Source organism: Cricetulus griseus, chromosome X, assembly GCF_003668045.3.
Source record: "Cricetulus griseus strain 17A/GY chromosome X, alternate assembly CriGri-PICRH-1.0, whole genome shotgun sequence".
In the NCBI taxonomy this organism is placed as follows: domain Eukaryota; kingdom Metazoa; phylum Chordata; class Mammalia; order Rodentia; family Cricetidae; genus Cricetulus; species Cricetulus griseus.
The window spans coordinates 51,182,680-51,254,768 of record NC_048604.1 but is presented as its reverse complement, the minus strand read 5'-3'; positions in this window follow the sequence as shown (position 1 = coordinate 51,254,768).

The window sequence follows — 72,089 nt, the reverse complement described above, 5'->3', positions numbered from 1 at the left end:
AAACCATAACTATGAAACCTCTCAATACCAATACAAAATTCCTCTCATTGTATTTACTTTTCTCTGCCATTCATGTCAGTGTTTGCCAAATTCTGGTTTGAAAAGCACAGTGGAATCTTCTTTTGCTTTCTCTGACAAAGTATTTCTTCCTTCATGGAGGTCTATGTTTCACAAAGCAGCCCACCATAAGTAGAGCATGGGTACATTTCTTCCAGTAGTCTAATTCTGCTGTCATACAAGAGTAATCTTCAAATTTAATAATATATTACTCTCGAAATCAATAAAATAGGAAAGTACTCTTCCATTTGTGGTTCATATTGTCTCATGAATGACACAGTTTAAACTCTTGATAAGTTCTTCAGTGTTTGACTAAAGTGTCTCACTAAAATCACTTCCATTTGTCAAAACTCACAAATACATTCGGGAACATTTGAACTAATGTTGGTAAATATAGATTAAAAGTGTCCTCAAATGTATGTATCCAAATAAATGATGATATCTAGATTAAAAATCTATATTTGTATCTTCTGAGATATATTGACAAGAAAAAAGTCCTTTAATTACTGATAATATTCAAACACTCTGGTACATTTATAATAACTATAAGTCACTACAAATTTGTGAAAGTATTAAAATGCAAAAGGACTAAAAACATTTCATTAATTTTCATTATTTTGCTAGATATTATAAAAACTGACACACAGAGTTTAAAAAATTCAGATCTGTACAAGAAACTGATCTTTTTGTCTTTGTATTAAAACCACATGATCAGGGCCTAAAAACACATAACATATTTCTGTGTGATTCATCAATCTTTCATGAATTACCTGATCTTCAAGGATGTTCCAAGTTTATATAAAACACATACAGTTAGAATGCATTTATAATATTCCTGGCACAAATGGATGCATGCTGTTCCATCCTTCTTGACTGTAAAACAAAGAAATACAATGGTGATTTTGAACAACTGCCAGGATGTTCTCTTTGTGAATTTGTACTCACCACATTGTAACTTTTATTCTCTTTCCTCTTTATTTAATATCATTTTCATGATATTATCCTCATATAAAACAGATATTACAGATGTGTAAACAATATATCCTGAATGATTTGTTCAAAACCTTACTGTCTTTGAAGTATAATGGAAGAGATACATATGACTTACATTCCATGTTCTATCATATCTCAAAGAAATATTCATTCACTAGGTATTTCATTAAGCCAATATCATACATCATTTTGAATAATATTTTTCAAGATATTTTTGTAGTTGTAAATGTATATAGAAAGTTCAATGGAAGCTTAAAAAGCACATGCAAAGAAAAGTAAAAGAAAAATATCAGAAAACAACTTGTGTGACCTGGGAATGTTTTTCAACTCCCAAATCTTAATATTTCAATGCACCCAAATCTTAATATCATCTACCTTGTAGGGGCATGGTGGAAAATGTAAGATAATACACGTTGAAGTCTCAGATGAATTCATAAAACAAAATAAACCCCCAAAATATTAGCTACACAGTAATAATGATCATTGTAACTGATGTTTCATATAAGCTAGGTTTTATTAATACAGAAAAAGATTTATCCAGATGTTCTAGATACAAGTTGCTGAGAAATAGAGCTTTTTACCTTTCAACTAAAAGGTTTATGCAAACTTGTAAAAAATAGAAGTTCAAAAGAAAGCATAAGAAAAAATAATATTAGAAAAGAAGGAATAATTTATAGGATTCACAACAATCTAGGAAGAGAAGTAGACATAGAAATAAGATACTTCTACTAAATTTAGACATGATGTACTCCATCAATCAATTATATTAATTGTTCTATACTAGGATATGATGTTGATCCATCAATGCCTGCTGAGTCCTAGGAAAAGTTGGTTTCAGAATTCCTAACATCTCCTTTTCATTATTTTTTCTCCACACATTACAATATCTCATTTGAAACAAGTATCAAAGAATCTCACAAGGTTTATTACTACTTTTAAAGCTCTGAGCTGGCAAATTATCTTAATATATTGAACATACAGTGTTATTCATTCAGTGAATATTAAAATGTATGTTCAATGAATAAAATATTTAATATGATAAAAAGGATTGTCAAAGATGGCATTCCATTTCAGAAAAGGTTGTATTTGGGTACAGAGTATTGTTAATGTGTTTCTAGCCTACAAATTCCCTTCCAGAAATGATTTAAGATCTGGTCTTTCTAGGTGTGATGGCACAAGCCTATAATTCCAGAACTCTCAAACTCAAGACAATATGATAATAAGTTAAAGAGCAGCCTAGGGTATCAAATAATACTGTCTTTAAAAAAAATTCAAAGCCCAAAGCCTAAGGCTTCAAACAATGGCCACCAGTATGTTTTTGTTTAGTATAGGAAACAATTTTTAGAATTCAATTTAAGACAGTGAGTAAAGGATCATTTGTAGATATTTGTTTTTATTTTTCTCCATTTTTTATTTATATTAGAAACAAGATTGTTTTACATGTCAATCCCAGTTCCCACTCCCTTCCCTTCTCCCCTGCCCTCCTCTAACACCCTACCTATCCCATAACAATTCTGCTCCCCAGAGAGAGTGAGGTCTTCCATGGGGGGTCTTTAGAGTCTGTCATATCCTTTGGGATAGGGCCTAGGTGCTCCCATGTGTGTCTAGGCTGAGGGAGTATTCCTTCATGTGCATTGGGCTCCCAAGTCCATTCCTATGCTAGGGATAAGCACTGATACACCACAAGAGGCCCCATGGATATCTGAGGTCTCCTCACTGGCATCCATGTTCATGGGATTTAGATAAATCCCTTGCTGTTTTCCCAGCTATCAGTCTGGAGATCAAGAGCTCCCCCTTGTTCAGGTCAGGTGTTTCTGTGGGTTACACCAGCCTGGTCTTGACCACTTTGCTCATCAGTCCTCCTTCTCTGCAACTGGATTCCAGTTCAATTCATTGTTTAGCTGTGGCTTTTTGCTTCTACTTCCATCAGCTGCTGAATGAAGGCTCTATGATGGCATGTAAATTAGTCATCAATCTCATTATCAGGGGAGGGCATTTGAGGTAGCCTCTCCACTGTCTCTTAGATGGTAAGTTGGTGTCATCTTTGTTGATCTCTGGACATTTCCCTAGTGCCTAATTTCTCTGTTTCTCAAATTTTACATGAACACTGATAGGTGGATTTTTAAAAAGAGATAACGTGATTTATTTTATTAAAGAAAACCAATACCTGTAGATATAGGTGTATATCTGAAAGAGGAAAGGATTTACTGGGAATGTTGCTTTTCAACGTGTCAGTCTCTTTATTAAAATAGTAAAAATAAATATTCTAACACTAAATTTGAAATTCTGTGTCATGCTAGGCACAGGAAAATGTGACTAGTTGCAAATAACCATTAAAATTAATAGGGACATTTTGATTTTTACCTAGGAGTAAAATGAAATGTTTCAGGCATTTTTGAATCAGAAAGTATCAAATCTCAGGGGGGAATACTTGGAGTTGATAAGTATGCTTTATGGAAGCACAGTCTATGAATTGCATTCCATTCAAATCCTCTGTGGGACTGTCTCAGTGCTGGCTGTGTCAGTTGTCTATTTACACTGTATAATAAAACATATTTCTTTCAACAGTCACAACATAGCTTCTTTCTAGTTTGTCCTTTCAAACTAATAAACTTCATATATTTCAAGTACTAATTTTAAAACTTTCAAGTATGCATATATAAAATTGGGGTGTTCTAGCCTATCAGCTGTTAGGATTTTTTATCTGGTGATCACTAATGGCCATTTCAGATGATTGTTTATACAACTGCTGACAGAAGTCATGATTCATATTTAATTTTCTTTCCAACAAAAGAACTGCTTAGCATATAAGAATATCATTTGCTAGCCCTTTATGGTCTTTGCTAACATTCTTACTTGGTTAGAAACATTTTAAGCTGTAATGCCCTCTTTCAGCAGCCAAAGTTCAATAATCACTTAAGCAGTCATTTTATTTTCTCTGCTAATTAGGTTGACATGTGTGTAGAGGGTGAAAGGCCAAGGGACAAACAGAACTTTTATATTTCCTGTCTGTGAGGTAATTATCCTCAAAACTGAAAAGCTATGAGTGTTAGATTTCAGAATTACAAACAATACAGGAGTGATTTTCATACTGGTTACCTTTGCAAGTGGTTCATTTTCACTGACCATTTAGTCAATATGCAGCAAACAAATGGAATAATATGGCCAGTCAATACAGTAAATGGCTCCAATGAAAGTAGCAGCTTTGGAGAAGATAAACACTGAAAATAAATAGAGGCTTGATTACAAGTTCATGGAACCCTTGTCATTAAGAAACAGCATGTTTAAGGCACTTGCTTTCTTCAGTTACGTCTTCTGTCTGAGATTTCTCTCCAGGAAAAAGCAAGGATTGTCATTGAGCTTATAACAGCAAGACTTGGCTATTTTCTAAATGCAAAAGAGGACAAAAGATGAAGAGGATAAATGACTAGAAGATGCATCACTTCATAGCCATCACCTTCATAAGATTCAGTGCAGCACAAAGTGTTGTCTTGAGGATTTTATCATGTAATCTCAATGTTATAGGCAAAATAAACTAAAAATTGAAATCCTTGTCAGGCAAAATTATATCGTTTCTCCTTAGCTCAATGAATTGTCCAAATATGTTCTCTACACTGAATCACAAAAAAATATTAGTTTTCTGTTAACGTGCAAAAAAGTACAGCAAATTTATTGTCTTAAATGTCATAAGTATGGCGTTGAATGGCTACATTCACTATGTGCAATAACCAAGTGCAGAATTTGTGTATCAACAGGCTGATTTTTATTATGTCATCTGGAGGATTTGGGGGGAAATTCACTTCAATGTAATTGTTAGAATGTTGCTGAGGGAAATAGGAAGAAATGTCTATTCAGTCCAGATAGGTCACCACAGACCATAGAAAATATTACATTCAAGTCCAGTTTAATGAATCAATAAATTTCTTGGAGATATTTACATGGGTATGTGTTACTCACAAAACCATGGGTGACTCAAAATCAGTTTCTTAAATAAATGGTCCCAACCTTGAAATGGGTGATATTTAAGGAAAGCTGTATTATTGAATTCCTACCTTCAATCAATCTCCCAGTTCCTGTATAGTTTTAACATGCCACAAGACAGTACAGTTGGGAGACAGGAAGGAGTGTTAGCTAAAATTTCAGGTAAGCATTAGATGACCAACTTTCTCGCATCATATAATTGCCCACTGAATTACATGATCCAAATATTAAGTGTGCTATTTCTATTACCATAATATTATCACCATTTTTGTTTTTTGTGTTTCTTGTTTTTCTTATTTCATTTTCATGAATATGGGGATAAAGTATGTTGTAGTCACAAAACAATTTCTGCTCCAGAATAGCAATGGCAATGTTATACACCACCCCAAATATCCATACCACAAAACTGCTCATCCAAGTTCCTGGAATAACTACATCCTTGAAGTTTTACGGAGGAAGTTTTCATTTTCTTGGCTTTAAGAAACACATAACTCTCAGCTGATAAAAGCATACTTTGTTCTCTGTCATGAGTTCCCCTCTGTTATCAAATCTATATATGAAAATATCCCATGTTAGAATCCCTGTGTTTTCTAGACTCAAATTTACAGATTTCATAAAACTGACCCATGCTGTAAACAAACAAACAAAAAACTGAGTCAGACCTACTCATTACTTTCACTTGGTTATCTCAATTTGGAATGATTAATAGATTTATTATATCTGCACTATCATTTTTGTCATGAAATGGAAGACAATAGATGAGTCTCTTATTGGCACATCCAGAAGATCATCTAACATTCATAGTAAAAGCACATTTAGTAGAAAAATAGACAAAGAAAACAACTATTCTGCATCGTGTTATTAGTGTTGTCAGTAGTCCCATCCTACAAACTTAAAACATATGCACTCACATTTAAGATGCCCCAGGACCTATTACCATGATAACATCACAGCAAACTTAAAATATTTTCTAAATCCTCTAACATAAATGTTTCTGAGGTTCATGAACCTGTACTCAGATGTATGAAAATAAATGCACAAGTTACCTGGCACCAACATTCCTAACACAGAATTGTGAAATAATGAGAAAATACCTATCAGAGATATTCTAATCCAAATTCACTAGTCCATGACAGTTTTGAAATAAGGAAGGAAGGGTGTGTGTGTGTGTGTGTGTGTGTGTGTGTGTGTGTGTGTGCACGTGTGTTGGGGAGTATATGATTCAGCTTTAAGGCCTAGGAATACTTTGGATTTTGGATTTCCTGTGATCTCCTGTCTTTTTTCTGGGCTCTTGGCTCTTTTTCTAGCATCTGAATTCAACTCCATGGATTTTCACCTTTATCTTCTCAGCCATCATTTTCTTATGGATAGTTTCATCAGAGTTCAGCTACGTGGTTTCGCCAGGTTGACATTTGTCAGACTTTGGGTTGGGTGGTCTAACAGCCTTTTTTCACTTCCTTTTCTGTCTTTTACATAGTGGAACATGGTAGTGCTTTTGCTGATTAAAAATTTCCCAAGAACATTACAGTTCTTATGCAGATACAAAGGAAATTCCTACCACACAAAAATCACATTCAGTGGTTTTTAACATCAAGGTTCTACTATACTTGTTGAAAGAAAACTTTTTTCCCTCCAATGCTTTCTCATACACTGCATCAATAAGTGTACATCAGTGTCTAGAACATATCTACTGAGATTTCCAGTCTCTTGTGTCCTGGTGGACCAGGTACACATACATAGTGATAAAGCAGAGGCAACTCATTCAGAAAGAAAAACAGCACTCAGGAGGGTGAAAGTGGCTTACTGATGTGGGAAGGCAGATGATCAAAAGCTCTACCATGTGTGTGTTCTCATCTTTTGTAGGTATTTGCTTTCACCAAAAGATCTTATTGGCTCTTCTCACACGTTTTCTTTTGTTGCACATAGCCTTATTGGAGAGGAGTTTCCAGTAATTTTTGCAATCTACTTATTTATTATCATTATGCTAATATCCCTTCTTTATTTTTATGTAATCGCTATTCCATTTATGAATACAAAAATTGGAATTCTTTTTCTATTGTCAAAAATAGCTATAAATGGGTTTTGAATCAATACCTATATATTAATTCATTTTAGAGATCATAAGCGTCAGTCACTTATGTCTCAAGAGGACATTAAATTTAATTTAAACATTTTATAATCTTAAAAGGCACCAGTACATAAACTGAAAATCTGGGAATACAGATTTTGAAACTATGGGCTTCCAGTTGAAAAATAGAACATAAAGACACAGTACCAACATCTTTATCACAGCCACCTAAAAGCATGTAGTACATTAGACAGAGTAGCAAATTAACATGCTAATAGGTAATAAGGATAAAATGTAAAATTGTTTACAAAAATGATAAAGGAAGAGCAGAAACCACAGCTGAAAGAACTCTTCTGGCTACTAGTTACTGTGTCACAAGATTTCCAGGGGCTGGATTTGTTAACCCTCCTGTGAATACAGAAGGTACACTGTTGTCCTTTAAAGAGAGAAAAGAAAGTTACAACCTGAGAAACTGCCTTATCATGAAAATATAATTAAAATAATTCTTACCAATAGCCTAAGAAAGCTTTCCCTAAACTTGTAAAGCACATGGATAATGTATATGTGTGTGCATATATACATATATGTAGTCATTCACTTGTCATAAGTAGTGCGGGACCTGAATTCCCACTCCACACAAGATATAAGAATCCCAAAATGAAGAAAATTAATATTAAAAGCAGTCTCAAAGTAACATAAAATCTGTATTTAGAGACCAGCATGTCAAAAGAACACAGACAATTCCTACGGGAGAAAATATCTTCAAAGGCAGAACTAAAAAAACAAACATAAAAAGCACATAGTTGCATAAAATCTACTATGGAGGATAGCAAATAAACACAAAATGGATAATTTATAGCTCTAAAGACTTAAGATAATTGAGTAACTACCCATAGTTAAATATTAGAACCATGTTTGGGCAAGACACTGTATTATATTATTTCTGAAGCTAGAATTTGATCTCCTTCATGGAGAATCACATGGAAAATTACCAATCTCCATTGTAGGAACCCAAGGTCAAAATGTCCTATAACTTATCTTAGCCTGTTTGTGCATAAAACAGCTAAAAGCTCTTAGCTTCTGTTAAACTGTTTGCTTCTGTAAGAAAAATAAAACCTGCAGCTTCCAAGCAAGATGCCAGGATGTGTTTTTGCCTTCAAAATCCTGTGCTCTGAACCCAGGTCCCTGAATACTTGGGTGTGGTACCAACCAACATGAATAAAGAATTTTAATTGGCTATAAATTGTGTCTGAGTGGTCATCTTTGATGAGATACTCATAACAAAATCATAGGAAATAAAAATCAGAATTTGATGAATGTAAGAATATTAATGAAAATACTAAGCACACTTGCAAAAGAGCTACAACTTGGAAAAATATGAGTTTGGAAATAAAAAGAGGGAAGGATGCTAAATTGTAGCAGTGTCACATAATAAAATAATCTTCAAAGTTGCGATAAAATCATATCTTATTTTTAAAAATTATAAAAATTCAAACTGTTAACTTATAGAAATCAAGTGGCCCAAAAATAATAACTTGTTGCTATTTATGTAAAACATGTCCTAACGTAAATGACTAAATATATGAGACTAAATAACTAGAGACAACAGTTAACAATATACATTTGCAATAAAAATAGAAAAACAGATATTAGCAAGACACATGCAATTCAAGAAATTGCTTTTCATCTTGAGGTGGTAGAAATGGGGAAGATATGGCTGGATCGTAACTATAAATACTGCTTTAGTCAACAAACAATAAAACAGCCAAAAGAAATACCAAGGCATATTTATATTTGTTAAATAGTTATAGATATTTTATAGATTTATGTATTTTCTGTAATTTATGCCAATACCAATTTCATATAGTTAATATCAAAAACATTTTCAAAAGGTATGCATACCTATTAAAATTAATAATAAGTTCAAAATTTGAAAAATACAATAGATTTTAATGAATATTCATTGCAAAGAAAATGTAATTCCTTAAATAGTCAATTTATCTCTTAAAGTAGGGATGTTGTTTCCTTGATAGTAAACAGATATAAGAAGCTATACACAGGCTTTGCTGTAAAACTCTATGTCCAGAATTTCTGAGGTCTTAATGAGGTAGCATGATAACTACTTAATGTAGTTTCATTTTCAAGATTAGTTCACCTGCAAGACTAACCAAAGTAATTGTATTTAAGTACTCGTATTTTCAAACATGCCAAGTCATGAAACCAATGGTTAAATCATTTGTCATGAAAAACAAGACTTTCATGTTATATATCCCAAAACCAGACAAAGCTATGAACTGTCCATTTGAATTAATTAGATACTTCTTTTATAATTACGGATGTTTCAGAAAACACATTTGTTACTTGATGGATTCTATTGTTTGATATCTAATTGGTCACTGTGATTGTAATCTGCTCTAATGAATAACACAGGCCACCCGCCATTTTATAGTTGCGAATTCATTTATAATAGTGTCAATTTTAGTGTAATAGGCTTCACCATCATTACTAATGCCTCTTGTTCCTAAGTTTCAAGTGGTAATCACGCTTTGCTGGGGTGTAATGAACTCTGCTATTTCATCAACTTTCCATCATCATAGCCTGCATGGAAGACTCATTAGGTGATCTAGCACAAATCTTTTGTTCTGGCCAGGAGGTAGGTAGGGCATTCAACTAATGATTTTTTCTGCTGTATCATTTTTCTTTTGATAATTGTATGTTTTGAAAATGCTATACTCCACTAAAATAAAATATTTCATGAAAACATTCTCAAAAATATTTTTGGCAAATGTTACTATTGACTAGTCACCTCATAGAGGAGCTATGCTCTGTTTTCTCATGTCTTAAATGTCATATCTTTTTGTGTTGTCACAGTAACTCACCAAAGTTTCTAATAGATATTTTCCAAGGAAAATGTTTACAACAAATTAGGTTTTTTTAAATGAAAAGATTAGACGTAATGGCCCAAGTTATTGGGCCTTTGTAGTTGCAGATCCTGGCAGACCAAGGCTGATCATATTTTAAAGAAAATTGCAGAAGAAATGCCCAGAAATGCACGTTCTGAAAGTAGCTATCATATATATTGGGATGATTTTCCTTGAGTCAACTATTTTTTTATAAAAATTTAACAATATAAATTATTAAAATACCAAACAGGAAAAATGCATATTATTTTTAAGATGATTCAAATTTGTCTTACATCCTTGTGATTGCAAGAGAGATTGAACTGAATTTTGCAATGGTTTTTATTAAAAGTAACATTTAGCAGGCTTAAGAGATGGCTCAGTGATTAAGTGTACTGACTGCACTTCCAGAGGATCCAGGTTTACTTCCTAGCAAATGACTGTCAAACAGAGAAACTATGTCTTGAAATAACCAAGACAAAGCAAAACCAAAAAAAGAAGAAAAATAAAGGAAGGAAGAAAGAAAGAAAGGAAGAAAAGAAAGAAAGAAAGAAAGAAAGAAAGAAAGAAAGGTTTAGGATAATAATGTTGCTTTGTGGTAGTGTGCTTAGTCAGAAAAGAAAAGAAAAGAAAAGAAAAGAAAAGAAAAGAAAAGAAAAGAAAAGAAAAGAAAAGAACACTGGATTTTACCCAAATATCATGAAAAAGTAGTGGAAGGAAATAACAGAAAGGATGGGGATAAAGAAAGGGTGGAATAGTAAAGGAAGAAACCAGAGAAGAGATGGGGGACAGAGTAAGGAGAAAAAAAGGGAGAGGGGAGTAGAGTGAAGGAAAAGAGAAAAAATCAAGAGAAGAGGGGAAGACAGAGGAGTAGATCAGTGGAAAATTGAGGAGGCAGGAGGAGACGAGAAGAGAGAGAATAATCAGAATAATCAGAATTTCACCACAAGTGAAAGCAAAAGTGGATGACATATTTAAAACAACCAAGGAGTGCATAGCCAGATAGTATTTGTAACCAGTTCCACATGTAGTCAAATACAGACATGTTAATCTGAAGCATAAATCTAGTATTAAAAGCACAGAAACATATAATAATTGCTGTTTTAAAAATTAATTGCTAATGCTAACAAATTACTGAGAACTTTCTCCATCTTTTTAAAGGCGCCACATTTCAAAGTGAGAGCATGTAGCCCTTCCCACATGAGTCTCATAGGTTCCTGTAATTGCTCAAATTAATGAAATAATTGCAGGACAAATGAAATGTCATTCTCCTAGTTTAAGGAACCTAACTTCCATTTCTGTTTCTTAGGACTTTTTGATCCCCCCAACCTTCACATGAATCTTGAAATTCGGCATTGAGGATGGTTTCACTCATCACAGACATTTTGTAACTAATTGATGTTAATTTTAATAGGAATTTGAAAATCATCAAGACTGTCTTTGGTAGATAGTCTCCCAGCCTGTCATATACTGAGTAGCTAAGTGTTGACAAGAATAGGCTTGAGGAAATTTGGGAGTTTTGCAGAGAAGCTTATAACAAGATGTGGGATCCAAAGTGTATGTTCTACCCCACCACTGTGAAAAGGTGCATACAAGTCTGAAAAAAACTCAGCTTTTTATATGAAATACACTAAGTCTGCTCATGAGCTAGGTGGGCTCTATGAAATAGTCCTTGATCTTCTCTCTGAGAGGATTTAGAACATTGTTGCATCTTACCCTCAATACATTGTGTTTTATATTATTTGGCCTATTTGTTCATATAACAGTTTGATTATGCTATTGGAAAGACTTCAACTCTACATGAAGACACAAGTCCAACTACTCCCATAAATAAGTGAGGCCTGTGGTCAAAGTCATCATAGATCTTCTAGAGCATGGTTCTGAACTTTCATAATGCTCTGACGCTTTAATACATTTACTCACGTTTTAGTGATCCCCAACAATAAAAATATATCTTTGCTACTTCATAACTGTAATTTTGCTACTGTTATAACTAGTAATGTAAGTATCTGATATGTAGGATATCTGATATGAAGTCCCATGGAGGTAGCAAATCTACAAGTTAAGAACCACAGTTTTAGAATCATTTAAGGCATGTGTTGAAAATCACCAAATGACCTAGGTAACCCAAAGAGAAATAAAACTATTGTGGAATATTAGTTAAAGATGTGTTACATTTGTTTATGCTGTGGAACATGTGTTTAGTGATGTAAAGATGTGTTACATTCTTTAGTGTTACATTTGTTTAAATCTGTGAAGTTGTGTTACTGTCCCTGTCTAAAACAACTGATTTGCCTAATAAAGAGCTGAAGAGTCAATAGGCAGGAGAAAGGATAAGAAGGGCTGACAGGCAGAAAGAATAAATAAGAGAAACCTGGAAATAGAATGAGGAGCACAAAGAAAAGTAGAGGAAGATGCAGGGTACAAGACACACAGCTAGACATGGAATAGGAAGGAAAGAAAAGATATGCAGAAATGTAGAAAGATAGAAGCCCAGAGGCAAAAGATAGATACGATAATTTTAGTTAAGAAAAGATGGCTGGAAATAAACTAAGCTAAGATCGGGCATTCATAAGAAAGAATGAGAATCCGTGTGCATTTATTTGGGAGCTGGGTGGCAGCCCACGCCCCCAGACACAGCTAAAAAAAGCAACTACATAAAATATTAGTTAGTCACATTCTATCAAATTACTTGATATACAACAATATGAGAGATAACCACATCCTACCAAAATTATTGATATGAAGCAATATGTGAAATGATGAGAAGTTCTGTTGTATGCCACTAAATTTTGAGGTAATTGTTACACAGCCATAAATAGGCATAGTTCTGTATCAATCAACTACACTTACTATTTTGCTTCACTAATATTCACAGCAAATCTCAGACAAAAAGAAAAAGAATAAGAACTTTTTTTTTTGTTTTTTTGAGACAGGGTTTCTCTGTGACTCACAGAGATCTGCCTGCCTCTGCCTCCTGAGTGCTGGGATTAAAGGTGTGTGTCACCAATGCCCGGCTTAAGAACTATTTTCTAAGATGTCATATGTTGGAATTTTGAAATTTTAGAAAGTAAAGATAATCCAAATTAGCATTTTCTGTGAAGTTTTCTGGGTTTCAGTAATATATTAGGAAAAATACTTTATAAATAGCTCAAATGTAGTTTGAGTAGTGAGAAGTTATAAAGGTAATGGATAAAGTAGTCACTCCTATGTAAAGATGACTACTAGTATCCACTGAGTAATCTATTCAAATCTCATTGTGTTGTGTGAGTGAAGTAGAAACTTCTAAGGAAAGAACAAATCTAAAATTTTAGCATAGTGTCTGACAATAAAAATAAATAGATTTGATTATGGTCACTTAAACCTTTAATCTCAGAATTCTGGAAACAATTGGATATCTGTGAGTTCTAGGCCAACCTTGTATGCATTAGCATTTTTCAGGCTAGCCTGGAATACATAGTGAATACTCTATTACAAAACATTGATTAATTAAAATAAAACATTCATCTAACTGTAACATGTTCTCAAAAGGTAGAGAGGTTTTTGTTTTTGAAATAATGAGGCTATATGATTAGAAACACCACATTCCTTTAAAAATGTAGACTTTAAGAGCATAAAATCAGGGAATGCATCTGGTTTACAAATGCATAAAATTTATATATATATATATATATATATATATATATATATATATCAAGAATTTTTACAGTAAACCAAAACTCCACAGGATACATGCCATTATCTAAAATAAGAGGACATGCATTCACAGAAGTATATGCTAAAATTAAAGTTACTTTGATTCTCTTTCTGAAATTATTTTCAAATATTTTTACATTTCAGCTTGCATCAAGGGAATATGAAAATTATGTTTAGTAAATGATAATTGCATTTTTAAAAAGTTTCAGTCATAGTTTTAGAATTTATCTAGGTTTAGACAGTAGAAATAACTGCAAGGTATGCTAAAAATTATTATAGTTATCAAGTTTGTAGAGGTCATGCTTTCTGATGCAAGGATTTGATTATTAACAAAAATCTTTCTGCTTCCAATGTGAGGCAAAGGAACTCTGAACTGAGAATTAGAAGAACAAACATCTGATCTTTTATTTGCCAAAATCACTTAGATCAAAGGAAAGTGACTTTCTATCTCTGGCTATCATTTTCCCTTTTTTGAAGCAATGCACTTTTATAAGAGTATTTCTGACATCAAATTCTGTCACTATTTTCTGCATTGGTCAACGCTAAAGTTCCCATGTTCTTACTCCTTTGAGTTAAAACATTAAATAGTTTATTAAAAGGAAAATATTATCTGAGAAGCATAACACATTAAGCACTTATTAGCCATTAAAGCCCCAGCTTGATTCAGATAATTAGATTAGCTAACGGAGACCTGAGGGAATAGAATTAAGAAGAGGGAAGTTTGACATGAAGAGAAAAGGGCAGAAAAATTATGTCAGGTTGTCCCAAGGAAGCAAGTGTTTACACATTAGATGCTAGGAAGTAGCCTACCTAACTTAAGTGAATCCTGTGAGAATACTTAGCAAAATGCCTACGGGCATAATATGCATGATAATTGAGACCCCATTGAAAATGAAAGAGGCAATACTTTTGTTACGTTTTTCTCAGATATTTCGGTTATTATTGACTGACTACAAGTGATCTGCAATTAATTTGTGAAAAATAAAATGTCTGCATTAAAGACAAAATTATTGATACTATTATGAATGAAGAAAAGAATTGTAATGAGAATTCATTTTATAAGTGTGTCACATTAAACAAGGCTCATCCAGGCTGCTGTAGATGTTGGTTTCTGTGCAATGACATCAAGATTTCACCAGTCATTGATGAAATATACAAGGAAAGAATAAATTATGGATATCAAGATTAAAAATGGAACATAGGAGTATATTCCCTTTTGATTATTATTTCTTTATTTTTTGAGATTATAATGTAAGTCCCTAATTTCCCCCTTCCTTTTCTCACATCAACTCCTGCCATATACCCCTCCATATTCTTTTCCCATTAATTTTTGTTACATTCATTCATGTATATGTACACACACACATATTTATATCATATATATATATATATATATATATATATATTCATAAAGGCATAAGTATAATCTGCTTAGTCTGTATAATGTTGCTTTTATGTATGGTTTCAGGATTGGCCACTTGGTATTGGATAGACGATTGTTATACTCTTCCCTGGGGAAGACTATTTCTCCTACTCTCAGTATTCTATAGTTTTTTTTCCCAACAGATACCTGTACAAGTCCTGCACCTAAGACTCAAGAATCATGAAGGAATAGGTGGTCAAAAGATTGTATAAGCCAGAGGATCAGGGAGTTTTCTTTGAGATTGTGTCTTCTAGTAACAGCAGAAGATATATCCATATAATCTCACAAAGATTACTGACTGAATGTGACCTGAAAATGGACAACAAAAATGCACATACCAACATGAGACATCAATGGTACACAAATAGCTACATGGACTCCATTTCATATAATAATAACTTCATATGCTTTCAAGAATATTCCCATAAGACTAACTAAGGCTTATATTTAAGTAGTCAAATGTTAGTCACTAAGACACATAGAATTGTAGAAAACTCTTGGCATAAAGTATCAATACAACCCGGTAAAATTTGGGAGTCTCCTGTTCTCGATAAATGATGTTATTAGGTCTTTTAACACCACCTTGGAATACGTTCTCATCACATAACAAATGACATTTTCATGGAATGAAAGCCTTAAATTGCATTTCTATTGAAGGCAAGATGATAAAATTGTTTCACAAATGTAATCCTGGTACATGAGCTAGCTTGTAGGAGCAAAGGGGTTAAGACCATGCTGGAGAAGCCCAGAGAAACAGCTAACCTGCCCTAGTGAGAGCACGTGGACCCCAGTCATAAATCTGGAGAACCAGCATTGGACAGAACCAAGACCTCTGATTGTGGATGTCAGTTAGGAGTCCTGGGTAGTCTATGGGGCCTCTGACAGTGGAACCAGTATTTATCCCTAGTGCACATATGAACTTTGGGAGCCCATTTCCCATGAAGGGATCTCTCTCAGCCTAGATACATGGAAGAGGGCCTAGGCCCTCCCCCAAATGATATAACAGAATTTGATGATCCCCATGGAAGTTCTCATGCTCCCTGGGGAGTGGATGGGGGTAAGATTGGGGGGTCCTTGGGGAGTATGGGAGGATGGCAGGGAGTGGAAAATGTGATTGAAATGTAAAATAAGATTGCTTCTAAATTAAATAAATAAATTTTTTAAAAGTATGACAAATATGTCCAGAAATGGACAAGTATGACCATATTTGAAACCTTGTCTTTGAAAAAATACTTATTATTCCATCTGTAATTATTCAAATAAACAGCAATAGTAGTCCAAAAACCCAGAAAAATATAAACAATATTGTAAGATAAAGGTTTCATTGCTAATAGCTAACATGTAGGAAGAATAGAAGCAATGATAAATGACAGGTAATTGTCGATTTTCTATATTGAATTGCATAGATTTGAAACACCACAAAAATTCAAATTAAAGAATTAATAATTCAACATAGCTTTTATAATGGCTCTGTATGACAAGTGTGTTAATTTCTACCAGAATTTTCAGTAAACAAATTGCTGTCAAAGAATTAGATGCTAACACATATAAACACTTTCTAAACTAACCTTCTATGATCATTACTTTACCATGGCTGCCTATAAACTTCAAAGAGCAAAGTCATATTGCATGAGGAAAATAATAAATGATGTATCTTGATTTTAACAAGGTTTGAAGAGCTTTTCTTTTGTTCCAAATATGCATTTACTAATTTAATATCTTCTTTTTTCTCAAAATTTATTATTTCAAGTTGGTGGTTTTGCATGCCTTTAATCCCAGCACTCAGGAGTCAGAGGCATGGAGAGCTCTGTGAGTTTGAGGCCAGCCTGGTCTACAAATCTATACAGAGAAACCCTGTCTCAAAAAAAACATTTTTTTCATTTTACCTACCAATATCAGTTCCCCTCCCTCCTCTTTTACAGCCCCCAGTCACCTCCAACCCATACCATGTCCCATCCACTCCTCAGATTGGGTAAGCCCTTCATTGGGTAAATTTGGAAGGGAGTATAATGCAGGGGATGGGGTATGGGAACATGAGATATCAAGAAGACCAAGTTGGGGGAAGCACAGAAATGGACAACAATGAAAGAGCGAGCCATTATGGGGTTAGAGAGAAAAACTGGTGCTAGAGAAATTCTCAGGAATCCACAAGGATGACCCTTGCTAAGACTCCTAGCAATAGTGGAAAGGCTGTCAGGATGGGCCTTCTTTAGTCAGATTAGAAATGTTCTTTTCTATTGAAGAAGTATTAAACAGCAATATCTTCATCAATATGGTGACACTCCATAGGATAGACAAAGATACTTAATATTAAGCTGCCACTTTGTCTAATAATTCTGTTACCTTACTATGGAATGTTCATATAAATGATTTGAAAGAGGGGAGGGTGAGGTTACATTTTTCCAAACAGGAAAAATAACATTCTAATCCTGGAAGCATCATGGGCCACTGGGAAACAACAAGCAAGAGACATACTGCTGTGTTGCAATCAAAGGTGACTCATTTTGAAACAGACTTTTCAAAAATCTGTGAGGCAAACAGAGTCTGAGCCACAAGCAATGACAGTTCTGAAAACAGTTGTTAGAACTACAAAGCAGAAATCAAGCAACAAATTGTGTCAGAGTAGCAGAGTATTGCAAGCTATCCACATGGTGCCATTTCAGGGACACTAGACAAACATATCCTCCCTACTGGTCCAGTCATGCAGGCTGAATTGCCCAGATCAGTCAAATACATTTGAATTATCAAAGAAGGAAAAGAAATCATCTATTATTAGGCAGTATTGCCAATTTGTTCCTTTATTTCTCATCTTAACATCCCTGATCTAGCAGGAATCTGAGTGAAAACCTGCTGGATTGGTAAGAATGAAGTTATAAAGATAGAAAATTTTCAAAGAAAGCGTTGGCAAATTCATTGCTGTGGGATCACCTAGAATGGCTTAGATTCGAATGGAGTCAGATCAAAGAATCTTCTTCTAAGTAACAGGAGTTAAAACTTTCAGTAAAGCATAAGGTACATAAAGTTATTTAGTTAATTAATTAATTAATTAATTAATTAAACTTCAATCTCAAAATCATGGTTGCATTGTGTTTATATAAATGAATACTGAATCAAAGCATATGAAATAGGCCAGATTATTTGTTATTCAATAATAAAATTTCAAATGTTTATTAATAACATTGTTAATTTGTGCTAATTTCATAATCAAAATGCATTATCAATCTTTTCATCAATCAACATGATGTTATTGAATTAGTTAACAGGCACTGGTCATTTAAAACTGAAGATGCTATAGTCTCTGGCTTTTTGAATTTCCTAAAGTGGGTTAATTTTAGACAGTTCTTGTAGACAAAGAATTTCTGTGAAGTTACAAAACACCATTAATATCAAATTACTGATGCATAAATTTTTCTATTTAAAGGCTATTTTCAAATGCTAGTTCCATTTTAGTTTAAATAAAAGGTCATCAAGGCACTGTAGAGTGCCAAGAAAAAATTAAATCATGAAAGCTATATTGATCACAGTAGCCTAGTCCATTTTGCAGAACTACTTGGCACAACATACTATGTTTGAAGCACCATGGAGAAATCCCTCATTGCTCAAAGCATGTTCCTTTTTACTCAGTGAGTTGTCTTTTGTTCTATAGTAAGCCTTCAGTCAGCAAACATGTCTTTCCTTATAGCTTTGGGTATACTGCCAGGACTCTGCAAATAACAAAATTAGAATAATTATACAGTTATTCATGAATGAACATACTTAACCCAAGAGTGTTCCAGTAGAAAGGGCAGGAAAAGCTAATGCATTAGCAACACACAGGCCAGATGGAAGGGTGAGTTTTTAAAATGTTATTTGAAACAAAGGATAAAGGGACAGTGTGATGGACCTGCATTCTGAAATCCAGTTTTCTGGGGTAAGAGCCAATGGAGGAAAGCACAATTTTATGCATGCAAATATTTAATTAAGGTTCCAGAAATAATGTGGACCAAGTGCTATTTCATTTTCCTTTATCTCTGGAATCCAGAAAGCTAAGGAACCAGTGAAGTATGTGGTTTATAGTCCCGAACATAAGAGCTTACCATAAGACAATTTCAAGTTCATATCCAACAAATACTTGTTTACTTATTTTTATTACAATGTTTATTTTAGGATTCTGCTAATCTAAAAAACTGAGCAAGGACAACACAAAGTGTTGTAGTAGCTATTTCCTAGTATGTGAATTCAGTTATAGAATTGGTCTGTAAACATATTTCAAGTCCCATTTTAACATTAAGAGTTATGTGTAAACATTATTTTTATAAATTCTTAGTACTGAAATATAATTTACATAGAATGAAATGCACATATTTTGAAAAGTACATTCACTTTGACAAGGGCAAACAGCTGCATAATTAACATCCCATCCTGATATAAAATATTTCTGACACCTGAGATAGTTGTTGCTTTCAGCTTCCTAGTCATCCCCAGGAGAAAAACACTGTTCTACTTTATGTTCACTCTAGATTATTTAATGAACATCATAAAGTTTACTTATTCTCTATGTTAAACTCTTGTATCAAGATTTTTCACTTAGCAGGATTATCTGTAGTTTCATCCCTGTTTTTACTCATACAGTTAATTCCTTTCTAACATACAATAACATTGATTTAACTGTTTAATCCATTTCATAGTTGGATCTTTATACTATTTCAAATTTGTGTCATTTCTAGCAAATTTGGTGTTTACTATTTGAAAAATATCCCAAATATAATGGTATGACATGTAGCTAACTATTTTCCTCATGGATATTTATTCTACTAATTTTTGATATAATAAACAATATTACAATTAGCATATTTGTAAGTTTTTGTTAGAAGACAGACTGATGTCCTAAAGGTCTTCTGGTCCTAATAATAGGATTACCAAGACAAGCTATGCATATATTTTAAGTGTTTTGTTGTAGATTCCTAAATTGTTTACAGCTATTCTTCATCACTTACACTGATCACAGTAGGGAAGGTGTGTACATTACTCCCTATACTTGCAAGAGCTCATCATTTTTACCTTCAATTTTTCCAAGTGGTATCCTAAATTCTGAATTTTCTGTTCTGTAGATAAAAGGCAAAGGTGTTGCTTTATTCTTGTATCAGTTGAACATTATTATTTCTTCCTTTGTGGCAACCATTACTACCCTTTTTAGTTTCATATTGGAAACTTGAGGCTTTAAATTCAACTTATAGGTGCTCTGTACAAGTGAGTATTCATTAATTTTAATATTTGATAGTAAGAATAATATTCTCTGAATCAAATATTTGTGTTTGAATTCTTGTAGAAGTATGCAATTTATTGCTAATATTGGCAAAGTACCGATAGTATTGAATTTGATATCAGCCTAATTTAATTGGCCAGTACAACAGCACTAAGTTTATTAACATTGTGATACAATCAAGATGCAGAATTTTTTTTATTATGCTGAACTGAAACTACATCTATTATTGACAGCTTCCTGCTCTGTCCCTCTCTCAGTGACAGAATATATCATCCTATTTTCTGGTTTCGTGAATTTAGCTGTCGTAAGTACTACATATAAATGGAACTGTAAAGAATTTGTATTTCCTTTCTGGTTTTATTTCATTTAACATAACATCAACACATATGATAAATAGTGTAACATGTGTCAAAAATTTCTTCCTTCTTCTTTGGGGTGAATGAAATTCCTTTGTTTCTTTTACCAAATTTTATATTAATTTACCAAGAAATGGAAAACTATTCATGATTCTACTTTTTGGCTCTTGTGAATGATACCAATTTGAAGAAAAAGATAAAAATATGTTTGAGATCCTGTTTCCAAACCATCTAGACATCTTCTAATAATTGGAATGCTAAACAACAATGTAATCCCATGTACAATTTTAAGTACCTACCACAGTTTTTCATAGTGGCTGCAAAGTTTCTACTAACAATGGCCAAAACTTTTGAATTTCTACATACCTTCACCAACACTTAGTTTGTAACTTTTTTTTCTCTTTTTTGGATTAACTCTTCTAATAAGCATTAGGTGCCTCTAGGTGTATTTTTATTTCTTTTTCATCATTTTATATGTTGTGAGCATAATTCATAACGTCAAGTAATTCTGCAATTATTAGAAAGAAATACAACTGGTTTTGTTTCCTTCCCTTTCACAAATTTATCTTTGCTGATGCAATCATTTTCAGCATTCAGTTATCATTTTTCTTTGAGTATTTACCTCAACATTTAAATATAGCAAGCTTGGGCTGGAGAGATACCACTGCAATTAGAAGCATTTGTTGATCTTTCAAACAACTGGGGTTAAATTCCCAGCACCAGTATGGTGTTTCCCAACTATCCTGAACACTAGTTCTAGAGTAATTGCCCCATTTTTCTAATTCATGTGGGCAGCAAACATGCGCATGTGGGTCAAATACTCAAGATATAAAAGAAAACAAAACAAACAAACAAAACTCACATATTTGGCTTTTCAGTTTTGCATTGTGCTAGTCATAATAATTTTCTTCAGCTCTGTCTATATCCTTGTCCCAGAGAGTATGCTGTGATATCTAAATAGTGGGAATTTATTTACGGCAATTTATCAGCTTGCCTTAAGGAAATGAGCCTAGGTTCTATAAAGTGTCATATGTTTTTCTTATAGACACATTTATCTGTGATGGTTAACCTTGATTGTCAATTTGATGGAATTTATAATCACCATTGAAACAAATCTCTAAACAAGTCTTTGAGAAACTTTCTAGATTAGGATAATTGAGAAATAAATACTCACTCTAAATGTGTATGCTAGTATCCCAGACTGAATAAAAAGGAGAGGAAAGATAAGGCTGAACAACAACATTCATTATTTTCTGGCTCATAATCAGAGATGCAACATAACAAGCTATCTCAGGCAGTCACTGCCATGAGTTCTCCACCATGATGGATTGTACCCTTGAACTTAGAACCAAAATAAACTTTACACTCATTGTATTAGGTATTTTGAGTTAGCCACAAGACAAGTAACTAATGCCATGTAAGAATTTTTCTGACATGATTACTTTAATAACAAAAAATCCTTCCTTAGCCTATTATTTTTTAGTAATTTACTTATATATTATTATTTCTACATGTTTATTTATATATTATTATTGTTCTCTGATTCCCTAGCCTAATATTTTAGATTTTATTCAGATTCAATTGTTAAATATCTAACTGTAATTTCAAATTAGTGTCAATAAAATAAATCACTGATAACTTAAAAAACTGACTCCTATGTAATGGGCAAAATATTATTGAAAAATTTGAAAAAAATACAAGATAAGATATAGTACAACATGAAATAATATAATAGCTTAATTAGCAAGAAATTGTCACTGTGAATCAAATACTCTTAACATGGTTATCAATGGACCTATTTTTTTCATATTTATAGTAATTGTGTGAAACATATGCTCACTTTACTAGCAGTAAAAAATATCAGTAATGAAAACATGCATTAATATATTACTTAAATTATATCATAGCTTGTTATACAGATAACTGCTGCTATTAGAAAATGAGTATATATAACATGGAAAATGGTTTTACTATAAACTTGGTTTTAGAAAAAAACTATACATTGTAAACATCTCTTAGGAATTATACAAAATGCTAATTTTTGTGAAGTAATGGGGTCTGTGTCTGGATTTTTTAAAAAGCCTAAAAAATTAATATAGTTTCTAAATTTTCTACAATGAGTATTACTTTTAAGATAAACTAACCTATAACTGCATAAAGTAATTTCAAGGTATTCACATGCTTAAAGCCTATCAGAGGAAACCCATGCTTTAAATTTATTGACTATAGTCTAGGCCAATGCCATATTAGCCTCTGTGAACTTTGAATACCATGTCCCCCGTTAAAGTCTCAGGAATTTAACTACTTAGTTCCCAGTTGGTGGCTATTTGAGGAAGATTAAGAAGTGTGGCCTTCATCGAGGAAATATGTCAGTGGAGACAGACTTTAAAGTTTCAAAAGACTAGCTATTTTGTATTGCTTGTGCTATTTCCTGTTTGTGATTTAAGATGTGAGCTCTCCACATGGAATGTCCATTTGTCCAGATGAGTGCACTGTATTTCAGAGAGATGCATTCTGTCTGCACCATCTTAAATTCAAGTGTCTTGAAAGCAAGGTGAAAAGTGTCTGTTCACACATAGTGAAGATGACCGTCTGCTTGGGAGTGTTCTTTGAAGCAGGAAACAAAACTTTTCTTACTCTCTCCACTACAATAGAAATAAATAAAACAAACATTTGACTCAAAAAAAATGTGAGCTCTCAGCTGTTCCTGATCCCATGCCTGGTAATTACTTCCACACTTCCTTGTCTTAATGATGATGGACTCTTACAATTCTGGAACCAAAATAATGCCTTCATTCAATAAGTTGCCTTGGTCATGTTGCCTCATCGCAGCAATAGAAGAGTAACTAAGTGATGCTCCCATTCCCCAAGCTTGCTGAAAATATATATTTCATGACAAACCAGGCTGTTCAGTATGCTCACCTCTTTATCTCCTGCTTCTTCTGTTAGGATGGTAGTTTCCCTGCATTCATTATACATAAAACTACCTACAATTCATTAAATATTTTAATTGGTGTTTGTTCAGGTGTTTTTATTTGAATTAGAAACAAGATTGATGTACATGTCAACGGCAGTTCCCTCTCTCACCCATCCTCCCATACCATCCCCCCACAACTAAAACCCTACCTATCACATATCCTTTCTGCACCCCAGGGAGGGTGGGGCATTCTATAGGGGGTCACTAGAGTCTATCATATCATTTGGCATAGGGCCTAGGGCCACCTCTGTGTGTCTTGGTTCAGGGAGTATCCCTCTATGTGGAATGGGCTCCCAAAGTCCACACATATGCTAGGGATAAGTACTGAACTACTACAGGAGGTCCTGTAGATTTCCGAGGTCTCCTCACTGAAACCCACGTTCCTGGGTTCTGGATCAGTCCCATGCTGGTATCCCAGATATCAGCCTGGGGAGCAAGTGCTCCCCGTTTTTCGGGTCAGCTGTTTTTTGTGGGTTTCACCAGCCTGGTCTGGACCACTTTGCCCAACACTCTTTCTTCTCTGCAACTGGATTCCAGTTCAGTTCAGTGAGAAGTTGTGGATGTCTGCTTCTACTTCCACCAGCTGCTAGATGAAGGCTATAATATGGCATATAAGTTAGTCATCAATCTCATTAACAGGGGAGGGCATTTAAGGTACCTCTCCTCTGTTGCATAGATTGTTAACTGGTGTCTTCTTTTTAGATCTCCAGATATTTCCGTTTTGCCTGATTTCTCTCTAAACCTAAAATGTTTCCCTCTATTATGGTAATTCCCTTCTTGTTTTCTTCCATTCTTCCCCCAACTCAACCATTCTGTTTCCTCATGTCCTCCTCACCCTTCCTCTTCTCCCTTTCTCATTCTCCTAGCTCCCTCCCCCCTCCTCCCTTGCTCCCAATTAGCTCAGGAGATCTTGTCCCTTTTCTCTTCTCCAGGGGACCATGTATGTCTCTCTTAGGGTGGTCATTATTTACTAGCTGCTATGGCAGTGTGGATTATAGGCTGGTAATCCTTTATTCTTTGTCTAAAATCCACATATGAGTGATTACATACAATGTTTTTCTTTTTGTGATTGGGTTAACTTGCTCAGAATGGTTTCTACTAGTTCAATCCATTTTCCTTCAGATTTCAAGATTCCATTGTTTTGTTTTGTTTTTCTGCTGAGTAGTACTCCATTGTGTAATTGTGCCACATTTTATCTCTCCATTCTTCAGTTCAGGGGCATCTAGTTTGCTTCCAGGTTCTGGCTATTATAAATAGTGCTGCTTTGAACATAATTGAACAGATGTCCTAGTTGTATGAATGTGCTTCTTTTGGGTATATGCCTAAGCGTGGAATTGCTGGATCTTTGTGTGTGTGTGTGTGTGTGTGTGTGTGTGTGTGTGTGTGTGTTTTGGTTGACAAAGCTCCCTGGAGTTTATGATTAGTGTGTTTTTTTTATTAGTTCACATTAGGAACAAGGTTGTTTCACATGTCAATCCCTTCTCCCTCTCCCTCTGCTCCCCCCACACATCCCCTACTACCCATGACCTATCCCCACCCCATCAACCCTCCACTCTCCAGGCAGGGTAGGGCCCTCAATAGGGGTTCCCCAAAGTCCACCAAATAATTCTGGGCCATGCCTAGGCCCTCACCCATGTGTCCAAGGTGAGAGTGCATCCCTTCACATGGGATGGACTCTTAAAGTCCCTTCTTGCACCAGGGAAAAATAATAATCCACTACCAGGGGCTCCCTAGAGTGTGGAGGCATCCTAACTGCCATCCATATTCAGGGGTCTGGATCAGTCCTGCACTGGACTCCCAGACAGCAGTCTGGGGTCCATGTGATCCCCGTTGTACAGGGCAGCTTATTCTGTGGGTTTCACCAGCCTGGTACTGACCCCTTTGATCTTCATTCCTCATCCTCTGCAATTAAGTTCCAGACTTCAGTTCAGTGTATATCTGTAGATGTCTGCCTCTGCTTCCATCAGCCACAGGATGAGGGCTCAAGGATGGCATAAAAAGTAGTCATCAGTCTCATTATAAGGGAAGGGCATTTAGGTTATCCTTTCCACAATTGACTAGATTGTCAGTTTGTGTCATCCTTGTAGGTCTCTGAAAATCTGCCTAGTGCCAGATATCTCCTCGGACCTTTAATGGCTCCCTCTAATATGGTATCTCTCATCTTGCTCTCCTGTATTCTTCCCCCAACTCAATATTTTTGCTCCTCCATTTCCTGCTCTCCTGTCGAATCCTTCTCCTCTCATTCTGGCAGCTCCCTCTCTCCTATCCTCATGCTCCCAATTTGCTCAGGAGTTGCTGCCACCTCCCATTCATGGGGTCCAGGCATTTTTCCCTTAGAGTTCTTCTTGTTTCCTAGTTTCTTTGGTGAAGAGTATTGTAGCCTGGTAATGCTTTGCTCTATGTCTAAAATTCATATATGAGAAAGTACATACCATGTTTGTCTTTTTGCAACTGGGTTACCTCACTCAGGGTGGTTTTTTCTACTTCCATCCATTTGCCTAGTAATTTCAAGATTCCATTGCTTTTTTCTGCTGAGTAGTACTCCATTGTATAAATGTACCACATTTTCTCAATCCATTCTTCAGTTGAGGGGCATCTAGGTTGACTCAGTGTTATGGCTATTAAAAACAATGATGCTATGAATATTCTTGAACATATGTATTTGTTGTATGGACCTGCATTATTTGGGTATATGCCAAAGAGAGGAATGGCTGGATCTTGAGGTAGACTGATACCCATTTTTCTGAGCAAACACCATACTGATTTCCAAAGTGGTCTTATAAGTTTGCACTCCTACCAGCAATGGGGGAGTTTTCAATTTCCTCCACATACACTCCAGCATAGATTGTCCTTGGTGTTTTTGCTTTTAGCCATTCTGGCCAGTGTAAGATTGTATCTCAGAGTTGTTTTGAGTTGCATTTATCTGACAGCTAAGGAATTTGAGCACTTTCTTAAGTGTCTTTAAGACATTTCAGATTCCTCTGTTGAGAATTCTCTACTTAGTTCTGCACACCACTTTTTAATTTCATTGTTTGGTGTTTTGGTGGCTAGTTTCTTGAGTTCATTGTAAATTTTGGAAATCAGCCCTTTGTCAGATGTGGGGTTGGTAAAGATCTTTTCCCATTCTGTGGTCTGTCATTTTGTCATACTGACTGTGTCCATTGCCTTCTAGAAGTTTCTCAGTTTCAGGAGGTCCCATTTATTAATTGCAGATCTCAATGTGTGCTACTGGTGTAAAGTTCAGGAAGCTGTCAACAGTGCCAATTCATTCAAGGCTATCTCCCACTTTCTCTTCTAGAAGATTCAGTGTGGCTGGATTTATGGTGAGATCTTTGATCCATTTGCACTTAAATTTTGTGCATGGTAACAGATGCAGATCTATCTGCAATCTTCTGCATGTCTGAATCCAGTTGTGCCACACCATTTGTTGAAGATGCTATCTTTCTTCTATTGTATAGATTTAGCATCTTTGTCAAAAATAAGGTGTTCATAAGTATGTGGGATAATATCAGGGATTTCAATTTGATTCCATTGCTCCATCTGTATATTTTTGTGCCAATACCAAGATGTTTTCAGAACTATGTCTCTAAAATAGAGCTTGAAGTCAGGGAATGGTGATGCCTCCAGAAGATTTGTTAATGTACAGAGTTGTATTGGCTCGCCTGTTTTTGTTGTTGTTGTTGTTGTTTTTCCATATAAAGTTGAGTATTGTTCTTTCCAGGTCTTTGAAGAACTGTGTTAGGATTTTGATGGGAATTGTGTTGAATCTGTAGATTACATTTGGCAAGATTCCCATTTTTACTATGTAGATTCTACCTATCCAAGAGCATGGGAGATCTTTCCATTTTCTGGTATCTTCTTGAATTTCTTTCTTTAAAGACTCAAAGTTCTTACTGTACAGGTCTTTCACTTTTATGGTTAGTTTTACCCTGAGATATTTTATGTTGCTTGTGGATATTATGAAGGGTGATGTTTCTCTGATTTCTTGCTCATAGCATTTATCATATGTCTATAATAGGGCCACTGATTTTTTTTGTTTATTTTGTATCCTGCAACTTTGCTTAAGGTGTTTATCAGCTGTAGGAGTTCCCTGGTAGAGTTTTTTGGTCACTTATGTAAACTATCATATCATCTGCAAATAGTGAAAGTTTGAATTCTTCCTTTCCAATTTGTATCCCTGTGATCTCCTTTTGTTGTCTTATTGTTCTAGCTAGAACTTCAAGTACAATATTGAAGAGATATGGAGACAGTGGACAGCCTTGTCTTGTTCCTCATTTTAGGGGAATCACTTTGAGTTTCTCTCCATTTAGTTTGATGTTGGCTGTTTGTTTTGTTGTATATTGCTTTTATCATGTTTAGATAGTTTCCTGTTATTCCTGTTCTCTCCAAGATCCTTATCATGAAGGGACTTTGGATTTTGTCAAAGGCTTTTCAAGCCTCTAGAGAGAAGATCATGTGGTTTTTCTTTTTTCAGTTTGTTTATGTGGTAGATTACATTGATGGATTTTCATATGTTGACCTATCCTTGCATCCCTGGAATGAAACCTACTTTATCATAATGGATGATTTTTCTGATGTATTCTTGGATTTGATATGCCAATATTGTGTTGAGTGAATTTGCATCGATGTTCATGAGGGATATTGGTCTTAGTTCTCTTTTTTAGTTGTATCTTTGTGTGGCTTGGATATCAAAATGATTGTAGCCTCGTAAAAAGAGTTTGGCAATGTCCCTTCTGCTTCTATTGTGTGGAATAATTTGAAGAGTACTGGCATTAGCTCTTGTTTGAATTTTTGGTAGAATTCGGCAGTGAAGCCATTTGGCCCTGGGCTTTTTTTTTTCCTTTGGTTGAGAGGCTTTTAATGAAATGAAGGCAGCTTCTATTTCATTAGGGGATTATAGGTCAATTTAAACTGCCTACATGTTCTTGGTATAATTTTGGTAAGTGATATCTATCATATCTATCCAGAAAATTGTCCATTTCCTTTAGATTTTCAAATTTTGTGAAGTACAGGTTTTCAAAGTATGACCTGATGATTCTATGGATTTCCTCAGTGTCTGTTGTTATATCCTCCCTTTCATTTCTGATTTTGTTTATTTGCATGATCTCTTTCTCTGCCTTTTGGTTAGTTTGGATAGAGTTTTTGTCTATCTTGTTGATCTTCTCAAAGAACCAACTCTTTGTTTCATTGATTCTTTGTAATGTTTTCCTAGTTTCTACTTTATTGATTTCAGCCCTCAGTTTGATTATTTCCTGGTGTCTACTTCTCCGTGGTGAGTTTTCTTCTTTTTGCTCTAAATCTGTTATTTGTTCTGTCAATTATCTAGTGTGACTTTTCGCCAGTTTCTTCATGTGGGCACTTAGTGCTATGAACTTCCCTCTTAGCACTGCTTTCAGAGTATCCCACAAGTTTGGTTATGTTGTGTCTATATTCTCATTAAATTCTAGGAAGTCTTTAATTTCTTTTTTTATATCTTTCTCAACCCAGGAATAGTGCAATTGGGTGTTATTCAATTTCCAGGAGTTTGTAGGTTTTCTGCAATTTGTATTGCTGTTGAATTCTAGCTTTAAAGCATGGTGATCTGAAAAGATACAGGGGGTAATTTCAATTATTTTGCATCTGTGCAGGTTTGCTTTTTTGCCAACTATGTGGTCAATTTTAGAGACTGTGCCATGTGGCACTGAGAAGAAGGTATTTTCTTTTGTGTTTGGATGGAATGTTCTATAGATATCTATTAAACCCAGTTGGGTCATAACTTCTGCTAGATCCTTTGTTTCTTTGTTAAGTTTCTGTCTGGTCATCCTGTCTAGTGGTGAAAGTGGTGTGTTGAAGTCTCCTACTATAAGTGTGTGTGGTTTGAGCTTTAGTAATGTTTCTTTTACAAATGTGGGTGCCTTCGTATGTGGTGCATTGATGTTCAGGATTGAGACTTCATCTCAATTGACTTTTCCTGTGATGAATATGATATACTCTTCTACATCAATTTTGATTGATTTTAGTTTGAACTCTAATTATTTAGCTATTAAGATTGCTACACCAGCTTGTTTCTTGGGCCCATTTGATTGGAAAATCTTTTCCCAACCCTGTACTCTGAGGTAACGCCTGTCTTTGAAGTTGAGGTGTGTTTCTCATATGCAGCAGAAGTATGGACTCTGTATCCATCCTGTTAGCCTTTACTTTTTGTGGGCATGTTAATGTCGCGATTGCCTCAACCAGCAAGGAAGACACAACGCTGAGACTCTTCCTTAAGCAGTTTACTCAGGAAACTTAAACAATCTTCTGGCCCGGGGGAAAGCCAGCCCACAGCTTAAAAGCACTCATGCCAGCCAACCCCAGAATGACACGTGGCTAAGGCATATAGGCTCGCATTTGCTGATGCAAGTTTGAAACTTAGACCAAGCCAAATAAGTAGTTGTTTATTCCAGAGAGCACTGACCCTCGGGATGGTGGAAGGTAGAAACCAGCACCATCTTTAAGGCGCAGCTCATCGCAGCTCTCCACATGTTAAGACCATTGACATTGGGGTATATTAATGTCCATTGATTGTTGGTTCTTGATTATTTTGGATTTATTGTTGGTGGTGTCATTGTGTGCAGATTTCACCTTCCTGTTTCTCTTTGTATTTGGTACAATTGGATTATCTATTGCCTATGTTTTTTGTGAGTGTAGTTATCTTCATTGGGTTGGAGTTTTCCTTCCAGAACTTTATGTAGTGCTAGATTTGTGGATATGCATTGTTTAAGTCTGGTTTTGTCATGGAATATCTTGTTTTCTCCATCTATAGTGATTGAAAATTTTGCTGGGTACAGTAGTCTGGGTTAGCATCCATGCTCCCTCAGTGTTTGTAGGATATCTATCCTAGACCTTCTGGCTTTCAAATTTTCTATTGAGAAATCAGGTGTGATTCTGATAAGTCTGCCTTTATATGTTACTTGGACTTTTTCCTTTGCCTCTCTTAATATTTTTCTATTTATTCTTTAGGCTTGATGTTTGGATTATCATGTGTCGAGGGGACTTCTTTTTGTGGTCCAGTCTGTTTGGTGTTCTGGAAGCTTCTTGTACTTTCATAGGCATATCCTACTGTAGGTTGGGGAAGATTCTTCTATGATTTTGTTGAATATGTTTTCTGTAGCTTTGAGCTGTATTTCTTCACCTTCTGCTATACCTATTATACTTAGATTCAGCCTTTTCCCTGTGTCCCATATTTCCTGGATATTTTGTGTTAGGGATTTGTTGGATTTGAGATTTTCTTTGGTCGATGACTCTGTATCCTCTAGTGAGTCTTCAACAACTGAGATTCTCTCTTCCATCTCTTGAATTCTATTGGTTATACTCACATCTTTAGTTCCTGATCATTTATCCAGCTTTTTTATTTCTAGCATCCCTCGTTCTGTGTTTTCTTTATTGAGTCTATTTCAGGTATCATGCCTTGAACTGTTTCGAGTGCTTCCTTCAATTGTTTGGTTGTTTTTTCTTGGCTTTCTTTAGATTCTTTAAGAGATTTGTTTATTTCTTGAATTTTTGGTTTGTCTTTTCCTCAATTTCATGTAATTTTTTGCTTATTTTTTTCTATTTCTTTAAGGGATTTTCTTGTTTCCTCTTTTAAGGTCTCTATCATCTTCCTGAGATAATTTTTGAAGTCCATCTCTTCTTCATCCTCTGTGTTGGGCTTTTCTGAGGGTCGGTGCCTGCCACAGGAAAGAAGGCAGAGTGTAGACAGAGGTGAGATGTGTCGAGACCCAGGGTGGGCCTTCCAGTTTGGGCAGGTCCACTCTTGTCAGGGGGTTCAGGCAGAAGGAGGGAGGAGTGATGGGGGAAGTTTGGGGGGAGAGAGTAGCGCTCAGTCTCACCTGAGTCTCTGGCACCTGTGCAGGACAGAGGACGGAGTGAATTCTTGGATCTTCTGGTAGACTGATTCCCATTTTCCTGAGGAGTCGCCATACTGATTTCCAAAGTGGCTGTACAAGTTGGCACTCCCATAAGCAGTGGAAGAGTGTTCCCCTTTCTACACATCCTCTCCAGCCTAAACTGTCATTGGTGTTTTTGATTTTAGCCATTCTGTCAGGAGAAAATCGTATCTCAGTGTTGTTTTGATTTGCATTTCCCTGATGGCTAAGGATGTTGAACACATTCTTATGTGTCTTTCAGTCATTTTAGATTCCTTTATTGAGAATTGTCTATTTAGTTCTGTACCCCACATTTTAAATGGATTGTTGGGTGTTTTGGAGACTAGCTTCTTGAGTTCTTTTTATATTTTGGAGATCAGCCCTCTGTCAGATGTGGGGTTGGCGAATATCTTTTCCCAGTCTGTGGGCTGCCATTTTGTCTTGCTGTCTGTGTCCTTTGCCTTACATAAGCTTCTCAGTTTCAGGAGGTCCCATTTATCAATTGTTGATCTCAGTTTCTGTGCTACCAGTGTAATGTTCAGGAAGCCATCTCCTGTACTAATTAATTCAAGGGTATTTCCCACTTTGTCTTCTAATAGGTTCAGTGAGGCCAGATTTATGTTGAAGTCTTTGATCCATTTGGACTTAAGTTGTGTGCATGGCAATAGACATGGATCTATATGCAGTCTTCTACATTCCAGCATTCAGTTATGCCAGCACCATTTGTTGAAGATGCTTTCTTTATTCCATCAAATAAATTTAGCTTCTTTGTAAAAAATCAGGTGTTCGTTTGTGTGTGTGTGTGTTAATATCTGGGTTTTCAACTCTATTCCATTGGTCTACCTGTCTATTTTTATGCCAATACCAAGCTATTTTCAGGACTACAGCCCTGTAATATATCTTGAAGTCATGGATGGTGATGCCTCCAGAAGTTCCTTTATTTTACAGGGTTGTTTTGGCTATCCTGGATGCTTTGTTTTCCCATATGAAATGGAGAATTGTTCTTTCAAGGTCTGTGAAGAATTGTGTTGGGGTTTTTATGGGGATTGCATTGAATCTGTAGGTTGCTTTTTGGCAAGATTGCCATTTTTACTATGTTGATCCTACCTATCCAAGAGCATGGGAGATCCTTCCATTTTCTACTATCTTCTTTAATTTCTTTTTTTTTTAATTTTATTTTATTTTATTAGTTCTAGATAGGGAACAAGCTTATTTCAAGTCCCTTCTCCCTCTCCCTCCCCTCACCCCCAAACTTTCTCCCCCACCCCCAGCCCATCCCCCCAACCCCATCCACCCACTACTCCCCAGGCAGGGTAGGGCCCTCAACGGGAGCTCAGCAAAGTCCACCAAGTCTTCCTATGCTGATCCTGGGCCCTTCCCCATGTGTCCAGGGCCAGAGTGTAACCCTTCATATGGGATGGGCTCTCAAAGTCCCTTTTTGCACCAGGGAAAAATACTAATCCACTACCAGAGGCTCCCTGGAGTGCAGAGGCCTCCTTATTGACATCTATGTTCTGGGGTCTGGATCAGTCTTGTACAGGCCTCCTGGACAGCATCTGGGGTCGATGTGCTCTCCCTTGTTCAGGCCAACAGTTCCTGTGGGTTTCTCCATCCTAGTACAGACCCCTTCGTTCTTCATTCCTCCCTCTCTTCAACTAAATTCCCGATTTCGGCTCATTGTATATCTGTGGATGTCTGTCTCTGTTTCCATCAGCCACTGGGTGAGGGCTCTAGGATGGCATAAAGAGAAGTCATCAATCTCATTTTAGGGGGAGGGTTTTTAGGTTATCCTCTCCACCATTGCCTGGATTGTCAGATCGTGTCATCCTTGTAGGTCTCTGGAGATCTCCCTGGTTCCTGATCCCTTCTCGGGCCTACAGTGGCTCCCTCTGATATCGTTTCTCTCATCTTGCTCTCTTTCCTCTATTCTTCCCCCAACTCAATGTTTCTGCCCCTCCATTTCCTCTCCTCTTCTCCTCTTCTCTTGCTCTTATTGTAGCAGCTCCTTCCCCCCCCCACCCTCATGCCCCCAATTAGTTCGGGAGTTCATGCCATTTCCATTCCTGGGGACCATTTAACCCTTAGAGTCCTTCATGTTTCCTAGTTTCTTTGGTGAAGAGCATTATATACTGGTAGTCTTTTGTTCTATGTCTAAAATTCATATATCAGTGAGTACATACCTTGCTTGTCTTTTTGTGACTGGGTTACCTCACTCAGGATGGTTTCCTCTAGTTCCATCCATTTGCCTGCGAATTTCAAGATTCCATTGCTTTTTTCTGCTGAGTAGTACTCCATTGTATAAATGTACCACATTTTCTCAATCCATTCTTCAATAGAGGGGCATCTAGGTTGTTTCCAGGTTCTGGCTATTACAAACAATGCTGCTATGAACATGGTTGAACATATGTCCTTGTTGTAAGTACATGCCCTATTTGGGTATATACCCAAGAGAGGAATGGCTGGATCTTGAGGTACACTGATTCCCATTTTTCTGAGCAACCGCCATACTGATTTCCAGAGTGGTCTTACAAGATCGCACTCCCACCAGCAATGGAGGAGTGTTCCTTTTTCTCCACATCCTCTCCAGCATAGATTGTCATTGGTGTTTTTTATTTTAGCCATTCTGACAGGCGTGAGATGGTATCTCAGAGTTGTTTTGAGTTGCATTTCTCTGATGGCCAATGATTTTGAGCACTTTTTTAAGTGTCTTTCAGCCATTTCAGATTCCTCTGTTGAGAATTCCCTATTTAGTTCTGCACCCCACTTTTTAATTTCATTGTTTGGTGTTTTGGTGGCTAGCTTCTTGAGCTCCTTATATATTTTGGAAATCAGTCCTCTGTCAGATGTGGGATCGGTGAAGATCTTTTCCCATTCTGTGGGTGGTCGTTTTATCCTACTGACTGTTTCCTTTGCCTTGCAGAAGCTTCTCAGTTTCAGGAGGTCCCATTTATTAATTGCAGACCTCAATGTCTGTGCTTCTGGCGTAATGTTCAGGAAGTGGTCTCCTGTGCCAATTTGTTCAAGGGTTGTTCCCACTTTCTCTTCTAGAAGATTCAGTGTGGTTGGATTTATGCTGAGATCTTTGATCCATTTGCACTTAAGTTTTGTGCATGGTGACAGGTATGGATCTATCTGTAATTTTCTGCATGTCCGAATCCAATTGTACCAGCACCATTTGTTGAAGATGCTGTCTTTTTTCCATTGTATAGATTTAGCACCTTTGTCAAAAATAAGGTATCCATAGGTGTGTGGGTCGATATCAGGGTTTTCAATTCGATTCCATTGGTCTATCAGTCTATTTTTGTGCCAATACCAAGCTGTTTTCAGAACTATGGCTCTATAGTAGAGCTTGAAGTCGGGGATGGTGATGCCTCCAGAAGATCCTTTATTGTAAAGAGTTGGAGACCAGGCTGGCCCTGAACTCACAGAGATCCACCTGCCTCTGCCTCCCAAGTGCTGGGAGTAAAGGCATGTGCCACCAATGCCCAGCTATTGTCCTATTTTTATTAGAAGGTTTTTGTCACTAGGATGATATATACATAACAAATGTAAACTTTGTTTACCAAGAACGTGGTAAAATTGTGTATATAAAGATGCTATAATCTTATTGATACATTTTCACAAATAATTTCATACAAGTATAGCAGGACTGAGTTTTTTTTTGTGTGTGTGTGTAGGTGTGACATTGTCAATTGGACAGAAATGTTTATCCATGCTAAATAAGAACTCTACTACTAAGGTATGTACTTAAATGCATAACAAATTTTTCAAAAACGACTGTAAGATGAAGCGAAATGTTTTAAAAATGAAATACAAGGGCCTGGTTTTTGTCTGTGCCAAATTTCCAGCATTATCTTCCCATATTAAAATCTGACAATATACATGTATACAAAATTACTGGACTGTGTTCTCATTATCATATCTTTCTTCTTTCTTCCACAGACTAGAATGAATTCATCTAACCAAATTCCTCTTGGTTTACTCCAATTGATGCATCAACTTCTATCTTATATATAATTTCCTCTACCATTCTTTATTTGATAGGCTATCTCACTCTTAGTAATGTAACCTTCTTATTTGATCCCATAAATCTTCCTGAATATGCATACCATTATAATCTATCACAGGAAAAATGACTTTTTTCGTATTTGCCTCTCTTTTAGACCATAAGTTCCTTCAGGGTTTTTATTCATGTTTGCATGCCATGCTTCATTTAAGATGTGGAAAATAGAAGATTATCCAACAAATTATGACTGAATAGTTAGATGTATATATGTACTGAATGAGAGTAAGATATGTTGAGGATAAGTAGATGATAAATAGATTATAATTATTTAAATATAGACATAGACAACTCATCAATCTTACATTGTTAAGCTAAAGTATGTTAAACCATGTAACCAGGAAGACATGTTCTCTGTTTCTTGTCAAATAAGAATTTCTCCAGTTACTTTGTGCTATAACACTGGATGTCTGTTACATCACTTTTCAAATATAATTTCTAATTATTTGTTAAAGTTTATCCAAATGATGTGGGAAAATGAGAAACATTTGTTTTACAACTAAAACTGAAGTGGTTGCATGCAAAGAAATATCAAGCTTTGAAAACCTTTTCCATACTCTATCCATATTTATATACCAAAACAGTAAAATGAATGTCTTTTGATTTGACTCCCTGTGTTCCTTATATACAAAAGTAAGTGTAAAATCATGCACAGTTTGATTTCAGTACAATAAATATCCACTTAGATTAAATACGCTGAAATCCTATATTTTTTATGTGTTCTGATTCCATTCATATCAACCAGATAATTCTGGGCTCATTGGAAATTAAACATGATGGGAGAAGTCCTTTATGTTTCTCTTATTGGTTGAATAAAACACTGTTGGCCAATAAAGCAAGAAGATAGGAGGTGGAGGCTTCTGGGAAAGGCAGGGAGACAGAGCCCGCCACAGAGTTGTGAGTCTACAGAATGAGTAACAACATGCCGTGGCATTACTGAGTAAGCCACAGCCTCATGGCAATACAAAGTTTGATAGACATGTGTTAATAATTAAGACAGAAATAGCCAAATAAGAAGACCTAGTCATTGGCCAACAGATTTATAATTAATATAGCATCTGTGTGTTTATTTGGGGCTCAAGGGCCATGGAACCAACCAGGACAGAAAGCTCAGGTAACAAAAACAGGAATGAATTCTTGTATTTTAGTCAGTAGCTGTGCATATTCTTCATGATTTGTCCTTCATGATAGCCTAAATATGTTCTTAAGTGTTCAAACATATACTATTTTATGTTCCGTGGTCCTGAAAAAATAAGCCATTGCAATAAAATGATGTTTTGTAATACTGGCAGAAAAACTTATGAAGAGATTGTTATTTTTCTAAGACTATGCCTTCTATGTTATTTAAAATTTAATTTTGGCACTATACTTTTTATTAAATGCTACCCTTATAGTTTATCCCAAATGACATACAACTATATTCTTTCTCCCTCCTTAAATAGCCAAAACTTCCTATAATCACCCTGTTAATATTAAGCAACCTGTGCTTATAATTTCACTAGAGTCATGAAAAAGCCAGAAAAATCTGGAATTTATAGTGTTTTGTTAAAGACCAGCGTGGTAATGCAGCTTGTACAAAAACAGCTATATTTACCAAAAAAAAAATGGCTTTGGGCAATGAAAAATAAAAAGCTCTTCTTTCTAGGAATCTATTTGGATATGTCAGAAAAAGTTAATAGGATTATTGCAAGATGGTGCTTTGATGCCATCTCCACAAAACTGTAAATTGGTTCTAACAATTGATTCGTTCAGTAATGCTTCTCCCTCCTTATATTGCTGTGTTCTTGTGGACTGTCTAATTTATATCACCATGTAAAACATTTCAACACCAACCACAAATGTAATAATCAAAAAAGGATGTAAGAAAAATCCTAGAAGTATGGGAGGGAAAAATAAGAATCATGGAACAGAAAATTTCTCAGCATTGTCAACTTGCCCACAGCTTTTCAGTTGTCCAAGAGACAGTATCATAAATATTCATATTCCTCACAAGACAAAAGTGTACCTTTTCAGTCTTGTTATGCCCACTGATGACAAATGTGACACAGGAAAACTAATCAGTTGTTATATAAGGATTCAAACTGTTTCTTCTAGTACATATCTTATATTTGCTTGTTATCTCATACCACATTCACTTGCTATAAATGAAATAAAAGCAAAATGGCTTTTCAGAAAGATATTCAGCACCTCTTGGACCTTGCTTTCCTACTATATCTCATGGGTTTGTTTTAGAGGATCACTTCAATTCTTATTGACCCATCATTTATTTTTTAAAAGAAAAACAAGAAGAAAAATCTTTCACATATATTGTGGTAGTTTTAGTAGAGACTGCCATAGAATCACACATTTGAATGTTTGATACCCATTTCATGGACTGTTTAGGAAGGATTAAGAGGTGTGGCCTTGATAGAGGAGGTATGTCACTGGGGATAGGTTTTTAAGACTTCAGAAGCCCATACCAGGCCCAGTTGTCTTTCTCTTCTGCAGTCTGCCTAAGGATAAGATATAGCTCTCAGCTACTGCCTCAGCAACATGCCTGCTTGCCTGCTGACATGATGATCATGGACTTACAGTCTGAAACTCTAAGCAAGCCACCAACTAGATGCTTCCTTCTTATGGGTTGCCTTGGTCATGGTGTGTTGAAGAGCACACAAGCCAGTTATTGATGGCACCAAGGGGAAGTCATAGGGCAATTCCTGAGATGTTTACAAAAATAGGCTATTTGCTTGCCAAGATTGAACCAGATGAGGGCACTACATGAACAGCTCATGTTCCCTAGGTAAAGCATAGGGCACCTAGGCACATTATTGGCTGACCTTTGAAAGCATTGGCTGGTTGTTTTACTGTTCTGTGTTTTGTTTTGTTTTTTTTTTTTTTTTTGCTTTAAAAGATGCTTGCTGTGGGGCAATAAAAGAGATCCTGCTTGACTAGACTCTCTGCTGCCTCTGATTGTCTCTGGGATCCTGCAAGGCTGGGGAACAGAGCAAGTAGTGCACTTACCCTTCCTTCCTCAGACCCAGCTCAGCCTTCCATGGTTGGACTAAAACTCTGTATCTCGTGCCTAGCATGGGGCGTGAAGGACCTATACCTTGGCTGAGGCTAAGTGGTCTCTCAGGTAAGTAAGACCCTTAGCATTGGTAACTCTATTTTCAGTAAGAAGGGAGGAGAGGAACTGGAGAAGTCTGCCAAAGATGAGGCAAAGGAAGAAAGGGTTGAACCATCCATGCAAGATAACTCCAGGCCCCACCTTATGTTCGTGGGGACTGGAAGGTTGGGCCCCCCATACCACCCTCAGGGAAAATCCATGGGACCTGGACCCCCTGTGATCGACAGGAGAAAGGCATGTCCAGACGTGGGGGCCAGTTTACTAGGAGGCCTACCCAATCAAGGAGGGATGAAAGAATGCAATTAGAGCCCCTCAAGCCTACCAGGTGAACTTGGCCCCTGGCCTGGCAAGCTTCTAGACTGGTATCTTTGGGAGGCCAAGGATCTTAAAAAGCTCTACAAGTCCATGACAGGAGATAGCTCTAATTTCCTTTGGGCACAAACCCTGTTGCAATACATTGCCTACTATCCATGCATCCCTGAGGATGTGGCTAAGGCAGTCCTTCCTAGTTCTCAATTTATCAAATAGTATGCCTTTCATAAGGAGAAATATAGGGTAGGAGCTGAGGCAAATTAGCAAGCTAACCCTGTCATCCCTATTACATAAACTATGTTGTCAGGAACAGGAGATGGCTACTCCACTGGGGTCCAGCAAGCAGGGGTCCCTGGGCCATATTGGGATCCGGTAAAGTAGGCTGGGTTGAATGCCTGGGATAAACTGGATGATGGGCCTACTGGGTCCCCCATACCTGGGGTGAGGCAGAAGCCCAGGGAGGCCTTGCCAGAGTTTATAAACTGGATCCAACAGAGTGTTCAGTGCAAGCTCCTGCCCGGGACCTCAGAGAACAATTTATCATACTGCTGGTAACGGAAGGGATGAATGAGGACCATAGAATGAACTCACATGATTAAAAGACAGTTCCCTGAGCAGATGGGTGGTAGCCTCCCAAGATGTAGGTACCCAACAACACAAATCCCAGTCTCTGCTCCTGGCTTTAACAGGCACAGATGACTGCCATGATAGAGACCATCACCCAGGCTCTGGCAAACCAGGGTCAAGGGTCCTCGAGGCCGCTGGGAAAATGGACATGTTTTAGATGTGGGCAGTAGGGACATTTTAAAAGAAACTATCCTCAACACCCCCCACTAACAGGCCACGAGTGGCTAAGCCCCCTCCAGCCCATGCCCTCATTGCATGAAGTGATACCATTGGAAGGACTGTAGATCAAAATTTGACCTGGATTGGAAGCCTTTAAACTAGAGGAGGGACAGCCTCCAGCCCCATTTAAAAAGGGAGTAAGCCACTCTAAAGTCAAGATTGGGAAGTCTCAAACCCTGACAAGAAAAGCCCATTGGACTCTCCCTTTGTTGAAGGACTTTACCCAAAAAAGACCATTTCTATACATAGTAAGAAGTTTCACTGCTTGAAAAACACAGGAACAGAGAGGACACTACTCAGGGAGGAGGAAGTACCTTCCAACTGGGAGTTGTCTCCTGGGTCCCTGGTTTGGGGAGATGGAGGTAACTACCAATCAAGAGAAACAGTGGTCTTTAATGTGCTCTACCAGAAAAGATGGGGACCATGGCCTCAGTGGTCAAAGGCCTTACTGCCAATTTGCTGGGACAGGGTATACTGGACCAAATGGATGCTGTTGTGACAACAGATCATCGGGCATTTTATGAGGATATCCTGGTAGAGGAAGAGGCACAAAGGGTGGGAAAGGACCTACAGGGGGTCACAGTGAAGGACTTTTTCAACCTCCACAACTACAAAGGGGGAACCTGAGAGGCCTATCTGGGTATACCCCCAGTTATAAATGCCACTGCCCATTAAGTGCCATCTATCAGATGGGCACCAGGAAAACCCATGTGGGTGGAGCAGCAGCCACTGACTAAACCTAAGTTGCTAGCACTCCACCAGCTAGTGGACAAACAATTAAGGCTGGGACAAATCTGCCCTTCAGACTCAATATTCTGTATGAAGTAGGATAATATGATTAGTATGATAGGTTTGTAATAATAAAAGTATTTACTGAACAACATTACTGTAAAACTTAAAGGAGATAATCCACATTAAATGTTTAGCATACAATAAGTACTCAATAAATGAGTTATTAGTACTACTGCTTTAGGAGGATCTACTTTGTGTTATTGATATAATTAGAATCGCAATGAGTCACTATATAATAGTTATTTCACCCCAGATATATCACTCAATAAGGAATAGGGAAAAATGTGAACATCTTTTATTCGGTAAATCTTACAAATTTTGAAGCTACCTTTAAAATAATGTGGTTTCAAGGAAAATTAAGAGAACTTAATCAACTAGAGACCATATCCTACTTCTCTGTTGTTCATTACCACATAGAATTAGTCTCCTTTCTCACCAGCTCCTTTCACTGAAATTCAGTATCTATTTTTCATGGAGTAATTACAGGTATGACTGAAGGGCCATTTTGAATGAAGCTATCTATTGATACAAAGCAGTGAGAGGTCATTTCTCAAAGATATAAAACGGAGATGAAATACGAGGTCATCTAACAGAATGACATGTGAAATTATGACCCCTTTTTGAAGGAGACATTTCTTTGGAATTTTCTTCATCTTTTTGCATACTATATAAGAATATGCTTTAAAGAGATCAAGGTCAGCTTCCAGTTGCTACAAATATTGATCCCTTTATCCATTTAAATGTTGAAATTTTTCTAGAGAACTAGAATATTGGGAATGTAGATTCATGTCGATATACTCCTATCCCTAAATGAACCAATTATTTTTCTAATTGTCCCATTAGGATTTAGAATATTTTATCAGTATTAATTTCAGAAACATCAAGAACAGTGAGTCAACCACTTACTAAACATAATCTTAAAAAGATGACAGAAATGTCACCCTTTGAAGCTTGCAGAGAACCTTCAAGAAATATGAAGGCTAACTGACAGGGAGGAAGTTTCCAGTTCAGTTCAAGCTTAATTTTGCTGTGTTATATATTTGAAGTGTATGGTATGGTATCATCAACAAAATGATCTTACCATCTATTTCTGATAGCAATGATATCAGCTGCTATTATTTTGGAGAAATATGGGTCCCCTTTAACCAATAAATTATAGTGATAAACCTTGAACCTAGATTTTTGTTTAATAAACTATGACTTCTAGAAACACCATTATTCACTGAATCAGGATATATCCACTCAGATTATTTTACTCTCTTTTTAAAATTATGTTTCATAGTTAGCCTTAGAAATACTAGGTTTCCAAAATCACAGTGTATAAATTCTTACTTTTGATAGATACACACCTATTATATCCTGCTGCCCTCACTTTCTTCTAAACATTTTCATACCTAGTATTCCTTTCTTTACTTTCATATCAAATGTATTCTATTATCCCTTGCCATTAACATCCCACCATTGATGGTTTCTATGATCCTTACCTCAACAGACATTCAATTCAACTTAAGCATACAAATAAATAATTAAAATCTAGGATCAACACTTATGAAAGAACATTCATTTCTATCCACTTTCCATCAAATAATCATAATTTCACTCTTCTTTACAGTTGAATAAAATTCTTTTGTGTATATTACGGCAATGCATTTATTCATAAATCCACTGATAGTTGTCAGATGGTGGTAGTGCATGCCTTTAATCCCAGCACTTGGGAGGGAGGCAGGTGAATCTCTGTGAGTTCAAGACAAGCCTGTTCTACTAGAGCTAGTTCCAGGACAGCCTCCAAACCCAGAGAGAAACCCTGTCTCGAAAACCAAACAAACAGAAAATCTACTGATGGACATCTGTGTGATTGCACTCCCTAGCTGTTGTAAATAGAGCAGAAAGGAGTGGATATGTAAGTATCTATGGTAACATACAGAGTCTTTTGGGTGTATATGCACAAGTAGAATAGCTTAATTATATTGTAGATTTATTTGTAGGTTTTTTTTCTTATTTTAGAGGCACTCATGTTTGCATATACATCCACCCATTCCCTTGCCAATTCCATCCTCCAATATTCTCCGACAACCCCCTCAACCCACTCCCCATCTTCTCCCCAGGGATAGTGAGGCCCTCCAAGGGCAACCAACAAAGTCCATCACATCATTTGGGGGAAGGCCAAGACCATCCTCGCTGTATCTGGGCAGCAATAGTATCCCTCCACAGGGAATGGGCTCTCAAAGTCCATTTGTGCTCTAGGGACAAAATCTGGCTTCACTGTTAGAAGTCCCATAGATTGCCTTGGCCTCCTAGCTGGCACCCACATTCAAGGGGCTTGGTTCAGTGCAATGCTCATTCCCCAGCTTTAAGACTAGGGTCTCCATGCTGTCATTAGGTCAGGTCAACTGTTTCTTCAGGTTTCTCCAACACCATCTTGGCTCCTTTGTTCATCCATCCTCAATCTACACAACTGGATTCCAGGAATATGGCTCATTGCTCAGCTGTGGGTGCCTGTGTCTGCTTTGATCAGCTACTGGATGAAGGCTCTAGGAATGTTAATCAAGGTAGATATCAATCTCATTATAGGGGAAGGGCATCAATGGCATTTTCTCCAGAACTGCCTGGATTCATAGTTGGGGTCATCCCTGTGGGTCCCTTAACATTTCCACTGTTCCAGACATCTCTCCAAACCTGTACTGTCTCCCTCTATCAAGGCATCTCCTTTCTTGTCCTCCTCTATTCCTCCTCTGTCTCAGTCCTCTTGATCTCCTACCGCTCCCCATCTCTCTTTCTCAACTCCTGCCGCTCCCCCCCATGCTACCAATTTGCTCAGAGGTTCTTGTCCTTCTCCCCTTCTTCAAGAGAATAGGCAATCTTCTCTTTGAGTCCTCCTTATTTCCTAGCCCCACAGGCAGTGTGGATTTTACACTGGTAATCCTTTGCTCTCAGTCTAAAAATCATATATGGGTGAGAACATACCATATTTGTGGTTTTGTGACTCGGTTACCTTCATCAGGGTGGTTTCTTCTTGTTCCATTCATTTGCCTGCAAATTTCAAGATTCCATTTTTTTCTGCTGAGTAGTACTCCATTGTGTAAATGTACCACATTTTATCTCTCCATTCTTCAGTTGAGGGGTATAAAGATTGCATGCAGGTTCTGGCTATTACAAATACTGCTGCAATGAGCATAGTTGAACATATAACTTATTATATGAATATACATTCTATGAGTATATTCCCAAGAGAGGAATTGCTGGATCTTAAGGTAGATTGATTCTGATTTTCATAAGAAACCTCCATACTGATTTCCAAAGTAGTTGTACAAGTTTGCCCTCACCCCAGCAATAGAGGAGTGTTCCTCTTTCTCCACATCCTCTCCATCATAGACTGTAATTGGTGTTTTTGATTTAGCCATTCTGACAGGAGTAAGATGGCATCTCAGAGTTGTTTTGAGTTGCATTTCTCTGATGGCTGAGAATGTTGAGCACTTTCTTAAGTGTCTTTCAGGCATTTTAAATTCCTCTGCTGAGAATTCTCTATTTAGTTCTGCACTACACTTTTTAATTGCATTGTTTGGTGTTTTGGTGGCTAGCTTCTTGAGTTCATTGTATATTTTGGTAGTCAGACCTCTGTCAGATGTGGGTTTGGTGAAGAACTTTTCCCATTCTGTGAGCTGCTGATTTGTCTTGCTGACTGTGTCCTTTGCCTTACAGAAGCTTCTCAGTTTCAGGAGCTCCCATTTATTAATTGTTCATCTCAATGTCTGTGATACTGGTGTTATGTTAAGGAAGTAGTCTCCTGCACCAATTTGTTCGAGGGTACCACCTACCTTCTCTACTAGGAAGTGAAGTGCGGCTGCATTTATGTTGAGGTCTTTGATCCATTTGGACTTAAGTTTTGAGCATGGCAATTGTTAAGGATGTATCTGCAATCTTCTATATGTCTGAATCCAGTTGTGCCAGCACCATTTGTTGAAGATGCTTTCTTTTTTTCCCAATGAATAACTTTAGCTTTGTTGTTAAAAAATAAGGTGTTCCTAGGAGTGTAGGTCAATATCAGTGTTTCAAATTGGATTTCATTGGTCAACCTGTCTACATTCGTGCAGATAATAACTTATTTTCAGGACTAAGGCTCTATAGTAGAGCTTGAAATCAAGGATGGTGATGTCTCCACAAGTTCTTTTATTGTACAGGGTTGTTTTGGCTATCCTGAGATTTTTGTTTTTCCACATGAAGCTGAGTACTGTTCTTTTAAGGTCTGAAACATTGTGCTGGGGTTTTGATGATAATTGCATCAAATCTGCAGATTCCTTTTAGCAAGTTTGCCATTTTTACTATGTTGATCATAACTATCAAAGAGCCTGGGAGATCTTTCCATTTTCTGGTATCTTATTTAATTTCTTTCTTTAAAGACTCAAATTTCTTACTCTACAGGTCATTCACATATTTGGTTATTGGTACCCCAAGATGTTTTACATTGCTTTTTGCTGTTGTAAAGGGTGATGTTTCTGTACTTCTTTCTCAGCACATTTATCATTTGTATATAGTAGGGCTACTGATGTTTCTGAGGTAATCTTGTATCATGCCACTTTGCTGAAGGTGTTTATCAGCTGTAGGAGTTCCCTGAAAGAGTGTTTCTGGTCACTTATGTAAACTATCATTATCTGCAAATAGTGAAAGTTTGACTTCTTCCTTTCCAATTTTTATCTCCTTGATCTCCTTTTGTTGTCTTATTGCTCTATCTAGAACTTCAAGGACAATATTAAAGAGATGTGGAGAGAGTGGGCAGCCTTGTCTTGCTTCTGATTTTAGTGGAATCACGTTGAGTTTCTCTAGAATTAATTTGATGATGTCTGGTTGTTTGTTTTATGTTGCCTTTATTATATTAAGCATGTTTGTGTTATTCCTGATCTCTCCAAGTCCTTTATCATAAAGGAATGTTTAAGCATCTAGTGAGATGATCATGCGTTTTTCTTTTCTTTTCCAGTTTGTTTATATGTTGTAATAAATTGATGGATTTTTGTATGTTTAACAATTCCTGCATTCCTGGGATGAAGCCTACATGATCATAGTGGATGATTTCGCTGATGTGTTCTTGGATTCAATTTGCAAGTATTTTGTGGAATATTTTTGCATCAATGTTTATGAGGAATATTGGTCTGTAATTCTCTTTTTAGTTGTGGCTTTGTGTGGGTTGAGTACCAAGGTAATTGTAGCCTTGTAAAAAGAGTTTCCCACTGTCCCTTCAGCTGCTATTGTGTCGAACAATTTGAGGAGTACTGGTATTAGCTCCTTTTTGAATTCTGGTAGAACTCTGAACTGAAACCATCTGTTACAGGACTTTTTTGTTTGGGAGAATTTTTATGACTGCTTATATTTCATTAGGGGCTATAGGTCTGTTTATATTGCTTATCTGGTCTTCATTTAATTTTGATAAGTAATATCTATTCAGAAAATTGTCCATTTCCTTTAGATTTTCAAATTTTGTGGAGTACTGGTTTTCAAAGAATGACCTGATGATTCTCTGGATTTCCTCAGTGTCTGTTATTATGTCCCCCTTTTCATTTCTGATTTTGTTAATTAGCATGATCTCTTTCTCTGCCTTTTGGTTAGTTTGGATAGACGTTTGTCTATCTTGTTGATTTTCTTGAAGCATCAACTCTTTGTTTCATTGAGTCTTTGTAATGTTTTCCTAGGTTCCACTTTATTGATTTTAACCCAAAGTTTGATTATTTCCTGCTATCTACTTCTCCAGGGTGAGTTTGCTTCCTTTTCATCTAGATCTTTCAGTTGCACTGTTAATACTCTACAATGACTATTCCCCAGTTTCTTCATGCGGGCACTAAATGCTATGAACTTTCCTCTTAGCACTGCTCTCAAAGTGTCCCATATGGAAGTTTGGGTATGTTGTGTCTTCATTCTCATTAAATTCTATGAAGTCTTTAATTTCTTTTTTAATTTCTTCATAGACCCTGGCATGGTGCAATTGTGCATTATTCAATTTCTGTGGGTGGGGTGCTTTGCTGTAATTTGTGTTGTTGTTGAAGTCTAACTTTACAGCATGGTGGTTTCATAAGGTACAGGGGATTATTCCATAATTTTTTGTATTTGTGTAGGTTTGCTATGCTGCCCATTAACTGGTCAGTTTAGAGTAGGTTCAATGTGTCAGTGAGAAGAAGGTATATTTCTTGTGTTTGGAAGGAATGTTCTTTAGATGTCTGTTAATCCCAATTGGGTCATAACTTCTGTTTGTTCTTTTGTTTCTTTGTTAAGTTTCTGTCTTGTGGTCCTGTCTAATGTTAAGAGCAGGGTGTTGAAGTCTCCTACTATAAGCGTGTGAGATTTCATGTATGATTTATGCTTCAGTAAGATTTTTTATGCATCTTTTTGCCTTTGTATTTGGTGCCTACATGTTCAAGATGGAGACTTGTTCTTGATGGACTTTTCCTGTTATGAGTTTGAAATGCCCTTCTTCATCTCTTTTGTTTGATTTTAGTTTGAAGTCTAATTTCTTAGATATTAGGATTATTATACCATCTTGTTTCTTGAGTCCATTTGATTGGAAATTCTTTTCCCAACCCTTTACTCTGAGGAAATATCTGTCTTTGATGTTGAGATATGCTGCCTTTATGCAGCAAAAGGATGAATTCTGTCTTCGTATCCATTCTGTTAGCCTGCATCTTTTTATAGGCAAGTTAAGACCATTGACTTTGAGGGATATTAATGACCAGTGATTGATGATACTTCTTTGTTTTGGATTTATTGTTGGTGGTATTATTATGTGTGGATTTCCCCCCTTTTTATTTCGATGTTTGGTAAAGTGTAATTATCTATTGCTTATGGTTTTTTGAGTGCAGTTATCTTCTTTGGGTTGGAGTTTTCCTTCCAGTAATTTCTGTAGGGCTGGATTTGTGGATATGTATTGCTTAGATCTAGTTTTATCATGGGATGTCTTGTTTTCTCCATCTATAGTAATTGGAAGCTTTGCTTCATACAGTGGCCTGGGCTGGCATCCATGCTCTGTTAACAATTGTAGAACATCTATCCTGGATCTTCTGTGTTTCAAAGTTGTCATTGAGAACTTGAGTGTAATTTGGATAGATCTGCATTCATATGTTACTTGGTCTTTTTCTTTTACTGCTCTTAATATTTTTTCTTTATTCTGTAAATTTAGTGTTTTGATTATTATGTGGTGAGGGGACTTCTTTTTGTGGTCCAATCTATTTGATGTTCTGTGAGCTTTTTGGACTTTCATAGGCATATCCTTCTTTAGGTTGGTGAAGTTTTCTTCTGTGTTTTTGTTGAATATGTTTTCTGTACCTTTGAGTTGAATTTTTTCACCTTCTTCTATACCTATAATTCTTAGGTTTGTTCTTTTCATGGTGTCTCATATTTCCTGGATATTTTTTGTTAGGGATTTGTTGGATTAGAGATTTTCTTTTGTCGATGACTGTATATCCTCTAGTGAGTCTTTAAGACCTGAGATTCTCTCCTCCATCTCTTGTATTCTATTGGTTATACTCATATTTGTGGTTCCTGATTATTTACCCAGCTTTTCTATTTCCAGCATTCTCTCATTCTGTGTTTTCTTTATTGTTTCTATTTCCGTTTTGAAGCCTTGAACTGTCTGAATTTTGCCTTCACTCTTTTGATTGTTTTTTTTTTCCTTAGCTTTCTTTAGATTTTTTTTAAAGATTTGTTTATTTCTCGAATATTTTCGTTTGTCTTTTCCTCCATTTCATGTGTTTTTGTTTTTCTTCTATTTCTTTAAGGGATTTTCTCTCTTCCTCTTTAATGGTCTTTATCATCTTCATAAGATAGTTTTTAAGGTCCATCTCTTCTTACTCTGCATTGAGCTTTTCAGGTCTTGCTGGTGTGGAGTCCCTAGTTTCTGGTGGTGACATATTGGTCTTTCTGTGGTTGAGTGTGTTCTTATAATGTTGTCTTCCCATCCCTTCTTCCAGTGTGTGCAGGTGGGTTCTCTTCCTCTCGTCTAGTCTCCTCAAGCAAAAGGTGTTGGGCAAAGGAAGAACCAAGTGTGTGGTGTGTCAGGACTCAGAGTGATTCTCCCTGCCTTGGGGTTCCACTTTATGCTAGAGGCAGGCCGGGAGTTGGGGCCAGAGCAGTGCCCAGACTCACTTCAATGGAGTGGCATTTGGAGGGCAGAGGGGGGCCCAAGAATGAGGTGTGTCAGGACTCAGGGTGATCCTCCCCACTTTGTTGTGTCCACTCTACTCGTATGGCATGCCCAGGAAGATCCAATGAGTTGTTGATGGGGGTAGTTGGGTTGGGGCAGTGTTCAGGTTCACCTCAATCAGTAGGCAGAGGGTAGAGGGGGTTGTTGTGGACAGAGTCTGGGTGGGCCTTTCTCTCTGGGCAGGTCCACTCTACTCAAGAGGCAGGCTCAGGAAGAAGCAAGTAGGGGTGATAGAGGGAGTTGGGGCCAGAGGAAAGCCCAGACTCACCTCAAGCAGAGGGTGGAGGGTAGAGGAAGAAACAAGAGTGGGGTGTTTCAGGACCTAGGCCCAGGACAGGAAGATTTGGTGGACTTGGTGGAGCCCCAGTTGGGGGCCCTACCCTGCCTGGGGAGTGGTGGGTGGATGGGGTGGGGGGTAGGTTGGAGGTGGGGGAGAAGGAATGGGGTGAGTTGAGGGAGAGGGAGAGGGGAATTACATGTGAAACAAGCCCGTTCCCTAACTTGAATTAATAATAATAATAATAATAATAATAATAATAACAATAATAAAAAAGAAGTATCTGAAAACAGCCCTTACTTTTTAAACAGAATGAAGTCTTTGATGTGTTACCTTTTTTAAGTTAATGAAATCATGTTTTTTATCCTTTGAGAAAAACTGTAACTAATTATGAATTTTAGTCATGAAAGTTAAGGTTTTTACAATGTTATATACTATTTTTTTACCTAATAGATTAAATTTTACAAACATATTTAAAATCTATTAAAACAAACTCACAATCACAATTTACTCTTTAAAAATATAGATAAAAATGATTGGTTATCCATAAATCTAAGGGTTTGTCCAATGGGAAAACATACATATCAAAATGTAATCATATGGCTGGGCGTTGGTGGCTCACACCTTTAATCCCAGCACCCTGGAGGCAGAGGCAGGTGGATCTCTGTAAGTTCGAGGCCAGCCTCGTCTCCATAGCAAGTGCCAGGATAGGCTGCTAAGCTACACAGAGAAGCCCTGTCTCGAAAAAACAAAACAAAAAAATAATCATGTTTTAAATGTCCATTTATTAAAAGGATACTAAGAAAAAATCAGTTAAGAAAATTATTGTAGAAAATCAAGAGTATAGAATTAACCATTAAAAATTTTATAATATTTATATTATTTTCACTTAGTATAAACCATGTTTATTTTTACACAGTTATTCACATCATGTGGTAACCTTATTATTGTTACAAATTTTAATAAGGTAATCTTATTTAAATATTTTAATAATATAATCCTAAATGAAATTTCCAGAGGCTTATAGCCTCTAAAACACAGAAAAACAAAAGGTATCTTAGATATCTAATGAGTCATAAAGCAGAAGTAAAGCACTTTAATATTTTGTTTCCTTAAACAAATTTAAAATAAATTGTTTAGTATTTGAGTTATAATGGATACTTTGAAAAAAATTTATCATAAGAAGTACTAACTTTTTGGGGGGTGTTGAGGCAGTGTTTCTCTGTGGCTTTGGGGGCTGTCCTGGAACTGGCTCTTGTAGACCAGGCTTGTCTCAAACTCACAGATATTTGCCTGCCTCTACCTCCTGAGAGCTGGGGAAAAAAGCATGTCACACTACTACCCGGAAAGAAGCATTAACTTTCATTTGTGTTTATTAGGCTTCAAAAGTAGGACCAAAAAATAAGAAAAAAAAAGTCAGATAAGGCATCCAGATAAAGATAAAGATTTATGACTTTATCACTTTTAACTATAAAAGGGATATCAATATTTTTAAAATATATTATTATAATGTGTCCTACTAGGATGATCCGTAAAATCTAAGATATCTATGTAAGCCCCAATGTAGTTTTTTTAAAGTGACAATTTAACAGCATATATTTAGGTTGTTTTTACTTACATGGGCTTGACTAAAATAAGGATCTTTAAAATCCTGTTTGTTTCTTTGTTTCTGAAGAAGCAGTAGTGGTCATTTTTTTTTTTTAAATCCAAAAAGTGTTTCTAATCACATGTATACTCACATGTAAACAAAACATGTTTGAAAGAAGAGATGAGATATCTTTTTAATCTTTGGGATGAATAGTCTAGTATCTCAAGGGGGGGTCAATTGTCTAGTATGAAAAAAAAAACTATCCCAGGTTAGACATAATCATCCATTAAAATTAATTTATGTCCTCAAGCAATTATGCCCATTTTATAGAAACAGAATTGGGATAAGTAGATAGTATCATGACCACAATTGTATAATGATGTAAAGCTTGTCCTTAAAAGCAAAATTAAAACATTTCAAATTTTTACATTTAAAAATGGTGGTGGCACACGCCTTTTATACCAGCACTCAGTAGGCAGAGGCAGGTGGATCTCCAAGTTATTGGCCAGCCTGGTCTACAGAGTGAGTTCCAGGACAGCCTCCAAAGCTACACAGAAGAACTGTCTCAAAATACCTCCTCCACAAAAATTAAATTAAAAAACCTCATGCTAATTGTCTCAAAGAAATATTTTTGACAATAAGCCATCTCTATTGATTTTTTACCTTTAATTTCTTTCTTTCTTTCATATAGGCTACATTCACTTTATTAACAATCAATGAGACTAATACATACAGCATATAGAAGAATTATCTACAGTATCTCTTCCATAGTGTCTAGTCAAAAAGAGAGATTTTTAACTTTAACATAATAAAATTGCTACAACAAAACATTTATCAAAAGAGTTAAAATATCTAGTCTATTTTCATTTGACAAAATTAGAGAAAACATTTAATTACCTATCTTATCTTTTGTATTTAAAATGCTATATCAAGTGTATCTTTTATTGTAACTATAAATGTCTATAACTATAATTATCTAGTCTTCAATATCCATGAAAGACCTGAGAACGAATTAATATTGCCTGAGCAAGCAGGAAGTGCTGGTAAGCAAATTCCAATATATATATATATATATATATATATATATATAATATATATTATATGTGTGTGTATGTGTGTGTTGTGTGTTGTGGTGTGTGTGTGTGTGTCTGTCTGTGTCTGTCTGTCTGTCTGTCTGTCTGTCGGTCTGTCTGTGTGAGAAATGACAGAAACAGCTGGTTGCCTAGACAGCCACGTTTCCTATGTAATGGTGAAGCATCAATCTTCTGCCTATAGGCCCAGCATATCTGACAGACTTTCCTGTGAATCAGGGAATTTTTAAGGACTACACTGCCTTGCCTTGGCAAAGCTCATTTGTCACTTTTCTTGCATCCTGTTCATACAGTTTCGATGATAACTGTCAGAAATTGAGGGAAAGTCAGTTTCTTTGCTCGCACGGATAGATTTTGCCATAAAGAAAATAGACTCCATACAGAGTTTCTTTGATGCCCCTTGTCTTTTCTGGAGTGTTTTTGATTGACTAAATATACAATTTGTCATATTTCATTTTAGTTTCTTAAGATTTCAGCTTTACTATGAGCCAAAATGAAGCTGAAGCTGAGCCACGTTACCAACTTTGGTTTACAAGTATATGCACTTGTATGCCAGTTTGGGACTAAGTAGATTATGAAAATGAACAAAACATATTCACATAATCACATGTAGCAGGATAATATATATATAATCATATAAAAGATATACTTTATTCTCAGCCCAGACACATGGGGGAGGGCCCAGGCCTGGCCCAGGATGATGTGGCAGACTTTGGGCAGCCCCCATGGAGGGCCTTTCCCTCCCTAGGGAGTGGAGGGGGTTTTTGTTGGCGGGTTGGGAGGGGTGGGGGAGGGGAGGGAGAAGGAGAAGGGATTGACATGTGAAGCAAGCTTGTTGCTAATTTGAACTAAGAAAAAGATATACTATATTAATCTGATATATTAAACTTCATTGTTTGCTAGGATTATATTTTATTTTATCCTGCTTGGAAAAGGAAAGAGCATAGAGTTCTTCAGTAAACAAAATGTCTATTAGTATATATAACCCAACCTTAACAAAAATTATACATTTAACAGTTTATATAAAAATAATTTGAGCCGGGCGTTGGTGGCGCACTCCTTTAATCCCAGCACTTGGGAGGCAGAGGCAGGCAGATCTATTTGAGTTAGAGGACAGCCTGGTCTCCAGAGCAAGTGCCAGGATAGGCTCCAAAGCTCACAGAGAAACCCTGTCTCGAAAAACAAAAAAAGAAAAATGGAATTTGAAGAAATTATATAAATTTTGTTGCCAATTATATAAACCAGATGAAATAATATATAGGTGCATACATTTAGAATATTTTTGGAAAGAAATACTTTCTAAAATCTATCTAATTCTCTGAATGTATAACCTTAAAGATTTATGAATTATTTGAAATTTTAAAATATATTTAGTAGACTTTAAGATGTTTAGAAAACTCAAATTTATAAAATTACATGATTTATCAGGTATTAATATGTGGTCGCAATATTTAAATTTGAATCTGCATACACATATTATTAAAACATATTTTAAATTCTTATTTGACAATTACACACAGCCAGACATTGGTGGCACGGGCCTTTAATCCCAGCATTCTGGAAGCAGAGACAGGCGAATCTCTGTGAGTTTGAGACCAGCCTAGTCTTCAGATTTTGTTCCAGAATAGGATCCACAGCTACAGAGAAACCCCATCTCAAAAAAAAAAAAAAAAAAAAAAACTAAGAGAGAGAAAGAGACACAGAGAATTGCATATAAACATTACATTTTCATTCTTTAAAATGTATTTTGCTTTATTTTATGCATATGGGCGTTATGCCATCATGTATGTCTGTGTGCCATATGTGTGCCTGGTGCCCAAAGAGACTAGAAGAAACAATCAGTCCCCTGAAATTGGAGTTCAGATGGTTGTGAGCCACCATGTATGTTCAGTGAATCAAATGTGGGTTCTCTGGAACAACAGCAAGTGTTCGTCACCATCAAGTCATTTCTCCAGCCTCTACAATGCATCTTAATAAAATTCGTCTACCATTCCCTCCCCCATACCTACTTCTATAATTGTTGCTTCACAATGTCTTCCTAATACAAATATGTACTCCTGTATTCTTTCTAGATTTTAACATGCTGTGTTAAGGGGCCCTGCTCCAGGGCCTGAACTCACAGGAGCTGACAGAAGAGCTCCCAGCATCCACAGTTTCTCTTTCAGAAGACAAGGGAATGAGGGAACTACTGTTTTGTTTATATTCATGAACTTGGCTGTATTCCCTTATGCCATAGGATGTCAGACAATACCACTGGTTAAAATAAAGCCTATTTTTCAAATTCAAAACAAAAAAAGCCTACTTAGTATGATTTAGTCTTGACTGTATGAGTGGGTGGTGTTCACTTGTATATAGGCAAACTATCAGAGGAATCATTGATGAAGAAAACCGATTAGCTCCTTCAGGATTTGTCAAGTCAACTATCTGCTTATAATTTATCAACCAATTATGAGGCTATGTAAAACCTTTACCCATTCAAGTGTTGAATATTGACTAGTGTCATCTTATGCAGGTAATGTGCTTATTGTGAATTCATAGGTGAAACATCCCTGTTTTGTCTAGAAGACACTGATTCACAGCAGTATTCTTAATCCTCTGCCTCCATATACTCCCCAGTCCCCCAGATTACCCTCAACGTTGGGTATAGAGATGTTGTTGTAGGTATCCAATTTGGAGATCAGAATTCTGCAGTTATTCTCTTGTCATTATCACAAGTTATTAATCCCTGTAATAACCTGTGATTGCTGAGAAAAGAAGCATCTTTGATGAATGATAAGATCAGCACTTATATACATGTCTGAAAATATATATTTAGAAGGCTACTATATCATTTTAGCAAAATAGTAGTATTAGGTTGTCTTCTAGAATTTACTACCTTTTTGAGTATGAGTTCTTGGCTAGATTCATAATATATAGCACATGTGTCCTGCTGTTGAGAAGGCTATAAGTACAATCAGACAACTGTTGGTTATCCCTGGCATGCTACTATTTCTACTGCACTATTGAACTTATCAACTTGCTGTTCAGATTTATACTCCATAAGATTTACTTATTTGGGACTTAAGAAGTGGCTCAGCAATTGAGAGCATTTTCTGTTCTAAGAGAAAACTGTGTTCTTTATTACTTTTTTGGCTCTTTCTTCTTTGGGGAACCTGCCACACAGCTCCTAAATAAATGGATACACAGAGGCTAATTTTTACTTATGAATGTCTGGCCTTAGCTTGTTTGGTTTTTGCAACTTTTCTTAGATTAACCTGTCTACATTTTGCCTCTGGGCTTTTTTTTTCTTTTCTTACCTCTGTATGTCTTACTTCCATTCTAACTCCAAATATGGCTGGATGGCTGGGTGGCTGATCCATGACATCCTCCTCTCTTTATTTTCTCTTCACTATTCCAGACTTATCCTTCTATTTATACTCTCTGCAAGCTAGCCATGCCTACCCTTTCACCGGCCTTGCTATTGAATATTCAACTCTTTATTAGACCATCAGGTGTTTTAAACAGTCCAAGAATCACAGATTCACAGAGCTAAACAAATGCATCATAAAAAGCAATGTTCTTTGCTTCATTAAAACAAATGTTCTACATGATAAACAAGTGTAACACACCTTAAAAAATTTATACAACAGAGAATCTGTTTCTTTTCCTGGAAATCACATTATTGCTTATAATTACCAGTAACTCCAGTTCCAGGAAACTTGGCCTCTGTGAGGAACAAAAATACAAGTGATGCTCTTATATGGTATGCAAACAAAACCCTCATATGCATACAATTAAAATAAAGAAATATTTTTTAAAAATAAATTTGAAAATCGTAAGCTTAGTTATATATTACATTACTGGTTCATTATTTGAGGAGTTATAACCTTATAGAGGATTCTCTTTGCCTTATTTTCTTAAGTGACTTGCCACTGCTATGTTATACATATCTGATGGATTGTCTAGCTCTTTTATTTGAGGGTAGTATCTTCTTAAAGAACACCTTACTATTGATGGAACTGTGCCTGGTACCACTAAGCAGGGCCGAAGCTTATGTTTCCCCGGGTAACTCCATGAATCTAACTTACTGCTATGTGTAAAAGCTCATCCTCCCCTTTGTAATTAAAATGGTATAGTTTTTCTTTTTTATTTTGACTCTATCAATCCTTTGTAAACACAGAGTCCACAATCTTTATCCAGAAGTCTACACTTGCTTCTTAACAGAGAACTGTTTAAGGGTATTCACCATATAGGCTTATTTTTACATACAAAACTAAATAATGATAATAGAATAATTATTGTGCAATATTCATTCAAATATTTTTCTTATGTTTCAAGATTTCATTTTTTTATCCATCCACTGAGTAGTACTCCATTGTGTAAATGTACCACATTTTCTTTATCCATTCTTTGGTTTAGGGGCATCTAGGTTTCTTTTAGGTTCTGGCCATAACAAATAATGCTGCTTTGAACATAGTTGAACAGATGTTCTTGCAGTATAAATGTGTATCTTTGGGTATATGCCCAAGAGTGGAATTCAGAAACTGGAAAGATCTCCCATACTCTTCAATAGGTAGGATCAACATAGTAAAAATGGCAATCTTACCAAAAGCAATCTATAAATTCAATGCAAACCCTATCAAAATCATAGCACAATTCTTCACAAACCTTGAAAGAACAATACTCAACTTTATATTGAAAAACAACAACAACAACAAAAGGATAGCCAAAACAACACTGTACAATAAAGGACCTTCTGGAGGCATCACCATCCCTGACTTCAAGTTCAATTATACAGCTATAGTAATGAAAACAGCCTGATATTGGCACAAAAACAGACAGCTAGAACAATGTAATTGAATTGAAAACCCTGATATCAACCAACACAACTACAAACACCTGATTTTTGACAAAGAGACTAAAATTATTCAATGGAAAAAAGGAAACATCTTCAACAAATGGTGCTGATATAACTGGATGATGACATGAAAAAGATAGATGCATATCTAACACCATGCACAAAACTTAAGTCCAAATGTATCAAAAACCTCAACATAAATCCAGCCACACTAAACCTCTTAGAAGAGAAAGTGGGAGGTACCCTTGAATTAATTGATAAACAATTAATAAATGGGACCTCCTGAAACTGAGAAGCTTCTGTAAGACAAAGGACACAATCAATGAGAAAAAAAGCCAGCTCACAGAATGGAAAAATGATATTCAGCAACCCCACATCTAACAGAGGACTGGTTTCCAAAATCTACAAAGAACTCAAGAAGCTCGTTTCCAAAACACAATTCAATCCAATTTAAAAGTTGGGTACAGAACTAAATAAAGAATTCTCAATACTGGAATCTAAAAGGGCTGAAAGACACTCAAGACATTGGCTAACATCCTTAGATACCAGAGAAATACAAATCAAAACAACTCTCAAATACCATTACCTATTTTCTAACTCTAATTTAGAAAGGATCCAATCCCATGTTTACCTCATATATGAATTAAAGTCCTATATTCAAATCTATCTAAATATATATGGTTACTCAATAAAAACATGTATGGAGGGAGAGAACAAGAACATATAAAGTGAAAAACAAAAATATATTTGAGGAATTGGCTCCTGTGGTTTGAAAGCTAGTTAATTCAGTCTTAGAAATTTGACTCAGCATGGTTGTGACCTATCAAAGTGTTGATGTTGGTTCTCAAGTTCAAGAACTACCCTCAAGACAAAATTTTCTCTTCTTTGGGTAACATAATCTTGAATTTCATTTTTTTCTATGCATTAACATTTAAATGTCATCTACAAAAAATGTACTTTCTTTACAATTTTCATACATATCAAACACATTGGCCTTCAATAAATTTTCAGTCCTCTGATTTTTGTTAAAAGATTTCATTATTGTTGACAATTAATGAAATGCCAATTGGTAAAGAATAGCATCATAGGTACAAATGCTTATAAACCACTGTGATCTCCTCAAGATATTGAAACTATTGCATCTGTTTTTAATGAGTACTACTCTACATTTAATTACTTTTGAATACATTTCAAATATTTTATGTTGACTCTACAACAAACAACATTAAGTATATTAGATTCCTGAAAATTGCCAATATTGTACTTTAATGAATTGTATGATGTATATAAAATATCTTTATCCAATATCATTTGGGGAATATTACAATATTTCCATTATTTAATTTGTTTTAAAATATAAATGATATAATTTTTAAAGTTCTGTTAAGTGGGAAGAAAATAACATTTCTTTTGGTTGTTTGAGACAGGGTTTCTCTGTATTGCTTTGGAGGCTGTCCTGGAACTCAATCTGTTGACCAGCCTGGTCTTGAACTCACAGAAATCCTCCTGACTTGGCCTCCTGAGAGCTGGGATTCTAAGATATTTTTAGAAAATGATTGGATGGGATTTCCAAAGGGACAGATGAAGGACAAGGTATGAAACAAAAAAAAAAACACTTTTGCATTAAGTACATGCATGAGGTAAAATTGTAGAAAATACTAATTCTTGAGAAAAAAATAATTACATAAACTTGGCTTTAAGAACATTGATATGCATAGTGTGTGTGTGTGTGTGTGTGTGTGTGTGTGTGTGTGTGTGTGTGTTGAGAATAATGATTGAAAGATGTCTGCTATCAAGGAAACTGTCAGTATTGATATAGATTATAATTACTGGCAAAAACACAAATTGAGAACAAGAAATAAATTGACATTTGGCTTTATAAAAGTGTTTTTAATTATAGTCATTTATTTGAAATGTTCATTATGTATGTCTAATTGTCACACAGTTCACCAATAATTATGCATATCATGTTATATGTACCTTTTGATTTACTTTTCAATATATTGCGGTTAGATGTGGCACTCAATTTCATAAAAAATAATCTCTAAATTTTGTGATTTACTTCTTTGGTTATTTAATTACAACTTAGAAAACAAGGAAAATAGTAATGTGTGAAGTCATAATGTCATGAGCCTGATTGAGTTCTGATTGAGGTGACCTGGGAGACTCATATTTTCATTCAAAAATGCAGAAATGTTAAGGTAGTAGTTTCATCAGAGGTCAAAGACAAAGTTGTGCAAGTACTTCTCCAAATTAAATTTGTTAAATTAATGCAATGAGTATCAAGAATGACAGCACAATAATGGAGTCATGAGATGCTAAGAAAATACTTTAACTACTTTATTATTTTTACTGTCCTTTTATTCCCTATGACTTGCCACTTTGAGCAGTACATGTAGTTGTATTACTACCCAATGGTTTCCTCATGGGTCATTTTCAAGACTGAAGTGTGTTAACTAGATTGATCACTGAAAAAAAAATCTATTGACTCAAAGAAATATAATGTTTTCAGAAAGAAATGAAGCTAAAGTTCTCTGTCAGTGCTAACAGGTAATATGTTGAGTACTCTGAAATGGTTTCATATGATAACTTTGAATATTTGTTGTCCACAGTTACAATGTGTTTCCCCAGCTACCTGGCTGAGGCCTATTAATATGCCATCTTCATTCATATCAGGATTGTGGATCATGCTAATAGCTCTGAGATGTGAACCTATAAAGTCATTCAAAAACAATCATTTTATGCTAATCATGTGTTCAACTACAATTATGATGGGTAGGCACTTTGATGTTTTCTGTTTGATAGCCTTAAGAACTTCATATGCCATTTTGTCAAATAGTTAAATTTAGGCTACCAGCATATAGTATATTCTAGTTACTGCACTTCCCCTCCAGCAGTATCCATTTTGAATTAGGTAGAGTTGGAAAAGAATAATTTCAAATTTCTGAAAATACCATTTTCATTTTTCCATTTTCTAGACACCTCGTACTCCAATTAATTTTTGTAGCCTCTAGGTTCACTTGAAACATTACTTCCAAGGTGCTGAATACATACTGTTGGTATTCATTCTGCCTGTAGCAAAGAAAGATTAGTAGTGCCAGCTGAAATTTGTTAAAATCTATTAAGGTAAGTAATTCTCTATATTACCCAAGTGATGGTGTAAACCTCCTTATATAAAGAAGTCTTTCAAAAGCATTAGGACTGGTTAAATATTTTTGATGATGGAGCATTATTAAATAACAGTTTTGTATTCCATTCTTTGGAAGTACACTCAAGGGCTGACAGTATTATTAAGATATTAGCCTTTTTGACATGATTTAATTTTATGAAACTAAAGCACATAACAAGAAACCACTATGTTTCATAGTGCTAAAGACAAATCTGCAGTATTTCAAGTGAGTGTTTAATACTTTCTAAGTGTAAATACTTATAATTTGTGTTTTAGGAAATATTTCAAAGTGTTCTGACTCCTGTGCTATGTTTATACCCAAGAAGAGAGACTATAGAAACATCAACTTGCCAAGAACATTCTGAAGATTTTCACTGAACTGCAAAAGCAAAAATCAGATCATTTGCAAACAATGCTCTCAGATTTCTCAATATCAGGGTAGCCTTAAGGTCTATAATCTCTGAAAGCATACTTTAATATTTTTCCTGATATTTTCTCTACTTGCATCATGCAGTTTTGAAAAGGAAAATGTTCTATAATCAAAAGAGACTACTTATAGGATCAGCCTGCAGCTTCCAAAGAAATTGATAAAGGCTCTTGGATGAATGATGGGAACTGTTAATTACTTGCAACAGTCTTGGCTATGTATTTATTATTAAAATAAATTTACCATACAATGAAGACTGACTTCTTCCCAAAGGGATATGAAAGCCAAGGGATTTGTTTAAATTATTGTGATATTTATTTAAATTGTTAAGCTATAATTCTAGTAATACTATTGTGAAGTGAACAGGAACAACAAAAACAAGTCAACACATAAGAAAAAATCAATGAAAAGATGAATGACAGGTGTGAAAAGGCTACTGACTCATATATTAAAAGGCCCTCCCTAGATTATAAACATATTGTGGAAGTTGTTGTCTTGTATTAGTAATATACTGTAGATAATTTAGTGCACACTGGAAAATCATAAATACTTGTAGATTTTCTTGATTAATTTTATAATATTAAGAGAGTTCCCCTAAGCATTCATAAGCAATGACAATTTCTGATTGGCTTTTAACTAGGAAATGATATTTTATCCTATAACTACTGTTTTGATATTTATTGATATTTGCCACCAAAAGATTGCCCTTCACTGTTTCTTTAAATTTTGGAGAGGAAAAATTAATGTATCATACCTAAAGTATATTCTGACTTCAGTTTAATTACCTCATCAGTTTAAAAAGACATAGTATAATAAATGAACTAGTTTAACAATATGAAATGTACATGACAAAGAATGCAATATTAAACCCCATAGTAAAATAAAGTGACTAGTTTTGATTAGTTGCTGCTATAAATATATATATATATATATATCTGTGTCCAGGCAATATCTTCAACATGCTAAGCAATCACTCAAAACCTGAGCTACATTTTCACTGCCTTGTATTGTTTGAGACAGTCTCATTATATAGCATGAACTCCATCTCAACTCAAATTTTCATTCTTAAGCCTCCCTCTCCTAAATTTTGAAATTACTATGTTTGATATCAAAATATATTGAGAGAAATTAATTGGCAAATGACTTTGTCGTGTGAAAATTATACTGTTTATTTGTAATGATAAGTCTTTCACCAAGCAGCCCGAGCTCCATAGCCACGTGGGCACTTTCTGCCAGGCTGCCCAAGTTCTGCCCGGTACCATGTTAAGGTCCCAAGTAACATACAGAGACATATATTAGGTACAAATGCTGCTTGGCAAATGACTAGGATTTCTCATCTGCTAGCTCAGTCTTAATTATCATAAATCTATGTATTTTATGAGACTTATCTTAACGGATGCCAGCGACAGGCATCTTCTCTTACCAGAATCACATGGTGGCTCCAGAGCAGAGAGCAAGAGAGCAGGAGGAAGAGGAACAGAAAGAGGATGATTTCCTACTTATATTCTGAGTCTGCCAGCTATGTCACTTCCTGCCTGGATCACAAGACTTCTCTTTTCTACATTTTCCAAAATCCTCCTTGACTCCTGGTCCTGACTAACTTGTTTCTTCATTGGCAAAAAGTACTTTACTCAACAACCAATAATAAACATACACAGAAGGACATTCCCCATTATCTCCTCTTTTCTGTCTAAATAAAAAGAAGGGTAACTTATCTTTTATAATAATTGAAGAAAACTATAACATAACTATCTGTCTTCAACTCCATCCAAGACCACAGAAGGATAGTATATTAACTCTAGAATTGACAAAGACATCTCCCTACCAGGACAGTCACCCAAGGTTACTCTGCAACATTGTGATATCCATCTTCAGCCCATAGGCCACGGTGTGTCTGGCACACTTCTCCATTTCAGCAGGAACCCTTCAGGACTGTTCATCTTGTTTTGTAAGTTGAGCAGCCACTTTCTTGTGGGTCCTGCATGTCTAGTTTATACAGCAACAAGCAGTCCGGACAAGAGCAGTTTCCTGCCCAAATAGCTAATCTTGCCATGTTGAAGGCAAACTCCATATTGAGTTTCTTTGATGCCCATCCAATTTTCTGATGTAATTGGTGTGCCAGGAGCAGTTGTGTCTCACTGTCAAGAAAAACCCTAAATCATTTAAATGCCATATATTCTGTAGGTCTATGAAAGGTTTGAAGAATATCTGTCCATCTCAAATACATCTCTGTATACCTAGAAAACCTAAATAACCTAACTGTAGGTTATGACTATTATAGGTGAATATATAATGTGAATTTAATTATGCATATCACAAAATTGACCTTAAGTTTGTATCAATAAATGAAAATCCATACCAATGTAAGGTATACATCTCCATATCCTATTCGCTTTTTTTTCATTAAAAAGTAATTGACTGTGATCATTACCATTTATAACCAACCCAATTTAAATGAAAACAAGCATTTATAAACAATATTTGGGAATTTGGGCATCCTTCAATCCAAACTTCTTCCTGCTGGTTGGGGGCAATGTCCATACCATGAGGATCATGATGAAACAGAAATCTGGCCATAGTCATCTATGGCTGCATCATCTCAGCTGTTTTGGATGTAGGATCGGTTGGGCCACTGCTTCCGGGGTTCTTGCTTGATCAAACCGTATTAGTCTAGAAGGAATCCACAGTTTTTCATTTTCGGTGAAAACACAAGCAAGAAATCTTTTCCCAAGTATACTGTCCTTAGACTTAAATTTTGAAGTCAAAGCAGTTTTAAAATGTGTAAGTTGGATTAATTCAGCAGTACTTATAATCAAATGTGTTTTAGCAGCTGTAAATCTTTCCTCGGCAAACAAACAATTTAAAGACAATATAGCATATAGTATCCAGACTCTGTGAGTATTTTCCAACTTTACATGGCTTTTTTTATTATTCTATTTCTTTTACTTCTATTTTTTCTGTTTTCCTGAGACAGGGTTTCTCTGTGGAAATCTGCCTGCCTTTGCTTCTGGAGTGCTGGGATTAAAGGGGTGTGCCACCAACACCCAGCACAAAGTCTCAGAGATCTGCTTGCCTCTGTCTACTGATTGCTGGGGATAAAGGTGTGTGCCACCACATCCAGCTATTATATTTTCCTCCTGTTTCTTTTTCTCTCACAAGCCTATATATCTTTTTAAACACACTGTAAACCTTTAGAGGTTTTTCTTCACCTGAATCTGTCTTTATTGTAAATCTTTAACTTTTTCTGGCCAGTCTTTTAACTGCTAAGCAACACTGCTAAAATTAAAGTGGCTGCTTTCTTAGCCACTGTCTTTCCACGAAGGAGGTGGTATATTTACCACGAGACTGAGAGCTGTGCTCACTGCCTTGGTCTATGTTGCCATCAAGCAGCATGCTGCCGGCTTGGAGTCACTGCCTCTGCCAGCTGCATGGAGCACGAACCCACAACCCTGAGATTAAGAGTGTCATACTCTACTAACTGAGCTAGCTAGGCCTCTTAACAAGAGCTCTGTGATTTTTTCTGCTTATGTTGAGTTGGGAAACCTCCCTTAAGGGAGACACTCAAGTCTCTGCTTTTCTCTAGCAAAACAGAGACCACGTGAGAAAATGCTGCTAACAAGAAGTCCTGCTTCTCTTTGTTCTTTTGCTGCTAATATCCTTTTTTAAGCTTTTTAGGAGTTTGCATCAAAGTTCGTAACACTACCACCAGCTGCCCAGGTTCTGCCGCCACTTGACTAGTTGCAGGAAGGTGGCTCATGGCACCTGGGAGTTCGTGGTTCTAGGCACATGGTGGCTTGCAGCGACTAGCTGCTAGCAACAGTGAGAAGGCTGAATCCTAACCCCTAGAACTCTCCAGGGCTGCGGGCCATCTCGGGAGCACTTGAGTCCAACCCCCAAGAGTGCTTGATGGGGTGAGCATATGGAAGCTGATCTGATGCCTGACAGCAGCTAGATAGGGAGGGCTGCAGGGGCAGGTTCTTCACTTCCTCTGGGAACCTTGGGGCATGGGGATTCCACTAAATATTATAATATATATATATATATATAATATGTATATATATATTTCACAGGTTATAATATATATTATATATGAATATATATATATATATGAATATATATATGAATCGGCAGATCAAAATATCATATAGTGAATGAATATGCACATATTCCTGAGAGAAGTTAGAAATATTCTAGGATAGCCAGTCATTGGTGGTGCACACCTTTAATCCCAGCACTTCGGAGGCAGAGGGAGGCAGATCTCTGTGTTCGAGGTCAGCCTGATATAAAGAGTGAGTGCCAGGATAGACTCCAAATCTACACAGTGAAACCCTGTTTCGAAAAACAAAAAAACAAAACAAAATAAAAAAAGAAATATTATAGGACATAATGCAAAAGTGTTTTTAAAAAATTATTCAAATTAGAAACAAGCTTCCTTCACATGTCAATCACATCTCCCTCTCCCTCCCATCCTCCCCAGCCCCATCAAAGCCCCAAACACCCCATCCCCCCTCCACTCCCCAGGGAGGGTGAGGCCATGCATGGGGGATCTCCAATGTCTGTCATATCATCCCAGGCAGCACCTAGGCCCTCCCTCATGTTTCCAGACAGAGAAACCATACCTCCATGTAGAATGGGCTCCCAAATTCCATTTGTGTGCTAGGGATTAATACTGGTCTACTACCCAAGGCCCCATAGATTGCTGAGGCCTCCTCTCTGACACTCACATTCAGGGGATCTGGATCAGTCCTATGGTGGCCTTTGGGCCATCAGTCTGGTGTCCATGAGCTCCCCCTTGTTCAGGTCAGCTGTTTCTGTGGGATTCAAAACCCAGTCTTGAACCCTTTGCTCATCACTCCTCTCTCTCTGCAACTGGATTCCAGGAGTTCAGTTTATTGTTTAGCTGCTTCCATCAGCCACTGGATGAAGGCTCTAGGATGGCATAAAATGTAGTCATCAATCTCATTATCCGAGAAGTGCATTTAAGGTAGCCTCTCCCCTATTGATTAGATTGCCAGTTGTTGTCATCCTTGTAGATCCCTGAAAATCCCCCTAGTGCCAGATTTCTCCTTAAACCTATAATGTCTCCCTATTCTTCCCCTGACTCAACCACCCTGTCCGCCCATATCCTCCTCTCCCCTCCTCTTCTCATCTTTTTTCTCCCAGTTCCCTCTACCTCCCCCCCATACTTCCAATTTTCTCAGGAGATCCTGTAGCATTTCCCTTTTCCAGGGTACCATGCATGTCCTCCCCATTTCCCAGAGTCTGGCGCTGTGATTATAGGCTAGCAATCCCCTGCCCCTTGTCTAAAATCCAAACATGAGTGAATACCTACAATGTTTGTCATTTTTTGACTGGATTATGTCCCTCAGGATGGTTTCTTCTAGTACCATCCATTTGCCTGCAAATTTCAAGATTCCATTTTTTTTTTACCCTGAGTAGTACTCCATTATGTAAACGTACATTTTCTCTATATACTCTTCAGTTGAAGGGCATCTAAGCTCCTTCCAGGTTCTGGCTATTACAAATAGTGCTTCTATAAACATTGTTGAACAGATGTCCTTATTGTATGAATATTCATCTTTTGGGTATATGCCTAGGAGTGGAATTACTGAATCTTGCAGTAGAATGATTCCCATTTTCCTGAGGAATCTCCATACAGATTTCCAAAGTGGATGTAAAAGTTGTCATTCTCACCAGCAGTGGAGGAGTGTTCCCCTTTCTCCACTTCCTCACCAGCATAGTCTTTTTTTTTTTATTTTAGCCATTCTGACAAGAGCAAAATGGTATCTCAGAGACGTTTTGTTTTGCATTTCCCTTATAGCTAAGGATGTTGAGCACTTTCTTAAATGTTTTTCAGCCATTTTACATTCCTCTATTAAGAATTCTCTATTAAGTTCTGTACCCCACTTTTTAATTGAATTATTTGGTGATTTGGACCTAGCTTCATGTGTTCTTTGTAGATTTTGGAAATCAGCCCCCTGTCAGATGTGGGGTTGGTAAAGATCTTTTCCCATTCTGTGGGTTGTCTTTTTTGTCTTGTTGACTATGTCCTTTGCCTGACAGATGTTTGTCAGTTTCAGGAGGTCCCATTTATTAATTGTCAATCTCGGTGTCTGTGATACTGGTGTTATTGTTCAGGAAACAGTCTCCTGTGCCAATTCGTTCAAGGGTACTTCCCATTTTTTCTTCTAAGAGGTTCAGTTTGGCTGGATTTATGTTGAGGTCTTTTATCCATTTGGATTTAAGTTTTGTGCATGGTGATAAATATGGATCTATTTGCAATCTTCTACATGCCAGTGTCCAGTTATGCCTGCACCATTTCTATGAAACACAGTAGATTCCTAAACCTGGGGTTTCTGTTTCTTAGCAATCTTCTTGTTTCCACATCCTTAGAGTTGGGATGAGAAGGCATACATGTAATGTAATTTTATCTTATTTAACCCACTCTGTGCTCTTTTGTTTTGCATTCCATCTTATATTCTGGACACTAGGTCCTTTTAAAATGTGTTAATTGCAAATATTTTGTGATTTACATTTTATTCCTATGGGTATATACTTTGGTGTATAAAGAACTTAAAATTGATAATGTTATAATTTCACATTTTTATCTTTTATTACCTATATTTTTCTTATTGTCAAGATTTTCTCAACTGTTTTAAGTATGTTTGTAATACTTGTTAACTATCACCATCACTAATATCTATTTAAAACATTGTAATTAATGGAGCATAATACACAGCCCTAATCAGAAAAATCTGTGAAAACAAAATGCATTTCTCTTGCTTTGTCTTCAGTTTCTTCCAGGATTATTCTGTAGTGTTCATTTTGCAGAACTTTTGGTTTCTTAGCTTATTACTCTAGTGTTTCATTCATTTTGATATTACTACAAAACTGGATTAACGAATTTATTTATATATTGCTAATTTTTGTGTAAGAACAGCAACTAGAGTTTGCAAAGATACAAGGCAAAAGGAAGAGTGATACAATTTGAAACTCATTAAGAGTAAAACTTCCATATATTATTCAACATCATTAAATATTCTCTCACTGAAACTAGAATTCAGATTGTCTATACTGGCTGTCAAGTAAGCTTTGGCAGGCATCGTATACATATATAAAGAATAAGTTTGTGTAGTATCGAGGGGTTGATAAAACATTTCTGCCTACATATAAACTTTTCCTGTTTTGTAGGTGAGATTATTGAGATTTTAATGCTTAAGTTTCTTATCTATAATGACATATAGTAATTCAGTTATGTCATCATATTATTTAAAACACTTCTTACTTGAGGGATTACTTTAAGTCTGCAACTGGTGAATTGTATAATTGAAGAAAAAGCTTCACTTCCCACTAAAATGCTAGTACAATGGTGCTAATGGTTTCAAATGTTTAGGTGTTTAGTGACCAAACTATTATCAACACTCCATTGTAGTGAAGTATTTTTCTAAGTGCTGAGGTAATACAGAGAATGTTAAGTATTGGTAAAAAGACTTCAGGAATCTTATTGTATGTCATGCTACTGACTAATCACCTAATGATAAAGTAACTTAGGAATGCCTCTGTTATGTTAGTTTACTATGAAATTGGTTAAAATCTTTGATTATTTTCTTTCATGGATTTCAGTTTAATTTCCTAGACTATATTGACTCTACCATAAAAATCAATAATTTAAAGATTTTGAAATCTGAGAAATGCCACAAATAGCTAATTATTAGAAATTACACCTTATACTTATTTACAAATTATGTAATTCAGTGTTGAGTATACTATATTTTACCTTATGTATGTATATTGCAAAGGAAAAGCATTCTGTTAAATTGTTTATTGTCTTAATTATTATTGTAAATGTTAATCTATATGTGTTAGTGTTTCCCCCAGCTGAAATAATGAATTTATAAGTGGGTAAAGGCTTATTTTTATTTCAGTCCATGATTGGTTTAGTATATTTCTTTTGGTATGATATCACACATCATGGCAGGAGTAGAGAACAGACTGCAAACTTTATCTTGTGATCAGCAATGTAGATTAAAATAAAATTAGTTAACTGTATCCCCACGATCCCCTTCACAGGCATGTGTTCAATCACCTCATAACTTTCTACAGTCCCACCATTTAAAGGTTTCCCAATAGGACCTGCCAGGATACAAGCACTGAGAAAATTATATAAGATTCAAACCACAGCAGTGTATTTCTGAATGATATTCAATGACAGCTAAAGTACAGTATATACTTACTTGTATCATGGGTGTTTTATTGCATTACTATATCTTTCTAATCACCACGAAAATAAATATTGTCAAAATTTAGGTGCTTTTGGTTGTTCAATTTGTGTTTCCTTGAAATTGGCGAATAAATATATCAGTATTACTACAATATTAAAGCTTTTTATAATAATATATGATAAAAGGATTTTATGTTTAGTTATAACAAATTGAATCAAATCTGTTACATTGGTATTTTTGTCTAGACACCTCAACATATACCTCTTAGACTATGAGTATGGTATGCCAACCAATTCAGTGTGTTCTTGTATGTGAAAGTTCAGAGGTTACATGAACCTAGATGCTATCGTGATATTAAATTATAATAATTCACTAGAAAAAACTGTGTTGCCAAGTTTCAGAAAATTTTGAGAGCAGCCATTTTCTAATTATGAAAGATCAATAAATAAAATTGTAAAATAAAACATATATAGATTAATTTAGTAATAATAGCAAGATAATACCATATTTTATTGAATCTATGATGTCATCAATTATAGAATGCATTATATAGGAAATGAAAAACCATTAAATTCTGATACACCATAAAATAATATTTATTTGTTTGTTTTCATAAAAAGTATTATTTTAAATTATGGAATTCTCAAAAGAATTTCTTTTTTGTTGACTATCCTCTCCCCTTCTCCTCCTCTATCTTCCCTCTGTGTCTTGTACTCTTCCAACCCTTGTAGCCTTTGTGTGTGTGTGTCTTTGTGTGTGTGTGTGTGTGTGTGTGTGTGTGTGTGTGTGTGTGCTGTGTGTGTGAGTGTGTGTGTGTGTGTGTGTGTGTGTGTGTGTGTATGTGTGTATAGATGTATGTACATACATGTGCTGGAGGCAAGGATTAGATGTGGTGTGTCCTCTACTATCATTTTCCACTGAATCCTTTGAGACAACGAATGTTTCTCACTGAATCTAAAATTCAGATTGTCTATACTGGCAGTTAAGTTTTGGCAGATATCCTGTTTATATCTTCCCCTCCCAAATCGTAGGATTACACTCATGCAAGACCATACAATGATTTTTTCTTAAGTGCTAGGAATTCAAACTCAGATCACATCATGTTTGCTCACAGTCACTGAAACTTCTCGCTAGCCATCTCCTAGTAACATATTTTAAGCTCTTATACAACATGCTTTATAGATTTCTTCTTGTCCTTTAGACCTCTATCCCCAACTCCTGGCCCCGCTTTTTTTCTGTCACTCACATCCAAATATATATACATACTATTTTACAAACATAAAAATATATAATATAAAAATAAATATTATATTTACAAAAGACTAGGATCCATACATGTGAGAATATGAAATATTTGTCTGAGTCTGAGTCACCTCACTTTATACAGTATTTTTCAAATCTATCAACTTTCACTGAAACTTAGTTCTCCTTTAGAATTGAATAAAACTACATTGTGTATGTATGTTGAATTTTTTGGAAAGACACAGTTGAAGAGAGGCACATAATATCATCAACCTTCAAGGAAAATGTTGATTAAAACTGGACAGAGAAGAAGAGTATGAAATAAAGCCTCATCCAACCTAGGGAGAGTAAAATAGGTTATCGTAAATCTGATAGAAAGAGTATAGAGGCAGAAATACTGTACCATGAGAAAATGGACCCATGGTAGGTTAACATCATGTAATTGGCATAAAAGATACTATATCTTTTTGTGATTTTGGCAGAGACAGATTTTTGAAGGTTCCTAGCAACTTTTTGGACAAGGACATCTGGAAGGATAATGGCCCCAGTAAATACATGAATTATCAGATATGACATTGATCACTCTGCCTCTGTACCCAGTGGCAAGGTATATTCTTGTAATACTCTCTGCTTTGAATTTTGTTATTTGTAAGTTTTGTTTCCAGGAGGACCAACTCCCTATTAACGTGATATGACACTTTTTATAATTTTATCTGTTGATGGATAGCTGTGCTGGTTTCATTTCTTAAATATTGTGAGTAGTGCAGAAACACACATGAATGAACAAATATCTTTGTAGTAGGATACTTAGTCCTTTGAGTATTTACCCATGAGTGGTATAGATGAGATATACAGCAGTTCTACTTTCATATATTTTAAGAAAATTTCCAACTAATTTCCATAGTTGCTGTACTAGTTTGCATTCACATCTACAATGAATATGAATAAAGATTCTTTTTTCCCTAAAACCTCATTAGCATTTGTCATCTCTTTTCTAGATGATAGCCATTTTGACTTGGTGAACTAGAGTCTAACTATAATTTTATTTTGCCTTGATTTGATGGTATTGAACTTTTAAATTTATTACTAGTCATTTGTATTTCCTCTGAGGGTTGTCTGTAATTCTCAAATTTATTTATTATGTGACAGTTTGGACTTTTGGATTTTTTGTTATTCTCTATATATTGTATACTCATGCATCCTGCCTTAACTCTAGCAAAGATTTGCTACATTCCATAGTGTGTGTGTGTGTGTGTGTGTGTGTGTGTGTGTGTGTGTGTGTGTCATCCTAACTTCAGAAATAATAAAATATGAAAATAATGAATTATGGAATATACTGAAATAATTGAACAATTTGTTATTTAGCACCACTCATGTAAAAATGTCCTGCACTCAATGTAAGAGTCCATAACTGAAGTGCAAATGAATCTTACCAAAGTCAGTATCTCTAGTGAGATCATGATATTTAAAGAAATGGCAAAATAATGTTTTTAGCATAAGCACTAAAAAATAATTCACAAAATGGCTTTGCTTTATATGTTAAAAATCTTGAGCTTAATTGTCATATAACCATTTACATAGATTGCTTGAATTTTCTTTAATGAGGATGAGTATTATCATTATGTTTTGTGCATAAAATGTTAACCAATGTTCATTATACCCCCTCCCAAAATATAAGTGCATGAAGAAGCAAAGCACATGCAAGTTATAACAAGAACTCGCTCAAAATACATGATTATTATGTAGATTTAAATCAAAGTCGAAAGGAAAGAAACATGTCAAAAAATAATGAGAAAAGTTAGTTACGTACTTTTTCTTCATTCAGTTCTCAGAAAAGATGCCAAAACTGTTATACTCACTAATGTAATACAACAACTCATATAGACATGACCTTTGCTGGGCTGGAGAAATGGCTCAGAAATTAATAGCAATTGTTGCTTTTACAGAGGGCTGGAGTTCAGTTCACAGCACCACCATCCTCTGACTCACAACTGTCTATACAGCTTTGTTCCCATTGGATCTGAAATCCTCTTCTGATGCCCTCAGGTAGGTACACACAAACACACACACACACACACACACACACACACACACACACACACACACACATTAAATATTTGAAAACAATAACAAACATAACTTTTCTGTTGCTCCTGGCAACTAGGCTCAAATTTATAAGTAAATAGCCATGTTTTGTAAAGCTTAATTTCAGAACTGACAAACTGGCCTTTAAATGTTAAAGATCACCATACAATTCATAGCTTTTCTAGAGCTGCATATGGAATCCCAATATCTCTAGAAGTACCCTAACCCAGAAAGACTTTTTCAGGTAAAAATATTTCAAAAACAATCT